The sequence below is a fragment of the Gymnoscopelus braueri genome (assembly GCF_963280865.1).
Source record: "Gymnoscopelus braueri genome assembly, chromosome: 8".
In the NCBI taxonomy this organism is placed as follows: domain Eukaryota; kingdom Metazoa; phylum Chordata; class Actinopteri; order Myctophiformes; family Myctophidae; genus Gymnoscopelus; species Gymnoscopelus braueri.
In genome coordinates, this window is record NC_137609.1 from 41,597,591 (window position 1) to 41,669,065 (window position 71,475).

Genomic DNA, 71,475 nt, shown 5'->3' on the forward strand with positions numbered 1-71,475 from the left:
TGCGCCACAGAGACTGCAAGCTGCAGGACTGCAAGAGTTTTTTTCTTTTTTCATGTCTAGTTTGGTACAGCCCTGTAGGAAAAAGTGGTTTAGGCTTTTGTTCGAAAACACGGGAGCCTACATACAAGTGCTAACGACTCTGGTGGGACTCGAACCCACAGCCTTTGAATATCTCTTTCGACATGCCTAGAAGTCCAATGCGCTATCCATTGCGCCACAGAGCTACACCCTTAAAGGCGCCAGTGGGTGGAGCCTCGCTTCATTAAAAAATTACCTATATGCCTGATAATATTTAATGACCGAAAGGATAGGCTACCAGGCGCTGCTGGGAGTTGAACCCAGGATCTCCTGTTTACTAAACAGGCACTTTAACCAACTAAGCCACAGCGCCATATTGAATCATTAAAGGCTCACCTCACTAAGCTTTGTAGCTCGATGCTATGCAACTGATAGACAAACAACAGAAGCAGCGTTGTCTCTGAAATTACACCAAGCACAAGTTGACCTCTGCTGTGGCAGAAAGCTGGTGTAGGGGGAAACTGCAGACTCAGAGCTAACCCTACCCCCAAACATTCTACGAGTGCAGTGTCGGCGCATGCTGTCGGCCTGCCACTATGTGGGCTACTATTGGAAAACGTCCACTGTGCCGTCCCTGGGTGGGCTCGAACGACCATCCTCTCGTTAACAGCCGAACGCGCTAGCCAATTGCGCCACAGAGACTGCAAGCTGCAGGACTGCAAGAGTTTTTTTCTTTTTTCATGTCTAGTTTGGTACAGCCCTGTAGGAAAAAGTGGTTTAGGCTTTTGTTCGAAAACACAGGAGCCTACATACAAGTGCTAACGACTCTGGTGGGACTCGAACCCACAGCCTTTGAATATCTCTTTCGACATGCCTAGAAGTCCAATGCGCTATCCATTGCGCCACAGAGCCACACCCTTAAAGGCGCCAGTGGGTGGAGCCTCGCTTCATTAAAAAATTACCTATATGCCTGATAATATTGAATGACCGAAAGGATAGGCTACCAGGCGCTGCTGGGAGTTGAACCCAGGATCTCCTGTTTACTAAACAGGCACTTTAACCAACTAAGCCACAGCGCCATATTGAATCATTAAAGGCTCACCTCACTAAGCTTTGTAGCTCGATGCTATGCACCTGATAGACAAACAACAGAAGCAGCGTTGTCTCTGAAATTACACCAAGCACAAGTTGACCTCTGCTGTGGCAGAAAGCTGGTGTAGGGGGAAACTGCAGACTCAGAGCTAACCCTACCCCCAAACATTCTACGAGTGCAGTGCTGTCGGCGCATGCTCCCGGCCTGCCACTATGTGGGCTACTATTGGAAAACGTCCACTGTGCCGTCCCTGGGTGGGCTCGAACCACCATCCTCTCGGTTAACAGCCGAACGCGCTAGCCAATTGCGCCACAGAGACTGCAAGCTGCAGGACTGCAAGAGTTTTTTTCTTTTTTCATGTCTAGTTTGGTACAGCCCTGTAGGAAAAAGTGGTTTAGGCTTTTGTTCGAAAACACGGGAGCCTACATACAAGTGCTAACGACTCTGGTGGGACTCGAACCCACAGCCTTTGAATATCTCTTTCGACATGCCTAGAAGTCCAATGCGCTATCCATTGCGCCACAGAGCCACACCCTTAAAGGCGCCAGTGGGTGGAGCCTCGCTTCATTAAAAAATTACCTATATGCCTGATAATATTGAATGACCGAAAGGATAGGCTACCAGGCGCTGCTGGGAGTTGAACCCAGGATCTCCTGTTTACTAAACAGGCACTTTAACCAACTAAGCCACAGCGCCATATTGAATCATTAAAGGCTCACCTCACTAAGCTTTGTAGCTCGATGCTATGCACCTGATAGACAAACAACAGAAGCAGCGTTGTCTCTGAAATTACACCAAGCACAAGTTGACCTCTGCTGTGGCAGAAAGCTGGTGTAGGGGGAAACTGCAGACTCAGAGCTAACCCTACCCCCAAACATTCTACGAGTGCAGTGTCGGCGCATGCTCCCGACCTGCCACTATGTGGGCTACTATTGGAAAACGTCCACTGTGCCGTCCCTGGGTGGGCTCGAACCACCATCCTCTCGTTAACAGCCGAACGCGCTAGCCAATTGCGCCACAGAGACTGCAAGCTGCAGGACTGCAAGAGTTTTTTTCTTTTTTCATGTCTAGTTTGGTACAGCCCTGTAGGAAAAAGTGGTTTAGGCTTTTGTTCGAAAACACAGGAGCCTACATACAAGTGCTAACGACTCTGGTGGGACTCGAACCCACAGCCTTTGAATATCTCTTTCGACATGCCTAGAAGTCCAATGCGCTATCCATTGCGCCACAGAGCCACACCCTTAAAGGCGCCAGTGGGTGGAGCCTCGCTTCATTAAAAAATTACCTATATGCCTGATAATATTGAATGACCGAAAGGATAGGCTACCAGGCGCTGCTGGGAGTTGAACCCAGGATCTCCTGTTTACTAAACAGGCACTTTAACCAACTAAGCCACAGCGCCATATTGAATCATTAAAGGCTCACCTCACTAAGCTTTGTAGCTCGATGCTATGCACCTGATAGACAAACAACAGAAGCAGCGTTGTCTCTGAAATTACACCAAGCACAAGTTGACCTCTGCTGTGGCAGAAAGCTGGTGTAGGGGGAAACTGCAGACTCAGAGCTAACCCTACCCCCAAACATTCTACGAGTGCAGTGCTGTCGGCGCATGCTCCCGGCCTGCCACTATGTGGGCTACTATTGGAAAACGTCCACTGTGCCGTCCCTGGGTGGGCTCGAACCACCATCCTCTCGGTTAACAGCCGAACGCGCTAGCCAATTGCGCCACAGAGACTGCAAGCTGCAGGACTGCAAGAGTTTTTTTCTTTTTTCATGTCTAGTTTGGTACAGCCCTGTAGGAAAAAGTGGTTTAGGCTTTTGTTCGAAAACACGGGAGCCTACATACAAGTGCTAACGACTCTGGTGGGACTCGAACCCACAGCCTTTGAATATCTCTTTCGACATGCCTAGAAGTCCAATGCGCTATCCATTGCGCCACAGAGCCACACCCTTAAAGGCGCCAGTGGGTGGAGCCTCGCTTCATTAAAAAATTACCTATATGCCTGATAATATTGAATGACCGAAAGGATAGGCTACCAGGCGCTGCTGGGAGTTGAACCCAGGATCTCCTGTTTACTAAACAGGCACTTTAACCAACTAAGCCACAGCGCCATATTGAATCATTAAAGGCTCACCTCACTAAGCTTTGTAGCTCGATGCTATGCACCTGATAGACAAACAACAGAAGCAGCGTTGTCTCTGAAATTACACCAAGCACAAGTTGACCTCTGCTGTGGCAGAAAGCTGGTGTAGGGGGAAACTGCAGACTCAGAACTAACCCTACCCCCAAACATTCTACGAGTGCAGTGCTGTCGGCGCATGCTCCCGGCCTGCCACTATGTGGGCTACTATTGGAAAACGTCCACTGTGCCGTCCCTGGGTGGGCTCGAACCACCATCCTCTCGGTTAACAGCCGAACGCGCTAGCCAATTGCGCCACAGAGACTGCAAGCTGCAGGACTGCAAGAGTTTTTTTCTTTTTTCATGTCTAGTTTGGTACAGCCCTGTAGGAAAAAAGCGGTTTAGGCTTTTGTTCGAAAACACGGGAGCCTACATACAAGTGCTAACGACTCTGGTGGGACTCGAACCCACAGCCTTTGAATATCTCTTTCGACATGCCTAGAAGTCCAATGCGCTATCCATTGCGCCACAGAGCCACACCCTTAAAGGCGCCAGTGGGTGGAGCCTCGCTTCATTAAAAAATTACCTATATGCCTGATAATATTGAATGACCGAAAGGATAGGCTACCAGGCGCTGCTGGGAGTTGAACCCAGGATCTCCTGTTTACTAAACAGGCACTTTAACCAACTAAGCCACAGCGCCATATTGAATCATTAAAGGCTCACCTCACTAAGCTTTGTAGCTCGATGCTATGCACCTGATAGACAAACAACAGAAGCAGCGTTGTCTCTGAAATTACACCAAGCACAAGTTGACCTCTGCTGTGGCAGAAAGCTGGTGTAGGGGGAAACTGCAGACTCAGAACTAACCCTACCCCCAAACATTCTACGAGTGCAGTGCTGTCGGCGCATGCTCCCGGCCTGCCACTATGTGGGCTACTATTGGAAAACGTCCACTGTGCCGTCCCTGGGTGGGCTCGAACCACCATCCTCTCGGTTAACAGCCGAACGCGCTAGCCAATTGCGCCACAGAGACTGCAAGCTGCAGGACTGCAAGAGTTTTTTTCTTTTTTCATGTCTAGTTTGGTACAGCCCTGTAGGAAAAAGTGGTTTAGGCTTTTGTTCGAAAACACGGGAGCCTACATACAAGTGCTAACGACTCTGGTGGGACTCGAACCCACAGCCTTTGAATATCTCTTTCGACATGCCTAGAAGTCCAATGCGCTATCCATTGCGCCACAGAGCCACACCCTTAAAGGCGCCAGTGGGTGGAGCCTCGCTTCATTAAAAAATTACCTATATGCCTGATAATATTTAATGACCGAAAGGATAGGCTACCAGGCGCTGCTGGGAGTTGAACCCAGGATCTCCTGTTTACTAAACAGGCACTTTAACCAACTAAGCCACAGCGCCATATTGAATCATTAAAGGCTCACCTCACTAAGCTTTGTAGCTCGATGCTATGCACCTGATAGACAAACAACAGAAGCAGCGTTGTCTCTGAAATTACACCAAGCACAAGTTGACCTCTGCTGTGGCAGAAAGCTGGTGTAGGGGGAAACTGCAGACTCAGAGCTAACCCTACCCCCAAACATTCTACGAGTGCAGTGCTGTCGGCGCATGCTCCCGGCCTGCCACTATGTGGGCTACTATTGGAAAACGTCCACTGTGCCGTCCCTGGGTGGGCTCGAACCACCATCCTCTCGGTTAACAGCCGAACGCGCTAGCCAATTGCGCCACAGAGACTGCAAGCTGCAGGACTGCAAGAGTTTTTTTCTTTTTTCATGTCTAGTTTGGTACAGCCCTGTAGGAAAAAGTGGTTTAGGCTTTTGTTCGAAAACACGGGAGCCTACATACAAGTGCTAACGACTCTGGTGGGACTCGAACCCACAGCCTTTGAATATCTCTTTCGACATGCCTAGAAGTCCAATGCGCTATCCATTGCGCCACAGAGCCACACCCTTAAAGGTGCCAGTGGGTGGAGCCTCGCTTCATTAAAAAATTACCTATATGCCTGATAATATTGAATGACCGAAAGGATAGGCTACCAGGCGCTGCTGGGAGTTGAACCCAGGATCTCCTGTTTACTAAACAGGCACTTTAACCAACTAAGCCACAGCGCCATATTCAATCATTAAAGGCTCACCTCACTAATCTTTGTAGCTCGATGCTATGCACCTGATAGACAAACAACAGAAGCAGCGTTGTCTCTGAAATTACACCAAGCACAAGTTGACCTCTGCTGTGGCAGAAAGCTGGTGTAGGGGGAAACTGCAGACTCAGAGCTAACCCTACCCCCAAACATTCTACGAGTGCAGTGCTGTCGGCGCATGCTCCCGGCCTGCCACTATGTGGGCTACTATTGGAAAACGTCCACTGTGCCGTCCCTGGGTGGGCTCGAACCACCATCCTCTCGGTTAACAGCCGAACGCGCTAGCCAATTGCGCCACAGAGACTGCAAGCTGCAGGACTGCAAGAGTTTTTTTCTTTTTTCATGTCTAGTTTGGTACAGCCCTGTAGGAAAAAGTGGTTTAGGCTTTTGTTCGAAAACACGGGAGCCTACATACAAGTGCTAACGACTCTGGTGGGACTCGAACCCACAGCCTTTGAATATCTCTTTCGACATGCCTAGAAGTCCAATGCGCTATCCATTGCGCCACAGAGCCACACCCTTAAAGGCGCCAGTGGGTGGAGCCTCGCTTCATTAAAAAATTACCTATATGCCTGATAATATTGAATGACCGAAAGGATAGGCTACCAGGCGCTGCTGGGAGTTGAACCCAGGATCTCCTGTTTACTAAACAGGCACTTTAACCAACTAAGCCACAGCGCCATATTGAATCATTAAAGGCTCACCTCACTAAGCTTTGTAGCTCGATGCTATGCACCTGATAGACAAACAACAGAAGCAGCGTTGTCTCTGAAATTACACCAAGCACAAGTTGACCTCTGCTGTGGCAGAAAGCTGGTGTAGGGGGAAACTGCAGACTCAGAACTAACCCTACCCCCAAACATTCTACGAGTGCAGTGCTGTCGGCGCATGCTCCCGGCCTGCCACTATGTGGGCTACTATTGGAAAACGTCCACTGTGCCTTCCCTGGGTGGGCTCGAACCACCATCCTCTCGGTTAACAGCCGAACGCGCTAGCCAATTGCGCCACAGAGACTGCAAGCTGCAGGACTGCAAGAGTTTTTTTCTTTTTTCATGTCTAGTTTGGTACAGCCCTGTAGGAAAAAGTGGTTTAGGCTTTTGTTCGAAAACACGGGAGCCTACATACAAGTGCTAACGACTCTGGTGGGACTCGAACCCACAGCCTTTGAATATCTCTTTCGACATGCCTAGAAGTGCAATGCGCTATCCATTGCGCCACAGAGCCACACCCTTAAAGGCGCCAGTGGGTGGAGCCTCGCTTCATTAAAAAATTACCTATATGCCTGATAATATTGAATGACCGAAAGGATAGGCTACCAGGCGCTGCTGGAAGTTGAACCCAGGATCTCCTGTTTACTAAACAGGAACTTTAACCAACTAAGCCACAGCGCCATATTGAATCATTAAAGGCTCACCTCACTAAGCTTTGTAGCTCGATGCTATGCACCTGATAGACAAACAACAGAAGCAGCGTTGTCTCTGAAATTACACCAAGCACAAGTTGACCTCTGCTGTGGCAGAAAGCTGGTGTAGGGGGAAACTGCAGACTCAGAACTAACCCTACCCCCAAACATTCTACGAGTGCAGTGCTGTCGGCGCATGCTCCCGGCCTGCCACTATGTGGGCTACTATTGGAAAACGTCCACTGTGCCGTCCCTGGGTGGGCTCGAACCACCATCCTCTCGGTTAACAGCCGAACGCGCTAGCCAATTGCGCCACAGAGACTGCAAGCTGCAGGACTGCAAGAGTTTTTTTCTTTTTTCATGTCTAGTTTGGTACAGCCCTGTAGGAAAAAGTGGTTTAGGCTTTTGTTCGAAAACACGGGAGCCTACATACAAGTGCTAACGACTCTGGTGGGACTCGAACCCACAGCCTTTGAATATCTCTTTCGACATGCCTAGAAGTCCAATGCGCTATCCATTGCGCCACAGAGCCACACCCTTAAAGGCGCCAGTGGGTGGAGCCTCACTTCATTAAAAAATTACCTATATGCCTGATAATATTTAATGACCGAAAGGATAGGCTACCAGGCGCTGCTGGGAGTTGAACCCAGGATCTCCTGTTTACTAAACAGGCACTTTAACCAACTAAGCCACAGCACCATATTGAATCATTAAAGGCTCACCTCACTAAGCTTTGTAGCTCGATGCTATGCACCTGATAGACAAACAACAGAAGCAGCGTTGTCTCTGAAATTACACCAAGCACAAGTTGACCTCTGCTGTGGCAGAAAGCTGGTGTAGGGGGAAACTGCAGACTCAGAGCTAACCCTACCCCCAAACATTCTACGAGTGCAGTGCTGTCGGCGCATGCTCCCGGCCTGCCACTATGTGGGCTACTATTGGAAAACATCCACTGTGCCGTCCCTGGGTGGGCTCGAACAACCATCCTCTCGGTTAACAGACGAACGCGCTAGCCAATTGCGCCACAGAGACTGCAAGCTGCAGGACTGCAAGATTTTTTTTCTTTTTTCATGTCTAGTTTGGTACAGCCCTGTAGGAAAAAGTGGTTTAGGCTTTTGTTCGAAAACACGGGAGCCTACATACAAGTGCTAACGACTCTGGTGGGACTCGAACCCACAGCCTTTGAATATCTCTTTCGACATGCCTAGAAGTCCAATGCGCTATCCATTGCGCCACAGAGCCACACCCTTAAAGGCGCCAGTGGGTGGAGCCTCGCTTCATTAAAAAATTACCTATATGCCTGATAATATTGAATGACCGAAAGGATAGGCTACCAGGCGCTGCTGGGAGTTGAACCCAGGATCTCCTGTTTACTAAACAGGCACTTTAACCAACTAAGCCACAGCGCCATATTGAATCATTAAAGGCTCACCTCACTAAGCTTTGTAGCTCGATGCTATGCACCTGATAGACAAACAACAGAAGCAGCGTTGTCTCTGAAATTACACCAAGCACAAGTTGACCTCTGCTGTGGCAGAAAGCTGGTGTAGGGGGAAACTGCAGACTCAGAGCTAACCCTACCCCCAAACATTCTACGAGTGCAGTGTCGGCGCATGCTCCCGGCCTGCCACTATGTGGGCTACTATTGGAAAACGTCCACTGTGCCGTCCCTGGGTGGGCTCGAACCACCATCCTCTCGTTAACAGCCGAACGCGCTAGCCAATTGCGCCACAGAGACTGCAAGCTGCAGGACTGCAAGAGTTTTTTTCTTTTTTCATGTCTAGTTTGGTACAGCCCTGTAGGAAAAAGTGGTTTAGGCTTTTGTTCGAAAACACAGGAGCCTACATACAAGTGCTAACGACTCTGGTGGGACTCGAACCCACAGACTTTGAATATCTCTTTCGACATGCCTAGAAGTCCAATGCGCTATCCATTGCGCCACAGAGCCACACCCTTAAAGGCGCCAGTGGGTGGAGCCTCGCTTCATTAAAAAATTACCTATATGCCTGATAATATTGAATGACCGAAAGGATAGGCTACCAGGCGCTGCTGGGAGTTGAACCCAGGATCTCCTGTTTACTAAACAGGCACTTTAACCAACTAAGCCACAGCGCCATATTGAATCATTAAAGGCTCACCTCACTAAGCTTTGTAGCTCGATGCTATGCACCTGATAGACAAACAACAGAAGCAGCGTTGTCTCTGAAATTACACCAAGCACAAGTTGACCTCTGCTGTGGCAGAAAGCTGGTGTAGGGGGAAACTGCAGACTCAGAGCTAACCCTACCCCCAAACATTCTACGAGTGCAGTGCTGTCGGCGCATGCTCCCGGCCTGCCACTATGTGGGCTACTATTGGAAAACGTCCACTGTGCCGTCCCTGGGTGGGCTCGAACCACCATCCTCTCGGTTAACAGCCGAACGCGCTAGCCAATTGCGCCACAGAGACTGCAAGCTGCAGGACTGCAAGAGTTTTTTTCTTTTTTCATGTCTAGTTTGGTACAGCCCTGTAGGAAAAAGTGGTTTAGGCTTTTGTTCGAAAACACGGGAGCCTACATACAAGTGCTAACGACTCTGGTGGGACTCGAACCCACAGCCTTTGAATATCTCTTTCGACATGCCTAGAAGTCCAATGCGCTATCCATTGCGCCACAGAGCCACACCCTTAAAGGCGCCAGTGGGTGGAGCCTCGCTTCATTAAAAAATTACCTATATGCCTGATAATATTGAATGACCGAAAGGATAGGCTACCAGGCGCTGCTGGGAGTTGAACCCAGGATCTCCTGTTTACTAAACAGGCACTTTAACCAACTAAGCCACAGCGCCATATTGAATCATTAAAGGCTCACCTCACTAAGCTTTGTAGCTCGATGCTATGCACCTGATAGACAAACAACAGAAGCAGCGTTGTCTCTGAAATTACACCAAGCACAAGTTGACCTCTGCTGTGGCAGAAAGCTGGTGTAGGGGGAAACTGCAGACTCAGAACTAACCCTACCCCCAAACATTCTACGAGTGCAGTGCTGTCGGCGCATGCTCCCGGCCTGCCACTATGTGGGCTACTATTGGAAAACGTCCACTGTGCCGTCCCTGGGTGGGCTCGAACCACCATCCTCTCGGTTAACAGCCGAACGCGCTAGCCAATTGCGCCACAGAGACTGCAAGCTGCAGGACTGCAAGAGTTTTTTTCTTTTTTCATGTCTAGTTTGGTACAGCCCTGTAGGAAAAAAGCGGTTTAGGCTTTTGTTCGAAAACACGGGAGCCTACATACAAGTGCTAACGACTCTGGTGGGACTCGAACCCACAGCCTTTGAATATCTCTTTCGACATGCCTAGAAGTCCAATGCGCTATCCATTGCGCCACAGAGCCACACCCTTAAAGGTGCCAGTGGGTGGAGCCTCGCTTCATTAAAAAATTACCTATATGCCTGATAATATTGAATGACCGAAAGGATAAGCTACCAGGCGCTGCTGGGAGTTGAACCCAGGATCTCCTGTTTACTAAACAGGCACTTTAACCAACTAAGCCACAGCGCCATATTGAATCATTAAAGGCTCACCTCACTAAGCTTTGTAGCTCGATGCTATGCACCTGATAGACAAACAACAGAAGCAGCGTTGTCTCTGAAATTACACCAAGCACAAGTTGACCTCTGCTGTGGCAGAAAGCTGGTGTAGGGGGAAACTGCAGACTCAGAACTAACCCTACCCCCAAACATTCTACGAGTGCAGTGCTGTCGGCGCATGCTCCCGGCCTGCCACTATGTGGGCTACTATTGGAAAACGTCCACTGTGCCGTCCCTGGGTGGGCTCGAACCACCATCCTCTCGGTTAACAGCCGAACGCGCTAGCCAATTGCGCCACAGAGACTGCAAGCTGCAGGACTGCAAGAGTTTTTTTCTTTTTTCATGTCTAGTTTGGTACAGCCCTGTAGGAAAAAGTGGTTTAGGCTTTTGTTCGAAAACACGGGAGCCTACATACAAGTGCTAACGACTCTGGTGGGACTCGAACCCACAGCCTTTGAATATCTCTTTCGACATGCCTAGAAGTCCAATGCGCTATCCATTGCGCCACAGAGCCACACCCTTAAAGGCGCCAGTGGGTGGAGCCTCGCTTCATTAAAAAATTACCTATATGCCTGATAATATTTAATGACCGAAAGGATAGGCTACCAGGCGCTGCTGGGAGTTGAACCCAGGATCTCCTGTTTACTAAACAGGCACTTTAACCAACTAAGCCACAGCGCCATATTGAATCATTAAAGGCTCACCTCACTAAGCTTTGTAGCTCGATGCTATGCACCTGATAGACAAACAACAGAAGCAGCGTTGTCTCTGAAATTACACCAAGCACAAGTTGACCTCTGCTGTGGCAGAAAGCTGGTGTAGGGGGAAACTGCAGACTCAGAGCTAACCCTACCCCCAAACATTCTACGAGTGCAGTGCTGTCGGCGCATGCTCCCGGCCTGCCACTATGTGGGCTACTATTGGAAAACGTCCACTGTGCCGTCCCTGGGTGGGCTCGAACCACCATCCTCTCGGTTAACAGCCGAACGCGCTAGCCAATTGCGCCACAGAGACTGCAAGCTGCAGGACTGCAAGAGTTTTTTTCTTTTTTCATGTCTAGTTTGGTACAGCCCTGTAGGAAAAAGTGGTTTAGGCTTTTGTTCGAAAACACGGGAGCCTACATACAAGTGCTAACGACTCTGGTGGGACTCGAACCCACAGCCTTTGAATATCTCTTTCGACATGCCTAGAAGTCCAATGCGCTATCCATTGCGCCACAGAGCCACACCCTTAAAGGCGCCAGTGGGTGGAGCCTCGCTTCATTAAAAAATTACCTATATGCCTGATAATATTGAATGACCGAAAGGATAGGCTACCAGGCGCTGCTGGGAGTTGAACCCAGGATCTCCTGTTTACTAAACAGGCACTTTAACCAACTAAGCCACAGCGCCATATTCAATCATTAAAGGCTCACCTCACTAATCTTTGTAGCTCGATGCTATGCACCTGATAGACAAACAACAGAAGCAGCGTTGTCTCTGAAATTACACCAAGCACAAGTTGACCTCTGCTGTGGCAGAAAGCTGGTGTAGGGGGAAACTGCAGACTCAGAGCTAACCCTACCCCCAAACATTCTACGAGTGCAGTGCTGTCGGCGCATGCTCCCGGCCTGCCACTATGTGGGCTACTATTGGAAAACGTCCACTGTGCCGTCCCTGGGTGGGCTCGAACCACCATCCTCTCGGTTAACAGCCGAACGCGCTAGCCAATTGCGCCACAGAGACTGCAAGCTGCAGGACTGCAAGAGTTTTTTTCTTTTTTCATGTCTAGTTTGGTACAGCCCTGTAGGAAAAAGTGGTTTAGGCTTTTGTTTGAAAACACTGGAGCCTACATACAAGTGCTAACGACTCTGGTGGGACTCGAACCCACAGCCTTTGAATATCTCTTTCGACATGCCTAGAAGTCCAATGCGCTATCCATTGCGCCACAGAGCCACACCCTTAAAGGTGCCAGTGGGTGGAGCATCGCTTCATTAAAAAATGACCTATATGCCTGATAATATTGAATGACCGAAAGGATAGGCTACCAGGCGCTGCTGGGAGTTGAACCCAGGATCTCCTGTTTACTAAACAGGCACTTTAACCAACTAAGCCACAGCGCCATATTGAATCATTAAAGGCTCACCTCACTAAGCTTTGTAGCTCGATGCTCTGCACCTGATAGACAAACAACAGAAGCAGCGTTGTCTCTGAAATTACACCAAGCACAAGTTGACCTCTGCTGTGGCAGAAAGCTGGTGTAGGGGGAAACTGCAGACTCAGAGCTAACCCTACCCCCAAACATTCTACGAGTGCAGTGCTGTCGGCGCATGCTCCCGGCCTGCCACTATGTGGGCTACTATTGGAAAACGTCCACTGTGCCGTCCCTGGGTGGGCTCGAACCACCATCCTCTCGGTTAACAGCCGAACGCGCTAGCCAATTGCGCCACAGAGACTGCAAGCTGCAGGACTGCAAGAGTTTTTTTCTTTTTTCATGTCTAGTTTGGTACAGCCCTGTAGGAAAAAGTGGTTTAGGCTTTTGTTTGAAAACACGGGAGCCTACATACAAGTGCTAACGACTCTGGTGGGACTCGAACCCACAGCCTTTGAATATCTCTTTCGACATGCCTAGAAGTCCAATGCGCTATCCATTGCGCCACAGAGCCACACCCTTAAAGGTGCCAGTGGGTGGAGCCTCGCTTCATTAAAAAATGACCTATATGCCTGATAATATTGAATGACCGAAAGGATAGGCTACCAGGCGCTGCTGGGAGCTGAACCCAGGATCTCCTGTTTACTAAACAGGCCCTTTAACCAACTAAGCCACAGCACCTTCTGCATTCTACGAGTGCAGTGCTGTCGGCGCATGCTCCTGGCCTGCCACTATGTGGGCTACTATTGGAAAACGTCCACTGTGCCGTCCCTGGGTGGGCTCGAACCACCATCCTCTCGGTTAAGTTTTTTTTCTTTTTTCATGTCTAGTTTGGTACAGCCCTGTAGGAAAAAGTGGTTTTGTTTGGTACAGCCCTGTAGGAAAAAGTGGTTTTGAAGGACTGCAAGAGTTTTTTTTCTTTTTTCATGTCTAGTTTGGTACAGCCCTGTAGGAAAAAGTGGTTTAGGCTTTTGTTCGAAAATATTTTGAAAACACGGGAGCCTACATACAAGTGCAAACGACTCTGGTGGGACTCGAACCCACAGCCTTTGAATATCTCTTTCGACATGCCTAGAAGTCCAATGCGCTATCCATTGCGCCAAAAAAGGGGGCGGGATCCACATGCAGTGGGTCTTACATGTAAATAGGAGCGACGGGAAGCAATTTCCCCTTGAGAAATTGCGGCTGCCATTGTTGTGTACTGCTGTTTGCCTCTCGTCGGACTTTTTAGACGAGTAGACCGGTAAGAGGCGTGTCCGCTCAGATTCTGAGCGCAACGCACATCCGGCCCACAGATAGTAGGGCTTTGGCCCAGAAGTTCCTTCGCCCCTCCCGTTTGTATGAGAGCGGGCGAAAACTTCTGGGAACTCAGATTAGCCGTTAGGAGGTGTTAGGACCTGTTAGGAGTGTTAGGACCTCTGTTAGGATCTGTTTGGATAGTGTTAGGACCTGGTAGGAATCGTTAGGACTCTGTTTGCAGTCCAATCGCCCGCAGGTACGGCCATCGCAGCCTGTCTCACTGTACTTACTGTATCTACTGAAAATCAGTTTTGGCACCCGAGAAGTGAGAAGTCCTCAGCAATAACATTCAGCATGTCTCCAAGCCATTCCTCATTCAAGGACATACTGTATGGCAAATTTCTTGATCCAACACTGATAACACAAAATGCAACAACAACTATAAAATAGTTAATAGCCTACAAGTATATTTATTATACCATAATCAACATGATTATGGAGAAAGTATTGTAAGGTGCATGTTTGCTTTTTACGAAAGTACACAAAATTAAACTAATTAAACGTTATTATCATAGGCTATCCCTAAGCATGTATACTGCCTATAGATAGTCTAAAGTGGGGTACTGTAGGCTCAACGCCAGCTGATATAAGTCTACAGTGTCATGTCTTAATCTTGTTCTTGAAAAATAGATCAACAATTAAAAAAAAAAAATTAATTGAAGGAGTGCCATTTGATTCTCTTGTGATTGTTTTGGATGTTTGCTTTGTGCAAATCTACTCTTAAGGTCCTTACACACCGGGGCGATTTTTTTCATGCGAATAATACGTTTTTTTTAAAAACCTTATAAAGTCAATGCAAGCTTCCACACCAGTTTCGCGGAGCGAAAAAAGCGTCTTTTAATTATTCGGAACGAGTCCGAATTTTGCGTATATTCGCATATTCGCCGGTGTGTAACCGCCTTTAGAGTTGCAACCTGACCCTAGCTCTAACCTTAACCCTCACTAAGCACATACCTAACTATAACCCTTAACCTACAGTATGCTTATAACCATAACCTCAAACCTGAGCCTTAAGGCCCTCTATCTATTATGGTCCTGTGTATTCAATTCATCAAGACATAAAGACATACAATACAATATACAAGAAATCATCAATACTGGAACCAATGAAGAAAATACAAATTCTAATGCCTGGCCTAAATTTCACCTAAAAAGCAATGGGTGTTGATTCTGTTGAGTAAAACTGCACTTATTCTGGGAGTCCATGGTGGCTCAGCCACCTAGTGCACACATCACACTATGCTGCTTGTGTCTGTGAGGTCCGGGGTTCAACTCTCACTCTTTGCATGTCTCTCCTCTCTCTGCCCTTGATTTTCTTTCTCTCTACACTATCCTATCTGAAGTCTTTATTTAGACTGAAAAATCTGAACAAAAGGCTTGAAAAGGGAGTCATTTGGTTCAAAAGGATCAATTTCAATCAATCAATGTTTTACTATCTTTCCTACAGGGTCGTGCCTTAACTTGTCTGTCTGCTAAATCTTTTTTATAATTGTTGGAATGTGGGCAGGCAGCAGATGTTTGTTACAGCGGTTGACCTCGCGGACATAGGATTCTGAGTTATTTTTGTAAAGACTGTTTGTCTCTGGCAGTTAAGATAAGAATTCGCTGCGAGCAGGGTTCGAACCTGCGCGGGGAGACCCCATTGGATTTCAAGTCCAACGCCTTAACCACTCGGCCATCGCAGCCTGTCTCACTGTACTTACTGTAGTTACTGAAAATCACTTTTGGCACCCGAGAAGTGAGAAGTCCTCAGCGATAACATTCAGCATATCTCCCAGCCATTCCTCATTCAAGGACATACTTTATGGCAAATGTCTTGATCCAACACTGATAACACAAAATGCAACAACAACTATAACATAGTTAATAGCCTACAAGTATATTTATTATACCATAATCAACATGATTATGGAGAAAGTATTGTAAGGTGCATGTTTGCTTTTTACGAAAGTACACAAAATTAAACTAATTAAACGTTATTATCATAGGCTACCAATGTCTTAATATTGTTCTATGAAAAACACAGATCAACGATTTAAAAAAAAAATTGATTGAAGGAGTGCCATTTGATTCTCATGTGATTGTTTTGGATGTTTGCTTTGTGTAAATCTACTCTTAGAGTTTGCAACCTGACCCTAACTCTAACCTTAACCCTCACTAAGCACATACCTAACTATAACCCTTAACCTACAGTATGCTTATAACCATAACCTCAAACCTGAGCCTTACTCTTAAAATAGGCCACTGAAAATATGAAAAAAAATTGCACTAATAAAATGTAGTAAAAAACCTATACACTAGACTCATAATGTCAAAAGATATAGACTATTGAATTTACGTAAAAACAACAATCATGTTATGATGTAGCCACAGCCCCCTTTACTCCTTATCAGCATGTCAGTTATTCACTTCAAGTGAGCATGAAGAACCTAAGTTCAACTTAAGGGGCACTTCAGACACCGTTGACACACCGTGGGTCCACCGCTTGCAATATATGTTGAACCTATTTTAATTTGGTATGTGCCTTAAATATGCAATTGAATTTCAATTGAACTCTTCAGTTGTGCTCAACTGACTGTTATAGAAAAATGGATTTGTGGTCATCTCTCCTGGTCACTGGTGGATCTACATGCTCTTTCAGGCTGGTGAACAGGCTCATCGGGTGCCTGCCCACACCGGAGCCGGCCCGCAAGAAAAGCTGGAGGTGGCGTAACATCAGCACCTCTCTGGTTCACAGTACCCTGACTGGAGCATGGGCCGTTTCATGGTGCGTACAATTAACAATCCACAACAATGGAATCTAAATGTATAGATAGAGCATGTAACAGTATGTGAGATGCAGTTGCTGGTGTCAGTCGATGTCAGAAACTATGACTGCTGTCCTTTCTTCATCATATGAAATACTATTGCATTTCTGGCATCATCACAATCCTGTTTTCTCTGTCTTTTTACTTGAAAAACACAACACAAATACAGCACATACAGTACACAAAACAATATACTTCAAATACAAATGTGGAAAGTAACTAAGTACTGTAGCTAATTAAGTAAAACCTTGAAGTAGGCTACTTTTATTTTTAATTGAGTATTTAAATTTTTGTGATACTTTATACTTCTACTGCACTATTTCAGAGGCAAATAATTTACTACTACGATTATTAATACAAAACAAACATTAACTAATAAATAATGATGTACAGCTTAAGCTACCCAGCAGCACAAAGTAGGCTAATTAAATTAAATTCAGCCAATCATTTAAGTGATGAACGCATTAACACATTACTTATTACAGTTCAATATGATTGGATACAGGATAGGTGGGCACTAGGGACATCTGGGCACCTCAATGTAAAATTGGCCTTTTTGTCTAAAATGTTTAAAATATATATATATTTGAAAATGGCCTTAAGTAGTGTAAAGTATACATGATGTGAACATGCACGGCACATCATTATCAGACTTAATGTTATCCTTAAACCTTTTGTTTATGCCCCAAAATGACTGGATGTGCAGGTTTTGTAACACTTTGTACCAATTGTAGAAATATTAGACCTTAATTGTCAAATGTTTGAGCATGTTCTAATTCTGTATACTTTACTTTACTTAAGCTAATTTGTCATATATATATATTCTTTTTTTACATTTTGGACAAAATAGCCAATTTTACATCGAGGTGCCCAGATGTCCTTAGTGCCCACCTGTCCTGTTACCTATTCATCATGCTGGCAATACTAGCCTACTTTTGTACATTTACTCAGGTAAACTTTTGAATGCAGGCCTTTTCCTTGTAACAGAGTATTTCTTCATTGGAGTGTATTACTACTTTCATTTAAATACAAAAATAAAAGTATTCTTCCACCACTGTTCAAATGTAAGCTAACAAGCTAACATCGTTTGAGCTAACACGTAAACACACTGAAGGTCTGTGTCTATGGAAATGGTATAAGGCTTTGTTTACCAGTGGTTCTACTGTAGTCCAGATATTCCCTCTGTGATGAATGATGAATGCTTTCATCTCTCACTCCACAGTTTCTACCTCCACCCAGAGATGGCCAAAGACCTGATCTCCACTCATTCACTGTTTTCTCACAGTCTGGTGGCGGTGTCTATAGGTGAGACTGGGAGCCATGCTGGTTACATCATGACGCTTAACCCATTAAGGCCTGAACTTCCGATTCTACAAAATAATGTCTTCCAAATCTTAACAGTTTTCTGAAAAACGTATGTTTCTATATCAGTGGTGCTCAAACTTTTTCATGTCAAGGACCCCCAAAATGATATGTATTTGGCTGCCGACCCCCATCTCAAAATATTTAGTTCCAGGGACCCCCAGAAGCACAGATTTGAGTAACAAATGTTCAAAGATTTGCAAAAATGTTTTTTAAAAAAATAGCAGATCTATAGCTCATAGCGGGTAACGGGAGTCCCTCAGGGCTCAATACTAGTGTATTTTCTGTTTTCTGTTATTGTGGGGAAAGCTTTAGCTGAAAATAGCTGATCGACAAGCTCATAATGTGATGGGCGTTGTGAGCTTGTCAATCTGCTATTTTCAGCGAAAGCTTTCCTCACAATATGGATGCTGAAGTTGTACAGTATGTGGTTAAAAGTGTCATTCACTCCACACGACATGAAAAACAGGCTAAAAACTCACCATAAAACAGTAGCCTATTCACTTAAAAATGCCAGGTTTGAATGAAATCCACCGTCACATTATTTTGAGGCGGAAAAACTGAATGTGAAAATGTCACAAGCATATGGTGTCTATTGTAGAAGGCCTATGGCCATCCAAACCGTCCACAGTTTCTACCTCCACCCAGAGATGGCCAAAGACCTGATCTCCACTCATTCACTGTTTTCTCACAGTCTGGTGGCGGTGTCTATAGGTGAGACTGGGAGCCATGCTGGTTACATCATGACGCTTAACCCATTAAGGCCTGAACTTCCGATTCTACAAAATAATGTCTTCCAAATCTTAACAGTTTTCTGAAAAACGTATGTTTCTATATCAGTGGTGCTCAAACTTTTTCATGTCAAGGACCCCCAAAATGATATGTATTTGGCTGCCGACCCCCATCTCAAAATATTTAGTTCCAGGGACCCCCAGAAGCACAGATTTGAGTAACAAATGTTCAAAGATTTGCAAAAATGTTTTTTAAAAAAATAGCAGATCTATAGCTCATAGCGGGTAACGGGAGTCCCTCAGGGCTCAATACTAGTGTATTTTCTGTTTTCTGTTATTGTGGGGAAAGCTTTAGCTGAAAATAGCTGATCGACAAGCTCATAATGTGATGGGCGTTGTGAGCTTGTCAATCTGCTATTTTCAGCGAAAGCTTTCCTCACAATATGGATGCTGAAGTTGTACAGTATGTGGTTAAAAGTGTCATTCACTCCACACGACATGAAAAACAGGCTAAAAACTCACCATAAAACAGTAGCCTATTCACTTAAAAATGCCAGGTTTGAATGAAATCCACCGTCACATTATTTTGAGGCGGAAAAACTGAATGTGAAAATGTCACAAGCATATGGTGTCTATTGTAGAAGGCCTATGGCCATCCAAACCGTCAAATATTATGTCAACCTTGAACCACTGACTGTTGTCTGTGAGTAAAACATCACCACATAACTCTGTGAGTAGTGCAGGTCACTGGAGGAAAGTTCACAAATGTACTGTGTGTGTGTGTGTGTGTGTGTGTGTGTGTGTGTGTGTGTGTGTGTGTGTGTGTGTGTGTGTGTGTGTGTGTGTGTGTGTGTGTGTGTGTGTGTGTGTGTGTGTGTGTGTGTGTGTGTGTGTGTGTGTGTGTGTGTGTGTGTGTGACCATCCATTACATAACGTATGTGATTTGCTGATTTCTCCTTCAGGTTATTTCATCCACGATTTCTTAGACCTGGCTTTCAACCAGTCTCTTAAAAAGTCTTGGGAGGTGATGCTTCATCACGCTATGGTAATTATTTCTGTGATTGTGTGTGTGTGTGTGTGTGTGTGTGTGTGTGTGTGTGTGTGTGTGTGTGTGTGTGTGTGTGTGTGTGTGTGTGTGTGTGTGTGTGTGTGTGTGTGTGTGTGTGTGAGGGGGGGGGCACGATCTCCGTGACTAGTGGTCACGTTCATACTGTCGTGTTTGGGATTGAAAGATGTATTTAGCTACAGTATGAACAATGCCCTATTGGTGGCTGTCTAGCAGTTCAACCTCTTGCCGCAGTCGCATTTATTGAACTAATTAAACTGAGTGACCCATGGGTAAATTCGCCCTCTGCATTTCACCCATTCTAACTATTAGGAGCAGTTGGCAGCCACTGAGCAGCGCTCTGGGACCAACTCCAGTTCTAACGCCAGTGCTTGAAGGTCAGTGGCACTGGCAGGGGCAGTAGTATGTTCCTACAGTAGCATCATGCCAGGTCTTTTGGTGTGGAAGCCAACCCATATGAACTCATGGAGAACATGCTAACTCCACACTGAAATATTGGGTTCAAAGTCAAGCCCAAGACCTTCTTGCTATGAAGCAGCAGTGCTAACACACAAAATGTTTTTCTGATATATCTATGATGTTTTGTGTGTCCTCTTATGTACTGATGTGGGTCCCTTTAGTGACTCCCTTTGTCCCTCTCCCCTAAGTTGCTGATTTGACCAGAGAGGCAGTAAAATATTATCTTTTCCACCATAAAAAAAACATGTAATCTCTAAGCATATCTCCTCACAGTCCAAGGTGAGCTGCAAATACACTTCTACAAAAATGCTTTTAATCAGAAACAACAACGTGCTGTAGTTCAAGTCTATATGGATGATGAAAGTAAGTACAAGTAAAGACATGTTTAATGAATTGTCTTTCACTTAAAAGTGGGTCTGGCCCCTTATGCAGGGGCGTAGCCAGAACGCTGGCAGCAGCTGGGCCTGGGCATTTGTGGGTGGGCACTCACGCACGCGCGCGCGGGCGCGCAATATTTTGGGCGGTTTTGGGAGTTTTTGGGGCGGTTTTGTGCGGATTGGGTGAATATATTAGGGTGAATGTATATTTTTATTTTTTTTGCCAAATACTAGAGAGATGTTGGTGAATGTCAATATTATTGTACAAACAGGATTTTAGGATAAACAGGATAAAATAAAATAAAATAATAATAATAATAAAAAACTTTATTTCTGGGATTTAACATCTACTCATATTAAAACGCAAACAATTCTATCTACGTAAATCTAAGCAGATCCACAAGTGCTGTGTGTGTGTGTGTGTGTGTGTGTGTGTGTGTGTGTGTGTGTGTGTGTGTGTGTGTGTGTGTGTGTGTGTGTGTGTGCGTGTGTGCGTGCGTGTGTGTGTGTGTGTGTGTGCGTGCGTGCGTGCGTGTGCGTGCGCGTGTGCGTGTGTGCCTGTGTATGTCTGGCTGAGTCTGTCTGCCTCCCTTGGTGTGGATTGATCCTATATTTCCTATTGTACCACTGTATACACACAGGTAATCTCCTGTTTCAGCCTGGCTTTGACCTCTCGTCTCTATGTGGGATTTGCTGTGGTGTCTCTGCTGGTGGAGATCAACTCCATCTTCCTCCATGTTCGCCAGCTCCTGCTCCTAGCCGGACAGAGGAACCGGCCAGTGACCTGCGCCACCAAAACAACCTCACACCCCTCCACCGCCTACCGACTCATCAGCCTGCTCAACCTGGCAACGTAGGTCACTGTATAGGTCACCTATATCAGTGCATGTGTTAACTTGAATTCAACTGAATTGAACACTAAAGGAAAATGGTTGAGATTGTGACATGATGAGATGAGATAAGTTGAGATAAGGTTAGGTGAAATAAGTTTTGACCTCGGTTGGTCCTCAGGCATAGGCAGGGGGCTTTCTTTTACATTATCTTGCCATGTCTATCAAAATAATGCTGGTGCAAGTTTCAAGAAGCGCACATCACATTACCGCCCTAGCTGATTCCCATTTGCTGAACGACCTAGGGGCAGTGGTGTAAAGTATCTAAGTACATTTACTCAAGAACTGTACTTAAAGGGATACTTCACTTTCACATAAAATAAACATTAAAAATATATATTAAAAAAATTAAAGAAGTTATGGCAAAATAAAGGCCCCCTCACACATTAGTAGGACACTCTAATGCGTGAGGGGGCCATGAATTTTCCATTACTTTTTTCATTTATTTTTAATATATTTTTTAAATGTTTCCCCGTCCCGAAAGTGAAGTATCCCTTTAAGAGGAATTTTTTAGGATTTTTTACTTTACTGGAGTATTTCCAATTTTCACTCCACTACAATTATTTGAAAACTTTAGTTACAAAGTTACTTTGCAGATATAAATTATTAAATGATAAAACATACATTAACCACTTTAGCCCTATTTTATACCTATAGGCTATTTGAAAATAGCCGATCTACAAGCTCAACGCGTGTCGCATCGCGACGCGTTGTGAGCTTGTAGATCTGCTATTTTTGGTACTTTAAGTACATTTTGATACCAATACTTTTGTACTTTTACTCAAGTAATTTTTTAACGCCAGACTTTTACTTGTAACAGAGTACTTCTACAATGCAGTATTGATACTTTTACTTTAGTAAAACATTTGAGTACTTTTTCCACCACTGCCTAGGGGTTATAAGTGGCTGTCTAGTAGCCTAAACAATGTGTCCAGGTAAAGGGTCACTGAGCAAGACATCGGATCGCTGCTTGCTAAATAGTTGAACGTCACTCTGGTTGATCATCAGCTAAACGCCAGAAATGTAACTGTCTCCATCTCAACCTCAGGTTCTTGATGTTTCGTGTGTGCACGTTGGGTTGGATGACCCGCTGGCTGGCCGTCCACGGCAAACATGTGCCCTGCCTTGTCCTGACACTGGGGACTGTGGGCCTGAGTATCATCACCACCATGAGCACGGTGCTGTTCTACAGGCTGCTCCGGGCTGATGTGTTCTGACACAAACAATGCTACCATGGACCAGTAGAGGGAGCCAGCAGCACGATTTTCGCTGCATGTGCATGAGGACAGTGTTCATTTAGCATTCACTCTGATGAAGGTTTAAACCAGTGGTTCTCAACGAGTGGTTTACGTATATTGTGACTTGAATAATGTACTGACTGAATATGAAGTCAAGAAACTATACATGAAATTAAATATTCCTTTGGCTTTGTTAAGGAATATTGGTGGTGTAGTGGCTAGAGGTTTGGGGTACCAATTGTGTAACTGGAAGGTCACAGATTTGCTTTTATGCTCTTGTTGGAAGTGTTGTTGAGCATGACACCGAACCCTCACTCGCTTACTCATTATACTGACACATTTCCATCAGTGGTGAGTGACGTCTATTCTCTCAGATTTCATCTCAACACTTTGAGCTGTGAAACCAAATGTCTTTATAGAGCACGAATGAGAATTTTCATGTTTTCTGTATTTTTATTTAAAAAACAAATAAAACAACTCAGTACATACTCTCTCTCAGACATCTAGACTATATGCTTCAGTTATGTGAAACAAAACAATATAGTTATGTCTTACTCTTCCAGGCTGATAGGCCGAAGGCCGGGAGGTAAGAGTTTATGTAGGCCAAGGAAGAACCTCCACCCCACTTTTTTTCAATCAGCCTCTTGGTGGTGCTATAACAGGCCACTTTGTATTTTGGCCTATAACTCTTGAACCATGGGTCATACAATCAAACATTTTTGCCCTAGATTCCTTCATCGTGATGCAACTCCAGAGACCGTGGCTATTTCCGCCTAACTAGATTTTCTGCCATTTCATATTTTCGTAGCAATACTACCAATAGAGATTTTGTCACAATTGAACACAATTCAGCACACGTTATGGTGTCATGTGATCAACATTCAGATTTTTCATATTCCCTTCCGATTGTCTATGATTGGCTTCCTAAATTTGCAGGATGGTCCCATTTTACTAAAACTGTCCAAAAATCATGAAAGCAGTGTCCAATCTACCCAAAATTTTAATCACACATCGAGGGGCCTCTAAAAACACAGAGCCAAAAGCACCCATATGGGGTGCTACAAATGCTACAAATGTCATAGTCCCACACACACGCACACAAAATTAGGCTCAAACGGTCTCATGAGTCATGTGACAATGGCCATCAAGCAGGGCTTTGATACTGCAGAATTATTGTTTGCCTGTAATTGCTTTCAATCACTTGTGGGCGGTGCCTGTTTCTTAAAAGATTACCATACCGTGAACGCAACATCCAGTCGTCCCCAAATTGGAATGGCATGTTAAAGGGCCTCTTCAAAAAGGGCACATTCAACAGCCACAGATGGCTCATGTCAAAACCTGGTCTGTGTTCTGTACTATAATAGTACTGTAGAATATCAGTTCACTGTGGCTGTTTGGTGTGGCTTCAGCTCAGAGTAACACGTACCTTAGAGGGTGTTCTGGTGTTCTTTAATGTAATTATGGATAGGGCAGTGATTGATTGAATACTTTATTAGACAGAAATATAAACAGCACGATGGTACAGTAAGACATTTAGGCTAAAAGGGATGACACAAAAAAGTATGGGGACTTCTTTCCATTGTGGTCCTACAGTATGTATTCAATGAATCAACAGAGCATCAGCTATTACACATTAATACACGTCATCAACAAATATAAACAGCTATATATACAAATGAGAAAAAGGGGAAAGGAAAAACGGCAGTTGTGTAAGACACCTCCTTTCAAAGGGAGTAAATAAAACTAGCTCCCCTTGTGACCTTCTGATAGATTTATTTTAGGACAATTTTGAAAGAAACCAGAGATACACATCCTTTATGGATGGTTTCAGGGCATTCCACATTGTGGTGGCAGAGTAGTAGAATGAGAATGTTCCCTAAATTTGGGGAGAACCAGATCGTGGTCGCTCCCTCTGGTGTTGTGGCTGTGGGTGTCACACACTATTTTGAAGTAGTTAGACAGGTATGAGGGCACTGTCTCTTTGAGTATCTTAAATACCAGTCCCATTGATATTTGCTTAACCCTGTCGTCTACCCTGAGCCATCCCAAACTAGCAAAATGTGTTGAATATAGGTGGGTCGACATGGGGTTTAGGCCGAGGCGAGTAGTAGTCGAATCAGTTTGTTTTGGGAGGTCTGAAGCTTTGTTTTCAGTCCCATTGAGGTGTTTGATAACCAAGAGGTGCAAGCATAATCAAAATGGCATTGAGCGAGGGCAGCTAGAGGCTTTAGTGCACTTTTGTTGACAAAAGAGGAGATCCTGCCCAAAAATCTTGATAACTTTTGATGCAATAGCTATGAGGTATAGCCTACAACCGAGCACCATCAGAAGCAATGCAGTAACAGTCGTAATAAAGAATATCTCCTGGTGTCCCGTTACATTTATAGAAAGGTTGAAAATGTGTGTCTTACATCATGGTGTATGCATGCAGACAGTACACACACAACTATTAGAAGAAGGAAAAACACACCAGCTAACTCCTTTGTTACCAGAATGGTTGATACAGTAGCAATGAAAGCAAGTATATATGGAACATGTCATTGATGAATCAGGCTGCTGACCTGTAAGTACCTGTTGTAAATCAATAGGGCACAGCAGCATAATAGCCTATTAACATCATATCATAATTATGCTACATAATCAATTTATCTTTCTGGATTAGGCCAATCAGAGAGGGGCCTTTGCATTGTGTGTTGATGATGTGTTTGTCTTGTTTGATACGTGGCAGGAGGACACGCTCTGTCCTGCACTCTCTCTCATAGTATGGACACACCTTCAGGTGTTCAGACATGGACGGCACATCCTGGAAACCCCACCTGTCCACGGGGGAGAAGAGGGTGCTGAACTGCCATACCTGAGAAGATGCAGGAGAGGTTTGAGTTAAAAAATTAAGAAATAAAACATTAGAGGAGGGGAGAGGGGGTTACATAATACATACAGTGGTGGAAAAAGTACTCACATTTCTTACTTAGGTAAAAGTATCAATACTGCATTGTAGAAATACTCTGTTACAAGTAAAAGTCCGGAATTAAAAATGTAGTTGCGTAAGTACAAAAGTATTGGTATCAAAATGTACTTAAAGTACCAAAAGTAAAAGTACTAAAATGTTTAAAAATTGCAGATCTACTGTACACACGTCTTGATGCGACGCGTTGTGTGCTTGTAGATCGGCTATTTTCAAATAGCCTATGTATAAAATACGGCTGAAGTGGTTAATGTATGTTTTATAATATGATCATTTATATCTGCAAAGCAACTAGTAACAACATTTTTCAAATAATTGTAATGGAGTAAAGGTACAATATTTGCCTCTGAGATGTAGTGGAGTAGAAGTAAAAGTACTTAAAATTGGAAATACTCCAGTAAAGTAAAAATACCTCAAAATTGTACTTAAGTGGGCTACAGTACTTGAGTAAATGTACTTAGTTACTTTACACCACTGAATACATACCCGGTTATGCAATACCCATTGTATATCGTAGGATCCTGGAAGTGGAAATATTTCAGAAACCCTACATTAGCTGCATAACTACTGACAGTCATTGTTGCCAGGTCTGCTTATTGTAATTTTCCCCCAAGATTTTATTTGAAAATAGCAGATCTACAAGCAAACAACGCGTCACGATGCAACGTGTTGTGAGCTTGTATTTTTAAATAGCTGATGTATGTTTAAAGTGCTCATGTGGCCCCTAATCGCTTCTTTTGGGCTTGTTTTCCTAGACCTGGTCGCTTTTGTTTCTGTCACAGAATCTGGCAACGCTGCTGACAGTTTGACTGACCTTATGCTTCACCCTCCACTTGGCTCCTCCGTGGGAGTAGGTCCTCCTCTCCCAGTGCAGCGTGACCATCCCTCTGTCCTGGAGCAGAGAGGAGCACACCTCCCTCATAAGGTGGGACACCAGAGCCAGCTGGGACAGGGACAGGCTGTCCAGGAAACTGGCCATGTGGCACAGCACCTCATAGGGCAGGGAGCTCAGAGATTCCTGCCCTGTTCCTCCTCCTCCTCCTCCTCCTGCCCTCCCAGCTCTCTTCCTCCGGGTGCTGGGGGGTTCTGTGGAGCTCCGGGGGTCCGCGGACCCCTCCTCTGGCAAGGCGGGGAGGACGGGACACAAGCTGTAACTGCTCAGCTCTTGGCTAAAAGCAGAAGTAGTGATAAGTCAAAATAGAAATTCTGAGCGAAAAGTACATTATTTTGTAATGAATATACAACTGTAACGAATTGGATGATAATAAAAGACAATCATGAGTTAATGCTCACATGTAATTAACGGTGGCCTTCTGTGTCGATGGCTGGAAGCGCCTCTGAGTGTGGGTGCAGCCCAGGTAAGATAGGGGACATCTCTGCTCAAACCAGCCATTCACGCTCATCTGTATATCACTGTGCACATTTCTTTGTTTTGATGGGGGGAGGGGGGAGTACAGGACTTGATCAAAACCATTATTCAGAGCTTTTCTCCAAGCTGATTCTGAGCAGCTATTCAGAGGCAGCTATAGCTTCCTCAGACCTTAGGGTCTGAGGAAGGAAGGTCTGAGGAAGAGCCTGGTGGCTCGAAACGTTAACAATTAAATTGCTTATGGGAGCAATAACACTGGTGTTTTTTTGATCTAGCACCCAGCCTAGTAGGTCTGGGATGTGCGTGTTTATCAGCTTTTGTCTCATCTAGAAGTTGTAGCTACACCACAAAAACAAGGGAACCTGGCCTGTTTCTGTTTCAAGACACACATTTAGTGAATAATATTAAGTGACGAGGACATCCACCTGTAGTGCTGGCCGTACTCTCGCCGCTGGAAGCTGTGTCCACAGAGGAAGTTGAAGGTGGAGGTGGCCTTGTTGTGTATGCTGCTGACGCTCTCCACCTGCAGCTGGAGGTGCAGCTCCGGAGGCCTGCGCGCCGTCAGGTCGGCCAGAGCCATGTCGTGTCGGAACGGGGCCGACAGGAAGCTGTACGTCTGCGACCCCTGATCTGACAACAGAGTGTCTCCGGATGAGGCCTCTGCGATGAGGTGTCCACGCTGCTCCTTCTCCAGGCAGCACAGCAGAGATGCCTTGGGAACAAATCAGACACATTACAGTATCACAGTTATGGACCAGAGTATATTTTTGCTGATTCATATTTAACCCATTCAAACCGGGAACACATCTGTGTAACCACTTTATCCATATTTTATACTTTGACTATAAAAAATATTGCTATTTTTGAAAAATCTTGAAAATGTGTGTGTGCAAAAAACACCAGCGTTGTAGGCAGTTGCTAGGCTGTTGTAGGGGGTTGCTATTGTTTTATGCAGTGTTGCAAGGGGTTGTTGCTAGGTTGTAGTTGGCGGTTGCTATAGGTTGTAGTAGGTTAGTAGGTTGCTGGGTTGTTTCTAGGGGATAGTAAGATGTGTACACACACACACACACACACACACACACACACACACACACACACACACACACACACACACACACACACACACACACACACACACACACACACACACACACACACACACACACAGAGAGAGAGAGACACACAGACACACACAGATGCACACACGCACACACGCAAGCAAGGCATGCACACACACACGCAACCAAGACAGTAAATGACAACTTTCACCTGAACTTCATCCCAAAGAGGCATATTCTCCAAGGGCACCCCTAGGTCGCTGGTGTCCGATCCGACGCTCTCTCTCTTGGCCCAAGGGTTGCGGACGCCAATGTTCCTGGCCTGGAAGCTGGTGGGAGCCTTGAATGGCTTGAATCGCACGGAGATGATCTTCATTGGCTCCATCACGCTCCATTCAAAACCCTTACTCCCTCCCCCTGTCATACTGGAGGAGGAGGAGGTACATGCATGTTTGTCCATGCACGTCGATGTCACATCTTCGTCCTCTTCGGTCAGCTCGCCGAGCCCCTTCCCTTCGCCTTTGACCTCACCCTGACCGCTACCCCCAGCAGCAGCCATACCGGCCTCCCTGCAGCCGCCCTTCGCCGAGTTGAACATTCTATCCCAACTACTGAACTTCTGCAGAGCGTCGGCGCTCAGGGAGGCCGTGGCCAGGGCCTCCCTCTCCTCCAGGGTGAGCTCTCGCTCCTCCTCCTCCTCGGTCTCTCCCGCCGCCGCGGCTGCTGCCGCTCTCGCCTTCGCCGCTCTCGCCTCCGCCGCCGCTCTCTCCACCGCCCTCACTCTCTCCTCCTCCTTCCACCTCGCCCTCCTCGCGTCCCTCTCCGCCTGCTCCTTCTCCAAAGCGGCCCTCTTCTTCTCCTCTTTCTTCTTCCTCATCTCCTCCGCCTTCCTCTCCCCCTCCAGGTCCTCCTCCAGCCTCTGGGTCAACTCCGGGAAGAGCTCCTTCATCTTCACCGAGTGGAAGAGGTGGTCCTGGTCTCTCAGGGACATGGCCAGGTCCAGACACTCCGCTCGGCACCCGGCGTCCCGCAGTAGGTTTTGGCGCAGCTCCGTGGTGGGATGAGCGTGGGCGTCCTCCGCCGGCCAGCGGTTCCACTCCATGGAGCAGCACACCACGCTGGCCGGGCAGTACCGGAGGTGATCCGCCTGACAGGAGCGGGGCATGGTGAGCGGGCAGCCCGACTCGGCGTTCAGGCAGGGAACCCTGACGTTGGGGCAGAGCCACGTGTGCTCCTCCTCTTTGCACAGGTGGTAGAGAGCCCCGCAGTGCAGGCGACACTGGGCCAGCACACAGGACACGGAGATGTCCACCTCCTTCCTGCAGTGCCGACTGTAGCAGCTCTCGCAGTGAGAATGGAGCTGGCTCTTGGGGGCCCGCTGCTGGCGGTTCTGAGAGTAACAGAGAGAAAGACAGAAGACACTTTATTGGTGCGTTGTTTTCTAGAAAATAAGGAGGGTTTTTCAACATTTGGTTCCTTCAGCATAATCCATCATTTTGAAAACATGCTTACATAAAATATATAAACAATATGTTATAATGGCTTAAAAGACAGATATGTCATGAAAAGTAGACATGTGTACTAGTATTACTCTGCATGCTATTGCTATTGTACTCCTGCAACTTCATGTTATGATGAAGTTTCACACCAGTGAAGAGAGCAAGAAACATGTGCTTTCAATGCAGTCATATTGAATCTGTCATGTAAACAAATAAGATAGGTACATGTAGCCTACTACTTTTTTTCATTTTTCATTTCAAACTGAGGTTACCCTCATTTACAGTGATGACGAATATAAAACACAGCAGCATCAGCAAACAATAGGAACCAATACAAAGGCTATATACAAAAAAGCTTGGGTGTTCATTCATCATGTGGAATCAGTCCGATATGTTGTTTAACTCACCATATCCACAGTTCAGTATGTCACAGAAGTTAAGGTGTCCAGTAGGATTAGAACGACCAAAGACAAAATTTGGTTTGTTATTGAAATTATAATCGAGATCAATACATTAAAGCTATTGTGATTACAGTAATTGCTGTTGCCATGAAAATGTTATATGACAAAAGTCTTACCCAGTTGCCAATGTGTACATGCACTGTTACCGCCCCTCCAACTGGACAGGCTGGTTAAAATTAGATTAGCATGAGGGGACAGGCCCCCCCTTCTCTCTTTCTCTCCAGTAGAGGAGTCAAGTTACAGTCCAAGATGCCACTAAATCACAGGGCCACACAAAACTTAAGTGCCGTGTTAATTCTATACTAATATACTATTTCCATAAAAACCCATGCTACAGAGCAAGTCACACTTAAAATATATAAATACCACCATACAGCTACAGTGCCAGGAAAATTCCTTCATGTCATACACTTACTAATTTGAGTGAGAATAGCTGATTTTCAAATCTGTTCTTATAGGCTTTACTCAAAACAAAAGGAAATGGAGACAATTGAAATACTTGAAATAAATGAACCATTGTGACAGAAAGTTCTATTAAAAAACAAAACAATACTGACTTAAAATGTGACATAAGTTAGGACATGGCTCTATTTATTTACATACTTAGGCAAGGTTTCAGACTATACTGGAAACAGCCGATAGAGGGCATTAGATACACGCACTTTTATTCCATTTCTGGGTTTGCTTTATAAACTCAAAGCTTGGGAACTGATACCCAGTGGCCAGTGAAGCTTATTGTATGTTAAATGGGGCTGAAATAACAGAAATATGCTGTTTTAAGTGACAGTGTCTGGTAACCCAAACCATTTGACCAAACATGCAATGTAGCATTTCTCAGCTGGTACACAGATCTATTTATAACAGGCACACACACATTTGGAATTTTGAAGCGCAACTGAGGGAAGGCACAGGATACAAGTTGGGAGAACATGGTTCTTTCCTTTCCAATTTAGTCACATATCGGTAGGCATATTAACAGCTAAGCAGTAGATTAGATTCACAATGCCATTTTGTGTTTGCCAAAGTATTTTCTTTTGTTTATTTAAATGAACTCCAGTGTGAGAGAATGAAACACCAATCTTGCCTTCTTTCTTCAGGACACTGTGGAAAATAAGATAAACAAAGAACTTTGCTGAGGATGCATAGAAGAAGCCAGGTATGTCATTTTCATTATTGCATGTATAGTACACAATTAAACATGGTCAATTAATGTTAGGAGTTTTGGATCATGGCTAGTACACAGTCACAGTCATGTAAGCCATCTTATGTATGAAGGCAGGACCTTCGTACACAATACAATCTGGACTGTTCATTTAACTTGGACCCTTATAGGTCAGTTTTTACATTCTCAGAGTTAAATTAACACTTTTGCGTATTTTGACGAGGAGAAAAGACCAGAATCAGAATGTAGTTGGGACTGATTAAGAAGTTTGGTTTTAACGTTCTTCCTAAACTTAAGACTTCACTTAATAATACTATCAGGACATACAGTAGCCTACTATCGATAACGTTTTGTATAATAACAGTGTCCCCTTCAGTCGTTGTATTTGCTACAGTGCATTTGCACTTTCGTAGAATTTGTCCACTGTATAGTATTTGGTTACACATCGGCACTTCGACACACCAGTTACTATTTACCCATCCTCCTAGCTATTAGCATAGCAAAGCATAGCAAATTATGAGACATTGGGCCCCTGGGCATGGGCTCGCATAAGAGCCCGCCACACTGACTGGTAGGCTACACTGACTTGCAGCCAACAGTACAATAACTACATTTACCTGTAAGGCAACCAATCAACAGCACACATACACATAATGAACTGCAAAATCATATCAACTAATACGTAAGTTATTCTCTGTTGTATGATGGTGTCACGTGCCGGAATTAGCCGATCTACAAGCGCTTGCGTCGTGTACTGTATGCAGTTGTGAGCTTGTAGATCAGCTGTTTTCGATACGCTGTGTGCCACTGTCGTAGGATGACGAAATTAGGCGTAAGACATTAAACACTCACTTAAATGGTATCATGATGGTTTGTTTCTGGTATCATCTTCAAAGTGAATGTTTAGGCTATTCCTTCAGTTTCAGTAGGACTTTTGGGGCTCTGTTATTGACATGAATGAAAAGCCCTTTGACAAGAAATGTAAATTTAATAACCACAACAATTAATGCAAAGGCTCTGGCCTTGGGGCCCCCTGAGCTCTTGGGCCTGCTGGGCTAGTAGGCACGTTCGATAATCCACCACTGACCTTTTTCCCCCTGTTTTTTTAAAGCAATAAAACCACATGGTTATAGCAGTTCGAGGATGACACAATAAAGTCCTGAGACTTATTTCCGTTGAGGTCCTCTCACAGTTAACAGTTAAAAATACATTACAATACGAAACACATGACAATAACATTATACAGTTCATACATAACCACAAGTGCTCCCTTCTCTTTCCCTAGACCAATGACCCTCTATAGGGGAACCTTTTCTAATAGACATGCTTTTGTCTGCTGCTTAAAAGACCTCAGACCGGTTGTCAGTTTGACACTGGTTTCGAGGTCGTTCCACTGTGTGGCTCCTATGTAAGTAAATGATCCCTTGCCCACTTTACTTTTAAAAGCAGGATTGCTCACATTTGCTACACTGCCTCTGGTGAATTTTTTTTTTACTTTGTTTACCTGAGTAAAAAAAATCTTTAAAAATATGGGGACCATATATGATCTTATGAACCATGGTACATCTGGCCATGGTAACCCTGGATTCTACTGGGAGCCAGTTGAGCTCTCTAAACTGGTTCCTACCTATATGAGATCTGTGCCTCAACCCTAGTATGACCCTGATCACTGATCAGTCCATTCTGAGCTGACCAAAGCTTGGTTTTGAGGGATTTAATTAGCCCCTCGAACCAAGATGTACATGCAAAATCAAAATGGCACAGAAAAAGGGAGTTGTTTAGTCTCCCTATCCCTATTTCCCTTTTGAAGTACCTTGCAGTCTGTGTCAAAAACGTTGTCAGTCCAGAGACCTTGCTCAATACCTTGCAGGCCATATGTCAGCCGTTTAAGTTCATCATGATTTGTGTGCATGGGGTTCTCATCTTAAACAAGCTGCGTGCTTAACTGAGTCTTCCAGTTTAGTAGACCTTGTATTGTGAATTTTGTACTTCCATGTACTGTGATTCTCATGTCTTACTAAATAAAAGTACATCAATCAATCAAACCCTCCAAGATACAACTCAGGTATTTCACTGATGATTTTGCTGCTTTGTAGTCCGAATTTAGTTTGACCTTGAAATCAGGGCTCTTTCCTAATTTGATTTGTTTTGAAGTTTTGCCAGAGTGTAAAGATTTGTTATCAATAAGCCATTAGTATGGCTGATAACTAATCAAACTAATTAGACTCTGAGCTAGGTTTGACTACACACCTTTTGTGCATCGAGTTAATCACACATGATAAACAGAACATTACATGTGTGCTCCCTATAGCTGTGTTCTGTGTTGCGATACATTTTCTACAGTTTCAGTCTATACCATGGCATGGCGAGCAGCATAACCGTATTATAATGACCTTGTTAATCCAATCTTTGAGACACACATAAGGGTATTTGGTGGTGTGGCCAGGTCTGCCATTGTCTTGGGGGTTGCCAACAACACAGGTATCAGCATTGAGCTTGTGAGACGAATTGTATATCACAGTGATATTTGTTTTTCTGTCCTGCATGACGCAAAACTATGGTATCATAATGCAGGGACCTGCAACATGAAAAATGAAGACTGGATGTCCAAATATTAGTTTTTCAAGCCCCAAAAAGGAGCCAAATCCACACAAGAAGCACCACAAGAAGCACCTTTGTTTGCACCTCCAATACACACACATGACGTTGATTCCCTTTGCATATTTGCGCGCACTAGGGCGTGATGTCACTGTAGCTAAAATCATTTGCGTTCTCTGTCTGCTCTGACGGCATTTCTGGGTGGTTCATTGAGGTGACTGAACAGTTTGGAGGTTAGGAGTATACTTAACTTTTTCCTTCTGAACATATTCATTAAAAACCTGCTTTAAGGCCCGGACGGTTGCCGTAACAGTCTGGGCACCCAGCCTGGCAGCGAGTTGGGAGTTCGACTCCCAGTCCCGACGACCTATGCTGCGTGTCACCCCGCATCTCTCTCCCCATTTCCAGTCAGCCTACTGCCCTGTCAAATAAAGGCATAAAACCCCCAAAATAAATATATATTTTTAAAACCTGCTTTAAATACAACATTTATGTCCCTTTCCCTCTCTCCATCTCTGCCTCTGTCTCCGTAACTCTCATAGGACCGCCCGACTCGGGCCCCCAAGACCCAGCTCCACTCCCACTGCGAGAGCTGCTACAGCGTCCGCTGCAAGAAGAAGGTGGACATCTCCGTGTCCTGCGTGCTGAGCCAATGTCGCCTCCACTGCGGGACCCACTACCACCTGTGCAAAGAGGAGGAGCACATGCTGCTCTGCCCCAACGTCAGCGTGCCCTGCCTCAACGTCGAGTACGGCTGCCCCAACTCCATGCCCCGGTCCAAGCAGGCGGAGCACCTGGCCAACTGCCCGGCCAGCGTGGTGTGCTGCTCCATGGAGTGGCTGCGCTGGCCCACCAACGACACGCATCCACACAACACCATAACCCTGCAGGACAACGTTCTGAGGGAGAAGAACGAGGGGCGGACGGAGGCCCTGGACCTGGCCACGGCCCTGGTGGACCAGACGGAGCTCTATGGCCGCCTGAGGATGAAGCGCCTGTACCCGGAGCAAATGGACGAGGACGACGACGACGACGAGGAGAAGGGAAAGGAGGAGAAGACGAGAAAAGAGGAGGAGAGGAGAAAGGAGGAGGAGAAGAGAAAGGAGGAAGAGATGGAAAAGGAGGAGGACAGGAGGAGGAAGACGCCGGGACTCGCGTTGAATCTTTCCATGGACCATGGTAAAGCTGCTCACTAAAGTGCATCACAATCACAGTGTTTACAAGTAAAGTCCTCAGTATACATTTACCACATTTCTACACTCTCAGAGTTAACGCGGAGGATTTTACTATGTGTAAATGTATGTATATGTAATACATACACATTACACCAGCATACCATAGTGCTGACAATGTGTCTACTCTTATGCGTACGTATATCAAATTACTGTTCAATTCGTCACTGTAAGGTTTATCCTCTAACTGCTGCGTGGCACAACTTGTGGGTTGGGGCTCAAAACTGACTCACAAGATGCTCTGACAGGGTTACAGGCAAAGAGGAATGTCAATACTGATGGGACCATTATTATCAATATATAATACTGTATATAAAAGTCAACCAATTGATTACCATGGTTCTACTGTCACTTGGCATGTCTGTACTATTTCACTATGTTCCTCCATCCTTGGTCTCTCGTAGCTTCTCGTCCAGCATCCAGAGATCAGACCGTTGCCAGTTCCAGGGCGGATCCAGTCAGTAATGAGAACAGCGATGCGGGGAAAGAGCCAGCTACAGGGACTAACACCCGCACTTACAACCTGATGGAGAGGATGTTCAACATGGACAGAGGTCAATGTGCCATTTCTGAGGCGAGCCTCAACGAACCGAAGGCGACGAGTGGAGGAGGAGGAGGAGAAGAGGGAAAGGATGCACAGGAGGAAGGGAGGAGAGAGGGCGAGGCGGCTGCCGGGGGCGCCGCCGGACCCTCCACCGGGCCCTCCGCTGGACCCTACCCCCCGCAGGACTCGGGGTCCTCTCCGTGGCACGAGGGGGTCCTGGAACGCCTGGAGCAGACGCTCTCCCCGCACGAGTACAACATGTACGTGAGGCATCACGGTCACATGCTGCTCCACTTTGGGCAGATCGAGGCCTGCACGCCCAGAGACAAGGACTTTGTGTACGGAAGCCTGGAGCCCATCCCTGTCCAGACGCTGCACTCTTTCAAGGTGTGTGTGTGTGAGTGAGTGCGTGTGTGCGTGTGCGTGTGCGTGTGCGTGTGCGTGTGCGTGTGCGTGTGCGTGTCCGTGTCCGTGTCCATGTCCGAGTGTGTGTGCAGTGGTAACTAAGTGCATTTACTCAAGTACTGTACTTAAGTACAATTTTGAGGTACTTTTACTTTATTGGAGTATTTCCAATTGTCTATACTTTTACTTCTACTCCACTACATCTCAGAGGTAAATATTGTAGTTTTACTCCACTACAATTATTTGAAAACTTTAGTTACTAGTTACTTTGCAGATATAAATTATTACATTATAAAACATACATTAACCACTTTAGCAGATCTACAAGCTCACAACGCGTCGCATCGCAATGCGTTGTGAGCTTGTAGATCTGCTATTTTCAAACATTTTAGTACATTTTGATACCAATACTATTGTATTTTACTCAAGTAAATTTTGAATTCCGGACTTTTACTTGTAACAGAGTACTTACTACATTGCTGTATCGATACTTTTACTTAAGTAAAACATTTGAGTACTCTTTCCACCACTATATACGTGTGTGTGTGTGTGTGTGTGTGTGTGTGTGTGTGTGTGTGTGTGTGTGTGTGTGTGTCAAGTCCATGTTCCATAATGAAGAATTCTATTTTCTTTTGCATCATTCTATTCTATTCTATTCTATTCTATTCTATTCTATTCTATTTTCCTCCCAGGCCCCAACCGGCTACCGTTTCAAAGAGCGGGTCTGCATAAAAGACACATTACCGAAGGGTAAGACCGAGGTGATCGGCGTGGATACGTCTGACCTGGAGGTGAATGAGGAGGCCTGGTACAGTGACGAGGCTGACACCACTCTGCTGGGATACGCAGAGCTAGAGGCCCTGGGTCATGAGGTCAGAGAGAGGTTGAATTATTATAGATATCATTTTTATGAAAACAAATAATAAAAAAGAAAATAATACAGCCACCGAGCTTCCCCCTGGAAAAGGAGAGTGATTATGATTGCAAAATAATAATTTGAACAATTCTGTCAGTCCGGTAAAACTGCAGAATTATTGATTTCTTTACCTTTGAAAGCTGTCAGCGTTACTATATTTCAACACAAATGCTGCCTCATAGTCACAACACCTTCTATTCCATGAGGTTTGCTATTTACCTGTCACATCTATGAGTCATAGATGTGACAGGTAAATAGCAAACCTCATGGAATAGAAGGTGTTGTAAAAGTGCTCCCATAGTGAGTTTAATAAATTACCACCAAGGTTGGTAATTTACCTTGGTGGTAATTTATTACAGTCACTATGGGAGCGTGATCCAGTGTGTGTATACTCTGTCTTTCTATTTTATGTTCTTCTGTCTAGCACCTGGGATTCTTTCATACAGATGTATGTGTTAGCCTCTAGTGGCTGAATCTTGTCTATTGGCCCTTTAAGTGATGTCCTTGTTTGATTATTCTATCTATGGCTTGCATAGTACTAGTGTTACGATGGACGTATACATTTGATTCCTGTTCCAGGTTTGCATAGTAATCATTTATTATGGTGGCAGATCAGCGAGTCGAAAGGCATAGACGGAGCCTACGTGGACGAGGGCACCCAGACGCACTTGTTCCACAAGGCACCGTTCAAACGGAGGACGACCCTGGCGGACGTGATGGCGGACAGGCCACTTAGGCTCAGCCTCCAGCTGCAAACCGAGTGCATCAGCACCAGGAACCACAGTGGCAACTCCCGCTTCACGTTCCGCTGTGGACACAGCTTCCATCGCAAGGAGCTCCCCGCACACTTCAGGTGCACATTTTGGTGATCTACTGTTACAAGCTCACAATGTGGCAATTAGCTTGTAGATCTGCTGTTTTTGGGGAGTGACTCCATCATATGATAGACTATCCTTTATTAAAATTGGCTTATGGGAGGGCCGGGCGGCCCCAGCGCGCCTGATATCTGGCATAGAGGGACGGATTCAAAATCTCTGGCGAAAACATCCGTGGGCTCACATTGGTTCACCGATCTGTGCGCCCGCCCCCGCCCCGCCCCGTGCCCCTCTTCCTCCCCCAATGTGCAGCATTGAGAGCCCTGACTTCACAACATTTGGAGCGACGCCCACTGCACTCTGGTTGGTTGGGGAAATGAAAGGTTGACTCCCACTTCCTATGCCAGAAATGTCAACAGCTTGGTCCAGGCTTTCTTTTTGAGCAAAACGCGAAGGAAAATGAAAGCCTGGAGATCGAGGCTACTATGACTCAGACATAACCTTAAACAAACCCGATACACGGCATACCCCATATATAGGCATGTCACTATGACTCATACATAACCATAAACAAACCTGATACGCCCATATGGAGATTCGGTTGTCCACAGCCACAGATCCGACCTCTATGCCCATATATGGTCATGCGCATACATGGGCACGGCCAACTGCAAAGCGCATCGGCATGGACTCGAGGGAGTGCGGTGTCCGCTGTCGAGTCGTTCGGATATGCGGTTGGCCAAAACCGCCGATCTGACCCTTATGTCCATATATAGGCATATACTGGTGACATCAGGGATCTCCATATATCGGCATAAAAAGGACAAGGACCGACAGATACAGTCAGAGATCTCCATATATGGGCGTAAAAGGGCCACAGGTAGACAGACAGATCTCTATATATGGGCACAGAGGGGACACAGGCAGACTGGTACAACGGGTACTCTGACAAATCCCCCGACACAGCCATATCGGTCAGATCGGCGGTGCGATGTATAGATTTGACTGTCTAATACTTGCATAATGGCTATATTCGATATTGCTTTCCTGTAATCTGAAATGTGCTTTTGTTTCTTCTATTGATTAGTCAGGCAACGCATTATGATCATTTGTTTTCTGTAGGCTACATGCTAAACTTAATTCACTTCCCCCATTCACATGAATGATGAAATGCAGTTGAAATGAAGTTTCAGTATGCTACATTTAGCAGACCTGGGCAAATGCTGCTCAGTGCCTTGTAGGCTACTGTTTCTGAATTCTCTGCCATTTCTCTGGAGCATACAATTAGCTTTTATACCACAAGAGGGAGTACTTCACATTTTATTTCAAGTGTCACATATAAGCAAACCATCTCAGCAGAATCTCTGCATATAATATTAAAATACTAAAACCTTCTTTAACATTATGAAAACAATCATATAAAACATTCACTAGCTGAACATTTTGAGTGTGCTGTGCAAACATGGCAGATATGGGAATGTTTAAAAGAATATTTATATGGCAATTCAGGATAATTTGCCTCATTTTTGTAATGATGAAATGTGTCACATGGTTCCCCTGCTTAATGGGAGTACAGTATGTGAAATGAATACCAGGGCTGTGCATTCAAATCAGCCGTTTCGTGTTTCTGATATTCTGTACATTTATAATGAATGAACAAAAAGGATAGTGGAAAATGTATGGAGATACAGGGCTAATGATTTAATTATTCCCAAAGTGCACACTCTAAAAATATATCTCTGCTGTCCGGCAGAAACCAGCTAACTCCAAAATGTTTATTTTTCAGGAAATGACAAAAACAAAACAAAAAGTGGAGTTAGGAGGTTTTGTTCATCATTGATAAGAGCAGCTAAATGGACCTCAAAGCTCACAAGGAGGTTGGAGGTCAAAAGGGGGTGGAGCCTGGAGTCAGCAAAACCAGCTAACTCCACCCCCCTTTGGTGGACGGGTTTAGCAGAAAGTTTGAGGATCCAATGGAGTTAGCTGGTTTCTTTTCCATGCATTTGCAACTACACTGTACAGTGTACACTGTCACTCAAGTACTCAAGTACGCTGTCTCTCTTTATTGTCCAGAAATGTACACAGTGAGATCCAGATGGGTCTCAACAGCTGGTTTGAGGAGAGATGTCCCCTGGCGTACCTGGGCTGCACCTATAGTCAGAGGAGGTTCCAGCCTTCGACGCACAAGGCCAACGTCACCTACAAGTGAGCAAATACTGTCAACTCTGACACTCACAAATACACATGTTCAAAACCCAGGTGCTCAAATGATAATATTCATAGGATTATAAGAAAACTTATACTCGTATAAGATGTAAGAATAAAAAAAATATTGCCGCCTTCATGTCTTTAAACTCCTCCAGCAAGGAGCTCAGATGCTTCAACCTGCGTCCCGTCCTCCCCGCTCTGCTGGAGAAGCAGGAACCCCCCAGCACCCAGACGAAGAGAGCTGGGAGGGCAGGAGGAGGAACAGGGCAGGACACTCTGAGCTCCCTGCCCTATGAGGTGCTGTGCCACATGGCCAGTTTCCTGGACAGCATGTCCCTGTCCCAGCTGGCTCTGGTGTCCCACCTTATGAGGGAGGTGTGCTCCTCTCTGCTCCAGGACAGAGGGATGGTCACGCTGCACTGGGAGAAGAAGACCTCCTCCCATGGTGGAGTCAAATGGAACGCCAAACCGGTGAGGTCTCTCCCTGTTTGTATGGACTCTTTATAAAGAGCGCTAACTACACATTAAAATCCTATGTTAAGAGTGTATGTACCTGTAAGGGTCAAATATATTTACAGTAAAAGTACCAGTAGAAGTTCGAGCACTTTACTGCAAAGGTAATATAATATTACTTGTTTTGAAATCTACTCATGTAAAAGTACAAGAATAACAATTTTAAAGAGTATATTCTGAGTTACATGGTTACCTGACCGTAACCATTTTTCAATATGAATACAACACCCTACCAATTCAGTGATGCTCTCCAAAGTATTTACATATTTTCTTAATGAGAACGCTTTCCTTAGTTTACCGTATGATGAAGGGAAAGAGGTTCAAAGCAAACCTAAATCTTCCTCCTGATTGTACCATAATAACAGCATAATAGTGGGCTACTCCTTAATGTTAGTAAAGTACAATACTTCACCAAAAGTATACTGTTCTCAATTACAGTAACAATAGTACTTGTAATTAGTTATTTTCCACATTTGGCATCGCTGCAGTTTTAGCATATGAAGTGAGTACCTATAAATGGCCCAGTGATTTCCTATAATCTCCTTTCCTCTCCTCAGGTATGGCAGTTCAGTCACCTTTTCTCCCAAGTGGATTCGTGGCATGTGACTGACATCCACTCTATGTCAGCACATCTTAAAGTCTGTCCTTACAATGAAACCTGCCCTCGTACTGAGAGGATCCCTCTGCCAGGCATGATGAATCAGCAAACAGACGAGGAGAGACAGACCCTTGTCAAACAGTTCAGTGGAAGCAGACTGTAATTTTAATCATAATGCATTGCCTGTACAGTGTCTGTATTTAACAAAACAAATAGAAAACACATCTAAAATGTGGGGCAGGTGCAAGACAGGAACAAATATAATCATAAATGACTAATAAACTCTGCACAGTGCAACATAACTCCTGAAGCAATTGCCTTTACTACATTTGGGCATTTATGCCTTCTTGAGACATTATAAACATGGTTGCTTTGGCAGCAGTGTGCAAACTTTATTTATCTTTTGTGTGTTTATTTGGAATGTTTTGTTAGTTACTTCTATGTTAATCTAAGGGGGACTGTGGTACAGGTACAGGGCCTGGTGTCTCTGTCCATGGTCCTGAAAAAGGTATCAGAATCATTTGAACCTATACAACAAGTACAGAAATAACTACAGGGATATTCCTTCCAGTTGATTGGAATTATATTCACTTGCTCAGCAATTCATCTTTTGTTCTTAAAGCTTAGTTCAGACTGATCTTATTTTAATGAATGTTATTTAAAACCAATCTGTACGGTAGATTATGTTGATACAATAGTACATAATATGCAGTGGTTGGAGGCTGTCTCCTATAGACTTCCAATGAGACATTTAGACCCTGGTGTCGGGTAGGACACCAGGGTCCTAAAAGCTCATAGCGCAATATCTCCCCATACCAAGCAAGGATGCCTTCTTGGAAGAGTGATAGAAATTTGGTCTCTTGTGCGGGAGACCTCTAGCAATCAAATCCCATGACAGGACATGAAAGTTATGGATTTAAATGGAACGGCATAATGTAGGGGCAGGCAATAAGTTCCTCTGCTATTTCTTTTGCTGCCAAAATATTATTTTAAAGACCTTTTTGTGTACAGTGGAAACGCATGACTGCTTTGAAACCACCTGAAATGGATTGATTCTGCTTTCAAAATAAAAGGGTGGTTGTATGATTAAGAGGATGATGATGACGAGTACTAACTTATTATGTATTATGAGCCCAATAATACATATTATGTATTTATTAACACACACACACACACACACACACACACACACACACACACACACACAGAGCATAGGTAGACTATAGGCTACTGTAGGCTAACTGAATATCTTGCCAGCTTTACTCAACTATATCATACACTAATACTACTAGGCTACACTAACAATGTGAGTTAGGGTCCATTGCTGACTAAAATATATCAAATCAACAAGGCTACCCTAGTCTACTCTAGCCTCAAAGTAAATTTTTGCTTACTTGGCATCATGTGTTCTATGACTACAGAAGGGGGGGGAGTACATTTCAACACAAAGTGTCCCTTGGCCCAAAGCAGCGACCATATAGGCCTATAAGCCATTTAGGCTGATACAAGAAAGACCTTATTAATCAAATTAACATGGAAGACCTTCTATAAAATTATAGGCTACCTCTGACAGCCTCCGAGGCTTTGTTGCCTGGCAATGCATTTTCATGAATGCCAGGCTGAGGCTCGCATTCATGAAAATGTACTCTGACTGAGTCTGCCCATATAGCCCTGGCCCCTGATACATGACAGTGATGGATGAACTTCAACCAGGTGTTTGCACTTTCTGCCTTTTTGACCCGTACATCTACATAAACGTTCAAATTTCTAATATAAAGTGCTTAACCCATGGCCACGGATGTTACAATTATGTACGATGCATCAAAAAATACCCTTATGTTCCTTATTGTTCAATAAAAAGCATTTTAATCAGATTGTTGGCAATAAAAAAAAATCACCAGCATAATTTATGCTTTCAACTACGTGACCCTACTGGTTGGGAGGTGTATTGCACTCTGATACATTATAACTCTATGAGAAAATGGCCACCAATCGGATTAAAATACTTTTTATTGAACAATACGGAAGATACGGGTACTTCTGAGGGCCGTACATAATTGTAACATCAGTGGCCATGGGGTAATCACTTTATATTTGAAATCTGAACGTTTATGTAGATGTACGGGCCAAAAAGGGAGAAAGTGCAAACACCAGGTTGAAGTTCATCCATGACGGTCGTGACAGACGACCGTCGTGTGATTCATGGCTAAATCTGCCCCCAAAGCAAGAAAGGTGTGTCCCGTCCCGGAGTGTCGCTTGACAAAAAAGAACAGATATGCAAGCTAACAACGTATTGCACCGCGACGCGTTGATATCTTGTACATCTGTTCTTTTTTGAGCAGCGACACCGCCTACCGGTGCCTTGCGGACGGCAACCAACCAGAAGCATATGGAGAGAGAAGCTTTATTTCGACTCTGCAACCGGATCGGTTCGGTATCACATCACATGCGAGCGAAGAAACCGAACCGGCGGGCGTTCATTGCACTGCGGCGGTTTTATCCCAGTGCTCTCTGCTTCCATATCAAGGACAAATCAAACCCCGAGGAGAGGGAGGGTAGAAAGATGCCGAAGCCATGCATGCACAACGTTCTGATCGCGGTCGAATATTAAGGTAGGCCACGCAGTTTTCTATATTTCACAAACTTATCATCGTCACGAACAATAGGCGGTGGAAAAGTAGGCTACTTGGAGGAAATGTGCTTTATATTTCTTTGTGCATTAAAACTAAAACAAAAGAAAAACACATCTGATCTTAACTGTGCACTGCCTCCGTTCTGCGATCAATCTAGAGCATTAATCGTTTACCTACTACTACTACTACTACTACTACTACTACTACTACTACAGTACCACTATACCACACCTCTTCCTCCATACTGTAGGTGTGGTGTTGTTGTGAGACATGGCCATGGAGACCATGGTGATGGGGAGGCAGAGGCTGGGGCAGCAGGTGTTGAGCGTGCAGAGAGGCATGACCTTCCTCCAGCAGCAACACCTGCTCATGCTCACTGGTCTGCATGTGGAGATCTCACACCTGAAGAAGCGCTGCCATGGTCAGTCAGTGTGTGTGTGTGTGTGTGTGTGTGTGTGTGTGTGTGTGTGTGTGTGTGTGTCTCTCTCTCTCTCTCTCTCTCTCTCTCTCTCTCTCTCTCTCTCTCTCTCTCTCTTAAGTCATCCATCTATACCAGGAGTGTGGTTAATGTAAAATGCATTTTTGGGCGGTGAAACCGCCCCTATAAGTGAGATTTGGAAAAATGTACATTCTCCTGCGCTGTGATCTGGGCCCAGGAAATTAGTAGAATTATCCTGCGCTGTGATTGGCCAATCACAGTCTATTCAGGACTGTGATTTGCCAGTGTCACATGACACATGTGCATAGCCCTATATAAGCAACCATAACTTTCAAGTTATGGTTTCGTCCATCATAAAGAGTGTTTCAATAAATGTATTTATCTTTTGTACATGATTGGTTGACTCCATTCAGTATTGTGATTAGCTAGCAAGACACCGCCCACTTCACACAGGGTGTGATTTTTTTTTACTATCACACAAAGATTTGGGTATTAACTCTGAGGGGGTCTCGGACCCCATGTTGAAGACTCCTATGATCTACACTATTCTATATAGTATCGCTCTCACTTTCGTGTGATTATTATTTCCTCTCTGCAGACCTTAGCGGTGAGCTGATCTCCAGGTGTTCTGATCAGAGCGCTGCAGGTATGACTTTACAACTCATCTTCTTCTGATGCATCAGGCAGGGAAGACAAGTGGAGGATTTTTTGGTATCAAATGTGATTGTTAAGACAGAGGGAGAAACACTGATCAAAGTAACGAAAAGCTGATAGGCCTATTAATAGAGATAAATCCCCCACATATACATTATGGTGTGTGGTTTGAGGACACTAGCTGGAGCACTCCAATCCAATGTCATTTTGACTATGCATGCACCTCGTGGTACTCTAGCACCTCAAAGGCATTAAAAGCAAAACTTCAGACCTCTCAAAACAAACTGATCAGGTTACTACTAAACCTCACACCTCACTCAATGACTCACTTGACCCCTGCTCATGCTGGGGTGGGGTGGCTCAGGGTAGAGGACAGAGTACAGCCACTTGCAATGGGCCTGGTTTCAAGATACTCAAGGGACCGGTGCCCATGTACCTGTCTGACTACTTCAAAAAAGTGAGTGATGCCCACGGGCACAACACCAGAGGGAGTTGCACTGATCTAATTCCCCCCGGATTCGGCACAAACATGGGGATGAATTCATTCTACTGTTATGCCACCAATATGTGGAATGCCCAACCACCAGCCATCAAAAAGTGCAACTCCCTCTCTTTCAAAACCGCCATAAAAGAGCATAAAAGTCTTCTAGCTTGCCATAAGAAATGACCCCCCTCAATGTTTTTCTGTAAATATACTTATACTGCTCCTAGTATATAGTGATGATCTCTTGTATAGTATTGTATGTCTTTATGTCTTGATGAATTGAATACACAGGACCACAATGGAATTAAGCCCTCAAGGCATTTCGTGTTATGCTTTTAGCAGCACTATTGTATAACTGTACCTCTGTACTTTTTGCGAACTGTTAATAAAGTATTCAATCAATCAATCAATCAATACATGTTGTGATACTTGAGAAACCTTACTTGAAAATGTGTGTGTGTCTCGCTCTCTTTTTTTCTCTTTCTGCCTGGGTGCGTGTGTGTGTGTGTGTGTGTGTGTGTGTGTGTGTGTGTGTGTGTGTGTTTGTGTGTGTGTGTGTGTGTGTGTGTGTGTGTGTGTGTGTCACTCTGTCTGCATGTGCACACGTGGCTAACACCTCTCAGACGAGGAGGCGGGGAGGCTGTCCATGCGCTGCGAGGCAGCGGAGCACCTGCTGTGGGAGCGGCAGGGCGCCGTGGCGGCCGTGCGCGGGGAGCTGCGCGCGGGCCGGGCGCGGTCGTCGGCACTGGGCCGCAGCCTGAGGGAGGAGGAGCGCCACTTCCTGGACGAGCTCAAGCGGCGCAGCCACAGGATCACGTCCCTGAGCCGCGACCTCCAGCGCCAGACGTCGGTGGCCAAGGCGCTCTCCCAGGAGCTCCACGACACTCGCATCCAACTCTTCGAGCAACACCTGAGCAGCGTGGAGGAGCCTGTGGGGGAGGAGGCCAAAGGAGAGACGGATGGAGGAGTAGAGGAGGAGGAGGAGGAGGAGGAGGAAGGCACTGACTCCCGGCTTCTGTCCCTGCCTCCTCCGGCATCTCCTGGGCAGGAGGAGGGCAGACACGTAAGGAGCGTTAGGGAGGAGAGGGTCAGGGCCTGCGTTCCGCAGGAGAGCGTGTCCTCGCCACAGAGGCCGCACGCCATGCCCGACCCCGCCCTCTTCCTGTTCCCGCTCCGGTACAGGCTCCTCCGCTGGAGAAGACAACGGGTCCAGGCGAGGGATCGGGAAGAGCAGGGTCTGCCGGAGGACGAGTGGGAGGACATAGACGAGGGGAGAGCCCCGAGGCGGGTGGACATGGGCGCCGGCGAGGGCGAGACGGCCCTGTGAGCCGACGCCGTCTTCCAATTAGATCCCACTGCCTGTTTTGATCTATAGCTGTTCTCAGACATGGGTTTGTAAGACAGGAGAACAGAGAGGTGGGTGTTTCAGGTATACAGTAGTGGTAGTTACCTACAGTACACAGCGAAATCCTCAGCGTTCCTTTACTGTAACAGAACACTGAGGAGTTTGTTGCACAACGGCATTTGATGTCAACAGTAAAAAAGCCACATTGTAGCCAGGTACCTGAATTTAGTTCCTCAATTCAATGATATACTGTACACGAGGATGTTTGATTAAACGTTCACAGAAGCACAGATTGGTTTTTAGTGTTAAACCCTTTGGTTTAACACGGTTTGACACCTTTCTTTGCCTGTACTGTAGGTAGTAACCTTGCCTCTGTGTGTGTGAGCAGTTCATATACAGTATGTATGTTGTCCAAAACTGCCTTCACAAACACAGAACTAGCCTTATTTCAGGTATGAAACATGACTCTAGGAAGTTTAAAGGGTGACATTTTTATGTATGATTTGCACTTTATTAAACTCTTGCAATGTGCCTAGCAGTTGGCAAACGAAAGCAACTCCTGTCGTATTTTTTAAAGACATTGTGACATACTATTATTTAAATGTACCATAGTCATTCAATTCCCAGTGCATCAGATCAAATAATATTAATTTCTCACTTGTTCATTGTCTGTAAATATAGGACAGTGTTTCTGAAACCGTGGGTCAAGGCACAAATGTGTGTCGCGAGATGTTACAGTACAAGTTCTCAGACACAGAATAACTTCCTGGCATTATGGTCAATGCCAAAATCAGCTCTCAATGGGAATCTAGTTGAGAAATACTGTATCTAGGCCCCTGGTTCTCAAAGTGGGGTCTGGGAACCCCCTAGTGGTCCTTGGGGCGGTTCCAGGGGGTCCTCAGCAGAATTTGTTAATATAGCATCAAAAACAGTTTAACCACTTTAACCCTATTTTTACTTAAGCTATGTAATAATAGCTGATTTACAAGCTCACAACATGCCGTGGTGAGACGCGTTGTGAGGTTATAGATCTGCTATTTGTGGAATATATTAAAAAAAACATGAAACATTGGGATACATTTTGAACAATTTTAACAACACAAATCTGGTGTCAGTGGGATTTTATATCAATGGCAGCCATTAGATGGCACTAAAACCAAATCTACACTTGGACCACCATGTGTTTGTCTGGGTTTGACTGTCAATGATTGTCAAGTTATTTAACTGGAATAAAACATCAACCTGCATAAAACATACAACATACAGAAACATTGAAACAAACAAATGGATTCATTCAAAAGGACAGCCTGGACACATATTCTGTCCAAGCAGGGCAGAGCAGATCAATGATCAAAATTGAGAAGTACATTGCTTTTCCTGGGGCTGCTGAAGTAATCCTGCTAACCATTTGGGGGAAAAAATGCCTTATGAATGCATAGATGTACTGTATATGTGACATGTAACTGACTCTATTGACAATGACCTTGTCAATGTCCTCTGCAACTGGTCCCCTCACAAAAAAAGTCCTCTAGAATGTTCCCACGATGGTCTCACTGCCACTGCTCAGAATGCTAATGTCTGCTGCTGCGGTGCTGCCATGGCAACCCGATGGCAGCTCCAGCTGAGAGACAGAGGGTTTGTAAGGGGGCGTAGCTGGTTATGGCCCCCTTGTCCTCTTACCATAGAGGACGAAATGAAGAGGTGCCAGACTTCTGCCAGGGAGCTATTTATACACTGGAATCTCTCTCTCTCTCTCTTTCTCTCTGTGTGCACGTGCTGGTAAAACAAGGTAGATAGAGAGTGCACGCATACAGGAAGTTAATCACTGCATGTTGGTGAGGCCGCCCTCTTATGGATCGACCCAGGTATTGACGATTGTGGTATCGTGTGACTGTATAAGCTCAGAGAGAGAGATAGAGAGAGAGAGAGAGAGAGAGAGTGAGGCTGAATGCAAGGCCTAGCCCGGAAGGCTCAGTCGCAGGTCTCTCCTCAGCCGTCTTCACATGGTCAGCAACATCCATGGGAAGGGCAGAAAAGGAGACGCACACACACTTGTGTAATGTGGGGTGTCACAGCAGTGAGAGGGAGGGAGTCTCCTGCTCTGCGAGCAAACCTGGGAGAACTTAGCACTGTCATTTTGGCTGGATGAGGAGGAGGGGGAACCTGAAGATGATGAAAGGAACGTGCCGTAAACCACCACACATCACGCCAGCTGGTAAGGGGCCTGTAGACCATAACAATCATGTTATATTTGTTGTGGCATTTTACTGTTTGGAATGTACCCATTGATTTGTGTGCTCCTCCATTTTGTGTTATTGTTAGTCTGACTAAAGTGCAGTAAAAATCAGTGTTTATGTAACTCTGAGAGGATACATAATGTAACCATTGGGTCAATTTCTACACTGAGTTACATGAACAGTGAGGTTTTTATTGTGTAGTATATCTTTAAAGGTTTTATGGTTTTCATATTGAATATATACCATTATCAGGCTTTATGACTTCTAAGTTGTCGCTGATTAAATCAGCCTGTGATATATTTTTGTATATCTGTCTTCTATTCTAAAACAGCGTAACAAAGCGAATTGCGCCCGGGCTACCTTTCCGATTGTTATCCAGGATTTCCCAAAATTCCAACATCATTCCAGGGATCTTCTGTTGAAATCCAGAATTCAAGGTATTCCAACTCCACTCTGTAAAGTGACACCACTGTCACAGCCTGCAATGCCCTTCTGCTTTTGAAAATGCTAAGGGACATAATTTTTTTATGATTACAGCTGTTTTGCAGACATGCAGGCATTCATCATACACACAAAAACAGACACTGACACACACCATCAGAAACCACACAATGTATTCCTTGACAATGACAATAAGTGTCTCCTAACATGGCGACTTTGTTTTTTGTGTATTAACCCATTAAGACCTGGAACTGTGTCATTTTTAGATTTGAGCTAAAAAGCATTATTTTACACTTTGAGCTATTCAAAAATAGCAGATCTACAAGCTCATAGCGCGGCACCGAGTGCCGCGCTACGAGCTTGTAGATCTGCTATTTTTGAAAAATCGTGAAAATGTGTGCAAATCTTTGAATATATATATTTTTAAAGCGAACATTTTTAACTCAAATCTTTGCTTCTGGGGGGTCCCTGGAACGAAATATTTTGAGATGGGGGTCCGTGGCCAAATACATATACTTTTGGGGGTCCTTGACATGAAAAAGATTGAGCACCACTGATATAGAAACATAGGTTTTTCAGAATACTGTTGGGATTTAGGAGACATGTAGAATCGGCTTCAGGTCTCAATGGGTTAAACGTTGCATGCTTGTTTTCCATATTTCTCTGTAGAAGTTTGTATCAGTAGAAGTTCTGTTTATTCCTTATAGGAAGGATTGCTGTGTTGCTGTTCGCCGGGGCGCCATGGGAAATGTGGTCCAGTGCTGTCATGTCTTATCCAACTACATCAGACATAAAGACGCGCCGGCGCGAGGGGACGCTGAGAGGTCCCCGCTGCTCTCCAGGGAGGGGAGCGAGTGTGACTCCTTCACCCCGCTGGATAACCTGGACGAGGAAGAAGAAGATGACGACGACGACGACGACAGTGACCTGTCGACTGTCCCCGCCATGGCGGCGAACCCCACCCTGGAGCAAGGGCGCTTCCTGTTCCCGGACATCATCCTGAGCAGCAGCCTCGGGGGGGAAGTGTCCGTGGTGGAGCCTGTGGTCTGCCTCCTGGTGTCTGAGGAGGAAGAGGAGGGGCTGGGAGAGAGCCTTTGTGACAGAGGGAGGAGGAGGCTGTACACTGAGTTTGGGACCCAGACTGGAGCGTGGCTGCAGACGCAAACACAGCCCTGCCATGCAGAGGTGCAGACACAGACAGAGACGCAGACACAAGCAGAGACGCCGACACACAGCAGCAGGGTGGCGGAGACGGAGAAATGCACCGAAGCGAACGCACAAGCTAAGACGGAGATGATAAAAGAGACAGAACGGTTTGCAGGCTGTGAGATACAAACGCAGGCTGATGTACTCAGCGAGCTGCAGCTGCGTGCGGACAGAAAAACACCTGTTTTAAGCACAGAAATAGGCCCTCTTGCAGAGACTATGGCATTGTCAGGAAAACAGACAGCATGTGTCCAATCGCAGGTACAAGTGCCAGCAAAGGTTGGTGGACAGAGAGAGAGATGCACTCTGATCTCAGGCGAAGTGGTCAAAGATGTGCAGGTTGAACAGAGAGAGACTGGTATCCATGACGGACTCACGGACATTAAGTATAATAAAGACACATTTCTAAAGGAACACAGTCATGACCCAGTGGAAGAGGTGATCACTAGTACCGAGCAGATTGTGCTTGGGATAACTACCACAATGGACCTGAACACGTCGGCTAATGAAGGTGAACAGTTAGACTGGGTGGAGCACAGCACTTTTCAGACACAGATGCATGTCAGAGGACTAGTACTGAACACTGGCTCACCACAGCAGGCTGCTTTGATGCCCACCGAACACAATGCTGACGACATGGAACAGATCCCTGATCTGCTGCGAAGGGATACCAACAGATCACAGCAGAATGTGGACCTGCCTGAGCACAGCACCGGCAACGTCCAAATCACGGAATCCGTTGACCATGCGGCTCCTTGTGTGAACCAGACACAGCAGGAAACCCTCCAGGTGGCTCAGAAAGTTGATGGAACTGTTGGACAGAGGGCTGTCTGGATACCTGAGAATGTCCCTGGGGAGGAAGATTATGTGGTCTCTGCAAAATTGGAACCGATTGAACCTCTGACTGCTGAGTGCACAGATCAGAAAAATCCCAATGCAGGAGAAAGTGTTGATCAGGCACACCAGAACAGCATCCAGAAAGTTCAGAGCGCTGTTAATCAACACGATGTTAATCAAACACATCAAAATGCTGTCCAGACAATTCATAGCACAGGTGAGTTAAATGACACTGCTGATCATGAGACGGATCTGAATATTGTACAAACAGTTCAGGACATTGTCCAAGCTGAGCACAGCGCTGATCAGGCAGATGGAAACGTTGTCCCGTCAGAAAATAATGTTGATGAGATGAATAAGATCACGGTTGAGACAGAACGTGAGAATCCAGAACCAGACCAGAGCACGGCAGAACCCAAGACAGTTGACAACCTGGACGAGACTGCCGTGCATGATGCCGTGGATTTGGAAGGGTCTGGGTCACAGGTCAAAGAGGAACAGCCAGATGAGACAAAACAAGTAACCTTATTTTTAGTGGACAGGCTGTTCCTGGCAACGCCACACGTCAAAGGTGCGTGTATTTATTTTGGCAGTTGGAGTAGCCTTGTGTATTGTGTAAATTATAAATGTGATTGATTAAATGTGTATTATATTTTTACATATTTTTTTCTGTTGTAATTTCTGTTATATTATTTCTATTTGTCACCAGTGCCACCAATAGAAAATGTGAAAACCTCTGTGGATGCTACTTCAAAAGAATTTGATGAAGACAAAGGGGAGGGGCTTAGCATCCAGGAAGTGGTCAGTCTCCAGGAGGCGGTGCTTACCACCAGAATCCAGTCTCCTGGAACAGAAACGTTTGAGATCCAGGTAAAAGCTTCCTTTTATCCTTGTAGCCCTTTATACTGACATTCATTCTCACTACATCCTTATTTTCTTTATATGATGATTCACAAGTATTGGATTTGATAGCTTCCAGTGGTTCAAAACCTTTTTTGGATCAGGGCCCACTTGAAAATCTTGGAAGTGTTCGCGGCCCACCCATCTGACCACTTAACATGGTGTTCGGGTTTGGTCAGATGGGCGGGCTACGGGCATTTTCAGAGCATGTTTATTTTAGTGATCAATCAATCGATTGTGTTCTAGCTTGGATCAATGGAACTATACATAGTATACTTCAAGTTCCTATTTATCGGTATCACAATGAAAACTCATTTATCATGTCATTATCCACCTGTAATACCCTCACGGCCCACCAGTGGGCACCACTGCTTCATGCTATCCTTCTTTCCCCTCCCTCAGATTTCTGGCCAGATGCTGGTAGCAGAGCTCAACCAGGTGCTAATGGACCATGAGCAGACCTGCCACCGCACTTGCTTCTCTCTGCATCTGGGTGGCGCTGCGCTGGACAGCCTCGTGGAGCTCCACTCTGTCCCGGGCATCCAGGAGGAAGCGCTCATCAAGGTGGTGGAAGGTAGCTTTGGCCTTTTCCACCTCTTTATGCTCTCTTCTCTCTCTCTCTACGCTCGGTGTGGCCGAAGGCCAAGCTGTCTGCAGCAGGGGTTGTCTGTATTGTATATCTCTATATCAGTGGTTCTCAAACTTTTTTACGTCAAGGACCCCTAAATTAATGTGAATTTGGCCACGGACCCCCATCTGAAAAGATTCTTTGCCAAGGACCCCCCCATACAAGATTTGTGGTTTGTGAACATTTTCAAAAATATTCAGACGCTTTCAAAGAATGTCAAGATGTTTTGAAAATACTTGATATTTATAGGGGGGGGGTCCCTGGACCCCACTTTGAGAACCCCTGCATTAGGGACCACCATAACTCTGAGAGTGTACAAATGGAACCAAATGGACCCGTAAGGGTCCATTTGGTTCCATTTGTACACTCTCAGAGTTACAACCACATAAGGGTCCATTTGGTTCCTAACCATCCATCATTTATCTGGGGACCCCCTGGAACCCCCTCAAGGACCCTTGGGGGTCCCCGGACCCCACTTTGAGAACCAGTGCTCTATATCTCAAAAATCGACCTATCACAGCTCATGCCGCTATTTTATGATGTCACAAAATACAATCACCTTCGGATGTTAAGGATTGAAATGTCTGGTGAAGTAAAAGTGAAAGTGAAGTTTGTGTAGAGTGTGAAGGTTGAGGTGTAGTTGAAAAGCTATGTAGGTCAAATAAAAGTATATTTTGATGTCAAATCTTGGTACGCCAACCTTGTTTGTGCGGTGGAGCACTTTTATATTGTAGGTATTTATGGAAATCACTATTTCCATTTGGCAAAATGAGGCATATACTGTAGTAAAGTCCGTAGGACATGCACACAAGCAGCCAGAATGTACATTGATTGCAGCTTTGCCCCTGAACACAGTATTGTAATTTGTGTGGCTTTATTCACAAACTGCACAGGCAGCAGTTTGTTCAGACTGCAGACAAATCCGATTTGTTTCTCATTTTAATTTTTTTGTTCAGACTTGATAAAAACCGAACTGATTCCAATCTGGATATGTAGGCAAAAAAACAGATTTTGTCTGCCCGTCTGAACATAGTAATAGTAAAAGATTGTTAAAGATGTTCTAGGACCCATCTTTCTCCAGTGGTAACAGACCTTTACTTAACTAAGTAACTAAGTACATTTACTTAAGTACTGTGCTTAAGTAACATTTTGAGGTATTTGTACTTTACTTGAGTATTTCCAATTTCCAATACTTTTACTTTTACTCCACTACATCTCGGATCCAAATATTGTACTTTCACTCCACTACATTTATTTGAAAACTTTAGTTACAAGTTACTTTGTAGATTTTGATTATTATTACAAAACATACATTAACCACTTCAGCCCTACAGTATATACATTTCGTCCATTTGCAAATAGCAAGTAAGATTTTTGTACATTTGAAAACTTGAAATGGGACATTCTGCACAATGACTACTTTTACTTTTGTTACCTTAAGTACATTTTGATGCCAGTACTTTTGTACTTTTACTCAAGTACATTTTGAATTCCGGACTTTTACTTGTAACAGAGTATTTCTATATGGCAGTATTGATACTTTTACTTAAGTAAAAAAAAGTAGTTAATTTTCCACCACTGTCTGTATTTACATGCCAAACACATCTCTCCTGCTGCCGTTACAGAGACTTACACGGTGCGTGACGCCCGTCTTCATCTGGGACACGTGCGGGACCTTTTGAGGAGCCTGGACCCCACAGATGCCCATAACGGTGTCAATGGCAGTTCCCTGTCCTACCTCAGCATTTATACAGAGGGAGAGACAGGTAAGACTGTTCTCTCACATCATTATCAAATAACTGTTGTTACGACCTGGCTCATAGGCCATAACAAAAAGGAGGAAGACACAGCTTTTAAAAATGCACAAAGCAATATATTGGCGTCAAGTTAGAACTGCATTACAACAGCACCATAGGCATTACCATAGTCATTAACTATAGTCAGCACCGATAGTCAGCACCATTGATTGATTGATCGATTGATTGATTGATTGATTGATTGAATACTTTATTAACACAAAAAGTTGAGGTACAGTTATACAAGAATGCTAAAAGGATAACACGCCCTGAGGGCTTCTTTGCATTGTGGTCCTATGTATTCAATTCATCATAATCAGTACCATAGTCATTAACCATAGTCATTAACCATAGTCAGCACCATAGTCAGTGCCATAGTCATTAACCATAGTCAACACCACAGTCATTAACTATAGTCATTAACCATAGTTAACCTGACTATAGTTAATGACTATGGTACTAACTATGGTGCTGACTTTGGTTCATGACTATAGTTAATGTCTATGGTGTTGACTATGGTTCTGACTATGGTGCTGACTGTGGTACTAACTATGGTGCTGACTATGGTTAATGACTATAGTTAATGACTATGGTATTAACTATGGTGCTGACTATGGTGCTGACTGTGGTACTAACTATGGTGCTGACTATGTTGCTGACTATGGTTAATGACTATAGTTAATGACTATGGTACTAACTATGGTGATGTAGGGACAGTGATTTCAGACCCGGAAGTAGTAGTTCTTAAGACTTGTAAGGCAGAATTAATTCCATTTTCATCAGAAACAGGCTGTATCAAATATGAATGAATATCATAAACGATGCAGAGCCACCCCCCTGACAAAAACGCCAGGGTGGTGTGTTTATGTTTGGAACACAGTTCTTATATGACGTGATCTAAGATTCCCAAATGGGGATTTCAACACAAAAAATAACGCCACCAACCCGTGAAACAGCATCCTCTAGTGGCAGTGATGTCATACTTCGGTGCTCTATAGTTAATGACTATGGTACTGACTATAGTGCTGACTATGGTGCTGACTGTGGTACTAACTATGGTTAATGACTAGTTAATGACTATGGTGCTGACTATGGTGCTGACTATGGTTAATGATTATAGTTAATGACTATGGTACTAACTATGGTGCTGACTATAGTTAATGACTATGGTACTAACTATGGTGCTGACTCATAACCATAGTCATTACTTATAGTCAGCACCATAGTCACTACCATAGTCATTAACCATAGTCAGCACCATAGTCAGTGCCATAGTCATTAACCATAGTCAGCACCATAGTCATTAACTATAGTCAGCACCAGTGTCAGCACCATAGTCATTAACCATAGTCAGCACCATAGTCATCACCAGTGTCAGCGCCATAGTCATTAACCATAGACAGCACCATAGTCAGTAACATAGTCAGCACCATAGTCAGTACCATAGTCAGCACCATAGTCAGTACCATAGTCAACACCATAGTCAACGCCATAATCAGAACCATAGTCAGTACCATAGTCAGTATTTCTGTGATTGTTCAACCCTGCTTGTCCATACAGATAAGGAAAGTGGGGGGAAGCGGCGGGCTTCAGAAAAGGAGACGGTTGATTGTAGCCCCCCTGAGTACATCCTCCCTGGATGCAAAGAGTGCCCCCTTACTCCACTGCAGCCAGTGAGACACAGTTGGAAGGTAAAAGCAATGTTTTTGTGATTCTATGTACTGTTACTGTATGGCAAAGAATAGGACGTGACATCAAAGACATGAAAATATTTTATCAAGGTACAAATTGGTCTGCATGAAACCCTCATATGGAACATGGAATTCTCCCCTCAAACAGGTACTTGCCATAATGGTTCAAGGTGTTTATTGTACAATACAGCAAAATAGCAATAGGTCTTTCAACCTGTGCAACGGGCTGCTGCAGATGTTGTAGCCAGAGTCCTCTTCTTTGTTATGTAATTTCATGCTTAGTCATTTTCTCAACAAGCTGTTGTGGAATGATATGGGATAATTATAGCTCTGACTATAATACATTATTATCATTTCAGTGCCTAAACCACTTTATCCCTGATGTCCCTATTTTGGGCATGTCATTATACGCAGAAAAACAACAACAACGTGTACATTCTTTAAAAATAGGAAATCTACAAGCCCACATCACATCACCATGTGGCATGTGATAGATATACAGACAGACAGAAAGACAGACAGTTATGATTACATAAGACAATGGAATCAAATGAAAATGTATGTTTGGTAGCCTTTGCAGTGCCTGCGAGTCCTCACTATGAGCAGCTGGAACCCTCCTCCAGGAAACAGGAAGATGCATGGGGACCTCATGTACATCAACGTTGTCACCATGGAGGACCGAGACCTCAACATTACATCCTCCACACGCGGCTTCTACCTCAACCAGTGAGTATCTGGGACCATTCCATTTGAAGTATGCCTTCCAACACGTTGTGAACATAAAACAGTTTTTATGACTACTTATACATCAGCTAATTCTAATTGAGAATTCACAATAAAGACTCTTTTGAATATTCCACAACTAAAAACAAAGATCTTCTCTGACCAGAACATGCATAATGAAGCTTATGAATACAAAGTGCTGGAGCTAGGTTGAACATAAAGGTGTCCAAACCAAGAAATGTACATGATTGCAGATAACAGTTAATGAGGAGGAAGGCAAATTTGTCTCGCAGTCTCTTAACATAGGTACGTTCCCATTTTTTCGAGCATGTGCTATGCTAACGTTTGCAGGTCAACTGCCTTCACTTTTAACCCCAAGCCGGCATTGCCCAAGATCCTTTGCCACTCGCTGGTGGAGCTGCTGAGTCAAGTCAGCCCTGCCTTCAGGAAAAGCTACAGTGCCCTCCAGAAAAAGAGGTGAGAATGAAAAGATATGTTTTTTAACGAATCAGGAACCTCAACTATATGATAAGAATGAGAATATGAACAATAAGAATAATCCTGATCATCATCCTCTTTATTTGTGTAGTGTAGTGCCTTTCAAAACAAACTTACCAGGCATTGAACAAGACAAAATCCAAAGAGGCACAGATAGAAGAATGTAAATAAATTACCCCATTCTGACCTTGTAACAGAAACGTATTTTCTACCACTGGTTGCCATTCATCCAGGGTCCAGCGACATCCGTATGAGCGGATAGTCACGCCTTTCCAGGTGTATACCTGGACAGCCCCCCACGGAGACCATGCCCTGGACTGGGTGAGGGCGGAGGAGACACACACCATCCGAATGGGCCAGGACGAGCACAATGCTGGACAGGTGGTGGACACATGTTTGGACAATAAGCACACACTGTAGAACTTTGTGATAGACACAGAAGGTGTAGGGGGAAGCACAGGACAAAGTACTCATGCACATACAAACACACAATGGTGTTTTCATGTTAGATAATGCGATTATTTTGGGTGGTGGTAGTGATACTGTGTGTTGTGGGCCTAGAGTCGGGACTGGAACGAGGAACTGCAGTGCTGCAGGGAACTCCCCCGGAACACTGTCCAGGAGCGCCTACAGCGAGAGAGAAACATCTTCAAGGTGAGCTTCCTGATATGACCTTCTCTGTCCAGCTCAGCTAACCTTGTGTCACCAGGCCTTCTGCAGTGTCTGGTTTCTATTCCAAATGAACCAGTCTGATTTTTCCCAATGTTAACAGTTGCTCCCATGTCAGGTTTCAGGACATAGGCGGCGGGTGAGCCTGACAATTGGGAAGGCTAAAAGATCTGGCTTGAGGCTGGGGGGGTCGGCCGCGTGCCGAAAAAAATCAGGCAAACAATTGTGTTTTTGCCTGATTTTACTGATTTATTATCAAAAAAAATCTAAATAATGCTGCGCACATATAATTTGCACAATTCCCAGAATTTCCCAGCATAACATTTGGGAAGGCTTAGCCTGCCCTAGCCTTCATTACCCGCCGCCTATGTTTCCGGACGAAATGCAAATGTGGCCTGTAGGGCACACATGAAAGCGTAATATAAAGACTAAGAATTGTCAGCAAATGCATAAAGTGCCTTCTATAACATTTCCATGAATGAGACACTCCACATACTAGTATTATCAGCCATCTAGTATCACTGGTTAATTTGTACACCATTTTTTTAGCACGGTCTCCATCTCCACAGTTAAGTCAGTTGACTTAACAGTTACTGCTTACTACTTAGCACTTTGAAACCTGTTTGGTTAGAGTAACAATCTCCATTCAGACCAACAGCGATTTTGTTGGTGCCGCAACACGAGGCGCCATGGCGGTTGTCGATGGTAACGTCATGGCGATAAACCCGGGAGAGGCGCCCCATATGCAGATGTTCATATGGAACAGCATGTTCTTCAGCCTGGGCTTTGACATATCAGACCACTACCGCCCCCTAGGGGGCAATGCTGCCGCCCACACAGCTGCCAACTGTGACCAGAGAGGGGTACAGGTAAGATGAGATGAGATTACATGAGAAGAGACGCCATCTGCCACTCTTCCCCACTCTTGTTTGTAATTGGAAATTACTTTCAAATGAATCTATTCAACGGTATTGTAACATTTTCCCATTGCAGTATCAACTTGGTTTTTCATTGCCAGAATTGTGGCATCTGTATCGTTTGCCTTGCATCTCTGGTACAGGCATATGCAGCCGTCGACACAGAGGGGTTACACACACTCGGCACAGCAGTGGTGGATTACCGTGGTTACCGTGTTATTGCCCAGACTATAGTTGCTGGGATACTGGAGAAGAGCCAGGACGAAAGTGTTGTCTATGGATCCAATGACCACGGAAAGACTGTCCTCACACACCCAAGGTAACACACACAGACACACACACACACACACACACACACACACACACAGACACACACACACACACACACACACACACACACACACACACACACACACACACACACACACACACACACACACACACACACACACACACGCGCACACACACACGCACACACACACACACAGTATTATCATTACTATTATTACTTCTGTCGTAGCTCACTGGTCAAAATGTTGCATTCTGCGTGGGAAGCCTGGGTTTGAATCCTAGGAAGGACATTCAACTTATGGATTGCAGCTTTAACTATATTATTTTCCATTATTTTAGTTTTTTTTTAGGGGGGGGGGCTTTTATGCCTTTATAGATAGGAGGACAGTAGACTGACAGGAAATGGGGAGAGAGAGAGGAGTGACACGCAGCAAAGGCCATTGGGAACTGGACTCGAACCCGCGACACGCTGCCAGGCTGGCACCGCAGCCCAGGGTTTTTTCCGTTCTTAACCTGACCCTAGATGCACGCCTAATGTTAACCTCTAACCTTCTCTCTCCAGGTTCATGGAACTGCTGGAGAAGACGAGCGGCCCATTGAGACTTACTCGTCACTCAGTGCTCGACCATAGCGACAGCCCCGTGGAGCTTTACTCCTCCATAGACACCAAGGGCATTCTGGGCAATGATGGCCGACACTACATCCTGGACCTTCTGCGGACCTTCCCCCGGGATCTCAACTTCCTGCTCTCGGAAGAGGAAAAGGGGGAGGTGCCCACAGAGTGCCGGAACTTTGGTTACCCACGACAACACCGGCACAGCCTGGCCGGGCTGAGACCTGAGCTGATAGACACCTTCGTTCAACACAGGTCAGAGGTCAGCCAGAGAGATGGCATCCAGTGTACTACTTGATATATAAATCATAGTACATTTTTGGATCTAGATGAATGCAATTAACAACCTGGAATGATAGATAGCCAGCATTTGGCCTACTATAGGATCCAGTTCCAGTATTGGTGACCTCTAGGTCACCAATGGTTCAAAGTACTGTGTACTGTGTGGACAACATTAGTGAGAAACAGTCTCCCTTCCATCAGCAACTGTTGAGGTGTCACTAACCATTAACCAACAATTACACCAGTTGCCAACATTAAGAAGACTGTAGTTTTACTGATCTTCAGCTCCTATATGTGAATAACAATGTAATGATCCCATTGTGAACAAGGAAGATGCTGTGAAAGAGCATCCATCCTCGTGCTCACATTGAATGATAGGTTTAAAAACGTACTTAACTCGAAATATAATAAAAAATTTGTTGCTCACCTTTGTATAATTCAGGTATGAACTCTTCCTCAAGATGGTGTCCCAGGGGTTCGGACAACTGGCCGCAGGTCCCGAGAGCCAGGACGAGGTCGGCCAATCAGAAGACATGGCCCGGCGGGAAGACATGGAGGCTGAAGATCTTGTCAAAATACTGTGGGAGACTGGAGATACAGCTCTAGCCACAGCTGGCCTAGGTGAGTCAGAGATGAGGACAGAGAGATGACAATCGCACAAAGGGTGTTGCGTGCAGAAAATATCCCATCCACAAGCTAGTAGATCGGCTATTCTCGTTGTGTGATGAAGTCTAAATCAGGCTTAAATCTGATTGCTGCGAACTAAAAAGAAATGAGTGACTAATGTCTTACTCTCTGCAGATAGTCAGAGGAGAGAGATGATCATGGAAGCGTGCAAAGCCACCGGCTCAGTGAGCGACACCCACTTTGACATCCGCTTCAACCCTGATGTTTGCTGTGCAGGTTGTCACTTTGTGCACGCATGCATGCACAAACACACATAGACACACAGCTGTGATAACTCCCATACCTGTCAGTCACACACATCCAGACACAGACAAACCTGTCATGCAAGCACACATCCTCTTGCAAATACACTCACGCGCACACACACACGCACACGCACACGCACACGCACACGCACACGCACACGCACACGCACACGCACACGCACACACACACACACACACACACACACACACACACACACACACACACACACACACACACACACTCAGACACACTCAGACACACTTACGCATAATATGTCTTCTTGTGTGCAGTCCCTATACCTGAAATCTCCCCACACACTTACTATATACAAAATTCTATTGTCTTTTTTTATGTCCAATGTATTTGTATTTAAGTTCATAAAGTTAACATAAGAATAACTAAATGCATTTGAAATGAAATAAAAATGTTACTTTTCAGGATTCCAATTAAAAAATAGCACAAAAGAAATCAGTTACGTTTTCCTTCAACTTCCGTCGTGTGTTTCTGCGGTAGGCGTGCGTTTCCCATCCGAGTGTGCCGAGGAGCTACAGAGGCAGAAACAGCTGCTCTGGGATGCTGCAGCCTTCCTCCTGTCCAATCAGATTCCAGCAGTGGTGAGTCTTCTTTCTGCAAAACAACATTCCACACAGGCCCCTTATGTTTTGAAGGAGACGGTTGGAAACATAAAAGATTGGTTCTCAAAGTGGGGTCCTTGGGGGGTTTCCAGCGGGTCCCCAGTAAAAGTAGTGTGTGTGTGTGTGTGTGTGTGTGTGTTTCTTGTAGCTGAAGGACTGTCTAGACCAGACAGCGGTGCCTATGGATGGGGCCACCTTGACCGTGGCCTTGCATCAGCGGGGTGTGAGTGTGCGGTACCTGGGCACACTTCTAGAGCTACTGGAGAGGTCTGAGGAAAGAGAGAGACTCAGTCACATAGAGGTAATTATCACTGCCAGACATTTCATTTCATTTCATTTGGGACCACCAGTAATTAATGTGACATCCAGACACAGACAGCGCTATCTCACCAAAGTATTCCCCTCAACGAGCTCCCCAAGTTACAATGAATACTGCTCCTATGCAGTGGTGTAAAGTAACTAAGTACATTTAATCAAGTACTGTACTTGAGGAACATATCTTTTCCAATGTTCAATACTTTTACTTCTACTCCACATCTCAGAAGAAAATATTATACTTTTACTCCACTACAATTATTTGAAAACTTTAGTTACTAGTTACTTTGCAGATATAAATTATTATATTATAAAACACACATGAACCACTTTAGCCCTGTTTTATACATAGGCTATTTGAAAATAGCCGATCTACAAGCTCACAACGCCTCGCATCGCGACGCGTTGTGAGCTTGTAGATCTGCTATTTTCAAACATTTTAGTACTTTTACTTTTGGTACTTTAAGTATATTTTGAAGCCAATACTTGTGTACGTTTACTCAAGTAACATACTGAACACAGGCCTTTTACTTGTAACAGAGTACTTCTACATTGTGGTATTGATACTTTTACTTAAGTAAAACATTGCAGTACTTTTTCCACCACTGCTCCTATGCCTGTGATTGTGTTTTGATTCATGAACCAACCCCAGTCTTCTAATAACTGCTGAAGTGTTCCCTCACAGAGAATTGCCATCAGTGAGCTGGTCATCCGGAGTGCAAAACACATCTTCAAGATCTATCTGCAGGTGTGGTGCTTCAAACTGTTTAAGCCAAATGTTTACTTTATCGCGTGCCAAAAGTAGCTGATCTACAAGCTCATAATGCTGAGACATTGGCAGTGGTGTAAAGTAACTAAGTGCATTTACTCAAGTACCGTACAATTTTGAGGTATTTTTAATTTACTGGAGTGTTTCCAATGTTCAGTACTTTTACTTCTACTCCACATCTCAGAGAGAGCAAATATTGTACTTTTACTCCACTACAGTTATTGAAAACTTTAAAATGAAAATAAAAAAATAGCCGATCTACAAGCTCACAATGCGTCGCGATGATCACAATGCGTCGCTCACAATGCTCACGCATTGTGAGCTTGTAGATCGGCTATTTTCAAAAGATTTTATACATTTGAAAACTTGTGAAATGGGACATTCTGCATAATGAGTACTTTCTATTTTTGGTACTTTAAGTACATTTTGATACCAATACTTTCGTACTTTACTACTGAATTCCAGACTTTTACTTGTGACAGGGTATTTCTACATTGCATTATTGATACTTTTACTTAAGTAAAGAATTTGAGTACTTTTTCCACCACTAGACATTGGCTTGTGATGGACTATAAATTAAGCATTACAGTTTTATTTAAATTGTCTTTGTATTTATCACAGTAATTACTTCCCCTTTCCTTGCTAGTCTACTGAATTGTATTGTTTTGTTTTGTGTTTATATTCTGTCATTTCAACCTCCTTCCTGTTAACCTGCAGGATGTGGAACCTGCAGCGTTCTCCGCCGCTGTCAGTCACTTCCTCAACTGCCTGCTAGGCTCCTCCTCCTCCTCGTTTCCCGACTCGGGTTCGGACGAGCTGCTCTCCCGCCGCCGGGGCCGCCGGCGACGCGCCGGTAGCCACGGGAGTCGCGTCGCCATGCTGGCGGACAGCGTGTGGGCTAGACTGACCCCCGGTGACCTCTGGGTTAGGCTCAGGAAAGAGGCTGAGGATTACTACCACTACACGCTATGCAGGTGTTTATGTGCGTGCGTGCATGCGTGCACGTGTGCAGTGGTGGAAAAAGTACTCAAATTCTTTACTTAAGTAAAAGTACCAATACTGCAATATAAAAATACTCTGTTACAAGTAAAAGTCCAGAATTAAAAATGTACTTGAGTAAAAGTACAAAAGTATTGGCATCAAAATGTACTTAAAGTACCAAAAGTAAAAGTACTAAATATTTGAAAATAGCCGATCTACAAGCTCACAACGCGTCGCGATGCGACGCGTTGTGAGCTTGTAGATCTGCTATTTTCAAATAGCGTAGGTATAAAATAGGGTTAAAGTGGTTAATGTATGTTTCATAATATCATAGTTTATGTCTGAAAAGTAACTAGTAACTAAAGTTTTCAAATAATTGTAGTGGAGTAAAAGTACAATATTTGCCTCTGAGATGTAGTGGAGTAGAAGTAAAAGTATTGGAAATTGGAAATACTCAAGTAAAGTACAAATACCTCAAAATTGTACTTAAGTACAGTACTTGAGTAAATGTACTTAGTTACTTTCCACCACTGGGTCTACGGTTAGGGGTTAGGGAATGATCAATAACTATTATTATTATTATTATTATACAATCATTTTACCTTCTGTCTTCCTTTCTGTGTTTAGTGATAATATAGATGACTTAATAGAGAAGTACAGTCTACAGAAGATTTCCCTACTACGAGAGATGACCATGAAAACAGGCATCCAGGTATTGTAATCTGTTACGATCTGGTGGTGTGGTGAGAACCTAAATGCAGACAGCCAGGCAGAATAGTGTTCGGAACCCATGATTGGGATTTTAATACAGGTGAACATACAGACAAACGATGCAACACAAACAATGATCCGACAAGGACTGACTGGGGAACAAGACTAATATACACATGAGGGTTGGTTACACATGAGATACAGCTGGGGAAGACAAGAACAATAGAACTAAAACAAGTATTACAAGAACATAACATAGAAATACAGAACCTAGACAGGCACAGTCTGTGACTGTGAGTCTGTGACAGTAAGCAATCTCAAATTGATCAATCGAATTGTTCTCTGATTTGACTTGTTAGTCTCATTGACATTGTTCCAAATAATCTTCGTCTCTCATTCCCTTATCTTTCAACTGAGCATGATCTGCATTAAGAAATTCAATATTTGTCAGCAAAGCAAATGTGACAGACAATAATAACAATAAGAAGTAATCAAACAATAACAAATTGCAATGATTCAATTCCATAAGCAGGATTAGTTAATTCATAACAACATATCTATTTAACTATGTCAGCTTCAGTTCATGGACAATGCAGTCACTTTAAGCAGACCATTTGAGCCTCCTGTTGCATTTATCACAGGATGTCAAATTAAAAGCATCTGGAATTCAACACTCCTTGTGTCTCTTCACATGCAGGTGCAGTTGAGGGAGTACGCGTTTGACTCTCGCCACAGGCCAGTGTTTGGCGAGGAGGATGTAGTGAACATGTTCCCTGTGGTCAAACATCTCCGGCCTACGTCATCAGACGCCACGCGACTCATCCAGCATGCCCAGGTCGCCGTACAGCAGGGTAGTACAGCACACAGACATACAAAAGTTAGACAAAGTTAGACACAACTGGTTAACTAGATGGTGCGTCCCTAATCTGAGTTCCCAGAAGTTTTCGCCAGCTCTCGCATACAAACGGCCAGAGCCCTGGTATTTGTGGGGGGGATGTAACTTATGCTCAGAATCTGAGCGGACACGCCTCTTGCGAGCTGTGCAACTCGTCTAAACAGTCCGACGAGAGGCAAACAGCAGTACACAACAATGGCGGCCGCAATTTCTCAAGGAGAAATTGCTTCCCGTCGCTCCTATTTACATGCAACACCCACTGCATGTGGATCCCGCCCCCTTTTCTTCATTGGCTGTTGATTTGAATCAATGTCCAGACTCTGAGGCGAAGTCTCCCAGACTAGTGCGTCCCCAGTTCGGCTCCAGCTGGAGACTTGTGTTGCATGTCCTTCCCTTTCTCTGCCCAATCTGTCTACTATCGTATCTAAATAAAGCAAACAACTGCATAAATATATACGGTATACTGTATATGTACGATATGTATAAAAGACCTTAATTCACAAATCTTCTGATTCACAGGCGTGTCCCTGCCCCCATAGTAGCCCAAATCACAAACCTATCCATCAGCCAGTGTCACGTCCCACAGGATTTCAAGTTGGCAAGAGTAATCCCTCTGCATAAAAAAGGAAGCAAATTAGAACCTGGCAACTATAGGCCTGTTTCCATCCTTTGTTCCATCTCAAAGGTTGTAGAGCGATTAATTCAAGAACAAATCAACAGCTACCTCAGCAAGCATAAACTGTTGTTTGAATTCCAATCGGGCTTCAGAACCTCCCATTCCACTGACACATGCCTACTGTATCTGACCGACTACATCAAACGTGAGGTAGACGCGGGCAAATACTGCGGCATGGTCATGTTGGACCTCCAAAAAGCGTTCGACACTGTAAACCATTCAATTTTACTTAATAAGCTGAGGGCGATTGGTTTTGACTGCACATCACTAAACTGGATGAGATCTTACCTGGAGGGAAGAGAACAAGTGGTTGACATCAACGGAACCATGTCCTCATCCCTCCCGGTGAGCTGTGGGGTTCCTCAGGGCAGCATTCTAGGGCCGTTACTGTTTCTTCTATACATTAACGACATGAATGCTGCCTGTAACTGCAAATTGTTCCTGTTCGCTGATGACTCGGCACTCCTGAACTCGGGAGAGGACAAGTTGCAAGTTGAGGAGGCGCTCAGCTCCGAACTCTCAAAAATCCGTACTTGGCTTACCGATAACAAACTGTCACTACACCTTGGGAAAACTGAATCCATTCTCTTTGGGACCAAACATTCCCTCAGACAGATGGATGTAAATGATTTCAAGGTCAAAGTCGATGACACAATTATCTCTAGCAAAGAAGAGATTACCTATTTGGGTTGTGTTCTTGACAAATACCTGACAGGTGAAAGCATGGCTACAAAGGTGGTCAAAAGAGTAAACCAGAGAACCAAATTTATGGGCAGAGTTTCCTCTTTTGTCAACCCTCAGGCCCTCAGGACCCTCTCTGGGGCCCTGATTCAACCACCTTTTGACTATGCTTGCACCTCCTGGTACTCCAACACCTCAGTGTCACTGAAGACTAAGCTTCAAACCTCCCAAAACAAACTGATTCGGCTACTCCTCGGATTGGGGCCCATGACCCACCTTTCTCCCACCCATTTTGCCAGCCTAGGCTGGCTCAGGGTGGAAGACAGGGTTAAACAACACAAAATGGGACTGGCCTTCAAAATTGTAAATGCAAATTTGCCCGATATGCCCCCTATTCCCGCATATCTGAGTAAATACCTCCAAAAGGTTAGCGACACCCACAGTCACAATACCAGAGGGAGCGTTAACAACAATTTGGTACCACCCACCCATAAAACAAACATGGGCAAATTCTCCTTCTACAGCACTGCCACCCAGGATTGGAATAGTCTAACTCCATCCCTTAAAAAATGCAGTTCGCTGGGCTCATTTAAAAGAGCCTTAAAAAAATCACCTTTCAGGAGGCCAAAAGAGGAGGTAGTACCATTTTCCCGTTAGACAGCAGACCCTCCCCTCCCCTGTTCTTGTACATATTTTTTTCCCCCTTTTTTTTTTTTTTTGTTGTTGTACATAGTGTTATTTTTTTGCTGTTTTTTTTGTAATGATATTTGAACTGTGGTGCCACTATATATGCCTATGAATTGAATACCAAGGCCCTCATTGGAAACAAGTCCGCAAGGACTTTTATGAACGGACCTGTTAGACAAAGTATTTTTAAATGTAACTGTGCTGTTTTACATTTTTTGCCTAATAAAATATTCAATCAATATTCAATCAATCAGTAGATGAACATTTCTGTTGCTTAGAAGAAATGGAAATTCAAAAATATATTGTGAACAATGCATCGCCAAATACCTTTTCCGGTCTAAACAGCACACAGTAGCAGACTCTATAGCGTTCAAAGATTGTGGAAGAGACAATCTGTCTTGAGACACTACAGACCAACCGTAGGGGTCAGCAGTGACAGGGATTATACTACACATGTGGGGAATTTGCATAATTACTAAATTGGGGTTATAAAATCAAATAGTTGATCAAAAACAAAAATCATCTGATTTGCACACTAACAGTGGTGATGCACACTAACAGGCTGTCATGTAAGCAACAAATAAAATGTATATATATAATATAAATTAGGACTCTCTTGAGTACCAATATTCCCTTTAATGCTACCCATTGTCTTTTTAGCCTCAAAATAGGCGAGAGCCCTATTATCCCTAAACTTCTATGCCATTTTTTACTATTAAAAACAAAAAAAATCAAATAGCCAGTCTACAAGCTCACAACGTGTCGATGTAGATCGTCTAGTTGAACTATTTGAAAATGTTTATAAAAATAGTAAAAAAAATGGCAAAGAAGTTTAGGGATAATGGGTGAGGCTGGCACCGGCGAAAATATGGCCTTAATTGGATGAGTCTGGTAGATGTTTGTGTTGCTCACCTCCAAAGGACTGTTTTTTTCTTCTTCTTTTCTTTTTTTTTCATCCAGGACTGCTCAAGGATGGCTACGAAATATTAAGCCAGGCCCTGACTCTGTTCAGCACTGTGTGCGGCGTCCTGCACGAGGACATGTGCATGGTTCTGCGCCTCCTGGGTCGCATCAGTTACATCCTGGGAGAGTATCAGGACGTAAATACACAATGCACAACTTGATGTGATGCACCATGACACTTGATCTGTAATGTATAAAGAGATCATGTGGATCTCGAGATCCACATGGGAACACCGTGGCTCCCATGAGCCACGGTGAATATCCATGAATTCAAGTCTCCATGGGGTGACTAATCGATTAAAAAAAATGTATTTTTTGGGGTGAACTATCCCTTTAAATATATATATTTTGTATATACAGTAATAAGTTAAATAAAAAACATAATGTGATACTTCTAGACAGCTAGCCTCCTGCAGAGCCATGCCATAAGAAATGACACTTTAACTTTAACTTAACTTTGTTAACCGTACTCATGTCTTGCTCTCCTTCTCTTTCTGTCTGTCTGTCTGTCTATCTCTTGCTGTATTTCCCCCCAGGCTTTGAGCCACCAGGAGAAGGTTGCGATGGTCAGTGAGCGAGTCCAGGGCATTGACCACCCACAGACAACCCAAGACTATGTGAGTTTCCTTCACTTTTCTCGTGGACTCGCAGGCTGTATTGTACTTGTATCTCCATCTGTATTCCACTTGTTCTTTGAGATCCAAGATGTGTGAGTACCATAGATGTGTTTTTGTACAAGATGTGTTTTCTGTTGATGGATCCAGACGTACCTGGCTCTGTACTGCTTTGCGGGCAGACAGCACTCCACCTCCTTGCATCTGCTGTACCGTGCACGCTACCTCACCCTGCTTGTGAGTGGAGAGGACCACCCGCAGCTCGCGCTGTTGGACGTAAGAGTCTAGGACTGTCATGATTACACATTTTAAGTTGACGTTTAATTGTCACTCAAATAATTGCAGTTAAGGATTTAATTGCCTTGTTAAGGCTTTATCTCTGTGTTTGTTAATTATTTGTTCACTGTGCGTACTACTGTAGGTGGCTGAGCCGCCTCTATAAAAGGTTGTTTGATGTTTAATGCCTCTTTCACCAGCTTATGACAGAAGGCATGTAGAATGATAACAGTAAATACCCCTACAAACCTTTATTTTTGACAGCACACGACACATGACAGACTGTACACTGTCCAGAATGTACTGTACAATTGTGTTACATACTGGTAATAAATATATGGATATCTCTGTTGTGCTTCATTCTTTAGAGCATGTTGGGTCTGGTGCTTCATGGCCTGATGGAATACGACCTGTCACTGAAGTTCCTGCAAAATGCCTTAACTCTAACCTCCAAGTTCCACGGTGCCAAATCAGTCAAACATGCACACAGGTCAAAAGTGATATTAGTTTTGTTTTTCAAGTGATCTTATCCGAACCAGTCTAAAGCTGCAATCCATAATACTTATGTCCTACACAGGACTTGAACCCTGGTTCCCTGGTGAGTGCCAAAATTTCGACTGCTGAGCTAAAACTGAAAGCGGTTTGATGATTACACTTACTTGCTTCATGCAAAAACTCTTGTCAAATTGTTGTGGTCCAGGATAAACATTTCTCAATAGAAGAGCAGAGAAACGGTTAAAATAACGTGTTATGGATCACAGTTTTTAAGATTGTCATGAAGTGTTTACTGTGAGTGATTCTTTCATTCTCTTGCAGCTATACTGTATTATGTACTAAATGTTTGTCCTCCTCACACCTCTCTCTCTCTCTCTCTCTCTCTCTCTCTCTCTCTCTCTCTCTCTCTCTCTCTCTCTCTCTCTCTCTCTCTCTCTCTCTCTCTCTCTCTCTCTCTCTCTCTCTCTCTCTCTCACACTGTGTCTTCCATACAGTCATCACCTGCTGGCCACTGTGTTTGAGAGCAAAGGAGAGTTCCGCTCAGCCCTGCACCATGAAAAAGAGGCTTACTCAATATACAAGGACCAGGTAGGTGCTTCATAGATGTTGGCCAAGATCGTACGGTAGGATGCGGAGAGAATTGCGATCAGTGGAAGATTCAAACAACATAACTTAAGCACCCAAAGTGTCAACAAAAACTAGAAATAGAATGGACAGCATCTTATGGGGGAAATACAGTACATACACAGTGAAATCCTCAGGTCCATTTGGTTACATTTGTACAGTCTGATTTACAAATGGTTAAATTAAAGGGATAGTTCACCCCCAAAATGACTTATTTTCTATCAATTACACAGCCCATGGAGACTTGAGTTCATAGAGATTTATTTTTGCCACACACATTCCTAGCCAATACTTTTATGACCGGCGGCGGCTCCGGTAGGAGACTCAAAGTGTCAACTCTGAGTCTCCTACCGGGGACATTAGCATCTTTCAGCTGGTCATCAAATTATTGGCTTTAGGAATGCAACAAATACAAAACAAATCTCCATGAATTCAAGGCTCCATGGGGTGTGTAATGGGGTGGTGAACTATCCATATCCCTAACACCCAGGATTTGACTGTGTATATTCGCTGCTGTCCGGCAGGAACCAGCTAACTCCATTTTTCCATTGCCATTGAACACCCTTTACGTCTGTGTGTTGATAAAAAAATTATTGAACCAATTAAAAGTATTAAAAAGTGCTTCTGACAAAACCAGCTAACTCCATTAGAACATCGAACTTACTGCTAAACCAGCTAAGTTCACCAAAGGGGGGTGGAGTTAGCTGGTTTAGCTGACTCCAGGCTCCACCCCCTTTTGACCTCCAACCTCATTGTGAGCTTGGAGGTCCATTCAGCTGTTTTTATCAATGATGGACAAAACCTCCTAACTCCATTTTTGGGCGGTGAAACCGCCCCTATAAGTGAGATTTGGAAAAATGTACATTTTCCTGCGCTGTGATCTG

The 71,475-nt window shown here is 44.5% G+C and overlaps 5 protein-coding genes across 5 annotated transcripts in view; 4 read left to right on the top strand and 1 right to left on the bottom strand.

Moving 5' to 3' along the window:
- Positions 1–16,367: 16,367 nt before the first annotated feature.
- LOC308090852 (TLC domain-containing protein 2-like) lies at positions 16,368–22,688 on the top strand (the record flags this gene model as incomplete). Its single annotated transcript, XM_080436125.1, has 6 exons — positions 16,368–16,546; positions 17,809–17,940; positions 18,550–18,662; positions 19,642–19,724; positions 21,223–21,434; positions 22,520–22,688. The coding sequence occupies 6 exons, from the start codon at positions 16,368–16,370 to the stop codon at positions 22,686–22,688; spliced, it is 888 nt and encodes a 295-aa protein (XP_080292251.1).
- A 2,582-nt stretch (positions 22,689–25,270) lies between these two features.
- On the bottom strand, positions 25,271–29,878 carry LOC308090853 (F-box only protein 40-like; the record flags this gene model as incomplete). The annotated part of the gene is made up of 6 exons (XM_080436126.1): positions 25,271–25,563; positions 26,489–26,843; positions 26,968–27,099; positions 27,469–27,755; positions 28,313–29,491; positions 29,873–29,878. 6 exons carry the CDS (start codon positions 29,876–29,878, stop codon positions 25,342–25,344), a joined length of 2,181 nt encoding a protein of 726 aa, XP_080292252.1. The 3' UTR covers positions 25,271–25,341.
- Positions 29,879–30,886: 1,008 nt separating this feature from the next.
- LOC308090508 (F-box only protein 40-like) lies at positions 30,887–41,287 on the top strand. Its single transcript, XM_080435712.1, has 9 exons — positions 30,887–31,024; positions 31,159–31,217; positions 34,364–35,000; positions 35,458–35,984; positions 36,695–36,874; positions 37,530–37,771; positions 39,807–39,938; positions 40,097–40,412; positions 41,012–41,287. The coding sequence occupies exons 2-9, from the start codon at positions 31,200–31,202 to the stop codon at positions 41,213–41,215; spliced, it is 2,256 nt and encodes a 751-aa protein (XP_080291838.1). The 5' UTR covers positions 30,887–31,024; positions 31,159–31,199; the 3' UTR covers positions 41,216–41,287.
- A 2,299-nt stretch (positions 41,288–43,586) lies between these two features.
- LOC308090367 (uncharacterized protein) lies at positions 43,587–46,859 on the top strand. The gene is made up of 4 exons (XM_080435510.1): positions 43,587–43,664; positions 43,936–44,106; positions 44,723–44,770; positions 45,886–46,859. Exons 2-4 carry the CDS (start codon positions 43,956–43,958, stop codon positions 46,587–46,589), a joined length of 903 nt encoding a protein of 300 aa, XP_080291636.1. The 5' UTR covers positions 43,587–43,664; positions 43,936–43,955; the 3' UTR covers positions 46,590–46,859.
- Positions 46,860–50,026: 3,167 nt separating this feature from the next.
- Positions 50,027–71,475, top strand: part of LOC308090854 (clustered mitochondria protein homolog) — a gene marked incomplete at its 5' end in the record, with an annotated part of 24,845 nt that continues 3,396 nt past the window's right edge. Inside the window, 25 exons of the mRNA XM_080436127.1 lie at positions 50,027–51,899; positions 52,038–52,198; positions 52,631–52,802; positions 54,482–54,622; positions 56,213–56,343; positions 56,915–57,069; positions 57,418–57,543; positions 57,798–57,936; positions 58,126–58,218; positions 58,884–59,102; positions 59,294–59,469; positions 60,004–60,309; positions 60,779–60,957; positions 61,138–61,239; positions 61,783–61,883; positions 62,053–62,205; positions 62,905–62,967; positions 63,706–63,962; positions 64,597–64,681; positions 65,378–65,531; positions 68,580–68,719; positions 69,119–69,199; positions 69,347–69,472; positions 69,841–69,962; positions 70,462–70,555. Coding sequence (XP_080292253.1) covers positions 50,027–51,899; positions 52,038–52,198; positions 52,631–52,802; positions 54,482–54,622; positions 56,213–56,343; positions 56,915–57,069; positions 57,418–57,543; positions 57,798–57,936; positions 58,126–58,218; positions 58,884–59,102; positions 59,294–59,469; positions 60,004–60,309; positions 60,779–60,957; positions 61,138–61,239; positions 61,783–61,883; positions 62,053–62,205; positions 62,905–62,967; positions 63,706–63,962; positions 64,597–64,681; positions 65,378–65,531; positions 68,580–68,719; positions 69,119–69,199; positions 69,347–69,472; positions 69,841–69,962; positions 70,462–70,555 — 5,349 coding nt within the window. The remainder of the gene's footprint in view (positions 51,900–52,037; positions 52,199–52,630; positions 52,803–54,481; positions 54,623–56,212; positions 56,344–56,914; positions 57,070–57,417; positions 57,544–57,797; positions 57,937–58,125; positions 58,219–58,883; positions 59,103–59,293; positions 59,470–60,003; positions 60,310–60,778; positions 60,958–61,137; positions 61,240–61,782; positions 61,884–62,052; positions 62,206–62,904; positions 62,968–63,705; positions 63,963–64,596; positions 64,682–65,377; positions 65,532–68,579; positions 68,720–69,118; positions 69,200–69,346; positions 69,473–69,840; positions 69,963–70,461; positions 70,556–71,475) is intronic.

Coding starts and splice junctions, on each gene's coding strand:
- LOC308090508 (XM_080435712.1), top strand. Junction 36,875..37,529: donor TAGAGGCCCTGGGTCATGAG/GTCAGAGAGAGG, acceptor TTATGGTGGCAG/ATCAGCGAGTCGAAAGGCAT. Junction 40,413..41,011: donor TCAAATGGAACGCCAAACCG/GTGAGGTCTCTC, acceptor TCCTCTCCTCAG/GTATGGCAGTTCAGTCACCT.
- LOC308090367 (XM_080435510.1), top strand. CDS start 43,956: ATGGCCATGGAGACCATGGTGATGGGGAGGCAGAGGCTGGGGCAGCAG. Junction 44,107..44,722: donor CCTGAAGAAGCGCTGCCATG/GTCAGTCAGTGT, acceptor TCCTCTCTGCAG/ACCTTAGCGGTGAGCTGATC. Junction 44,771..45,885: donor TTCTGATCAGAGCGCTGCAG/GTATGACTTTAC, acceptor AACACCTCTCAG/ACGAGGAGGCGGGGAGGCTG.